The sequence below is a fragment of the Stegodyphus dumicola genome, chromosome 8 (genome assembly GCF_044657685.1).
Source record: "Stegodyphus dumicola isolate Sdum_Otavi_A_Nest chromosome 8, ASM4465768v1".
Taxonomy (NCBI): Eukaryota; Metazoa; Arthropoda; class Arachnida; order Araneae; family Eresidae; genus Stegodyphus; species Stegodyphus dumicola.
The window spans coordinates 10,621,901-10,693,989 of record NC_140775.1 but is presented as its reverse complement, the minus strand read 5'-3'; the positions used below and the strand labels follow the sequence as shown (position 1 = coordinate 10,693,989).

At 34.4% G+C, this 72,089-nt stretch overlaps 1 protein-coding gene across 1 annotated transcript; it reads left to right on the top strand.

Moving 5' to 3' along the window:
- The first annotated feature begins 30,522 nt into the window (after positions 1–30,522).
- LOC118179421 (uncharacterized) lies at positions 30,523–67,667 on the top strand. Its single transcript, XM_085822961.1, has 7 exons — positions 30,523–31,185; positions 31,923–32,084; positions 32,788–32,850; positions 33,122–33,187; positions 33,687–33,755; positions 52,574–52,937; positions 67,606–67,667. Exons 1-7 carry the CDS (start codon positions 31,033–31,035, stop codon positions 67,665–67,667), a joined length of 939 nt encoding a protein of 312 aa, XP_085679087.1. The 5' UTR covers positions 30,523–31,032.
- The last annotated feature ends 4,422 nt before the right edge of the window (positions 67,668–72,089 follow it).

Sequence of the window (72,089 nt, the reverse complement as noted above, 5' to 3'; positions counted from 1 at the left end):
ACATTTATTTACAGCTGATTTGATCGAAGAGCCATCACCTTATTTTTAAGCATCCACTCTCTGGGATCTATGAAAGATTTTATCGTTTTGTTTCTGTTGAGTCTGTGCTGTAGAGCCCCCAAATGTCTACAAGGGTTCTTATTCTAGAACGTGCGCACTGTTTTGACGTTTCATTTCATAGCTGGGGTGATGGGTGGGTCACCTTCCTTTCAAACTGCACCGTGGAGGTAGAGATGTTAGAAAGTTTCGAGCCTACGTGTTTAATTCATGGGTGAACCACGCTTCGTGAACAAAAGAGGACACTTCGTAGATCGTCCCTAGGAAAAAAAGCATAGAACGGAAATGGTTAGCCGTCTTTTGTCTATTCGACATTATTCAAAAGGATCTCTACTCTCTTTTTGGTTCGAAGGATGTCTCTACCTGTTGTCTTACGTGTCTAAAGAAATTAGCTTTTCAGGAAAGGAGTAGTCTCAGGTTTCTAAAGAAATTAGCCTTTCAGGAAAGGAATGTTACTTGAGAAACAGGACGAGATAGGTTGAGAGAGGTTTCAAAGAAAAAAAGAGAGATGTCGTTCATTTTTATCATGTCTGAAGACATGATAAAAATGAACAAAAAGTATTTATAATATATATTATATAATATATATATTATATAATATATATATTATATAATATATATATTTTTTATTTTAAAAATTTTTTCAAATCTCTCAGAAAATATTTTCCAGCTCATCTCAAAATGACCCTCCTACTCAGTTTGAAAAAAGAGACTGTGTCTTATTACTCTATTTTTTTTTCAAATTTCTAAGAAAAAAAACATTTTACAGCAACATCTCTCACCATGAGCCTGCTTCATTCTTTCTGAAAAACGACACGTTGGTATCGTCTTCATGGGTGTTTCTCTGAGATCCTTTAAAAATGGTTTCAGAATCCACTCGACAGGATTTGTCAAAGTATTCCGAGCTTCACTTCAGAGGGCGTGCGCTGCTAAACATACCTCATTTCAGGGAAAAGAGTTCCACGAGTCGTTGGAGGAGATATCCAAAAAAATATAACGTGGTTGTGAGTCAAAATAAACGAACCCTTTTCACTTGAGCCATCACGAGATTTCAGTGACCACGAGAGGGTGGAGAAGATATCCAAAACACATCTCGTGGAGATGACTATCTCGTAAGAAAGAAAGCTAACCGTCCCACCACACCTACACAAACACACATGTTTTTTTAAAAGGATCATGCTTTTGGAAAATCATTTCAACTTTGAATAGGAAAATCATGTTTTTAAGAGAGGGTCTCATCTAAAACGTAGAGTAAAACATATGAATCATGCCGGGTATAGATAGCCCTAAAACTAGGCATTGAAATTTTTTAATAGATTCATGATCAACAGAAAATAATACAACATCTTACTTGCAACTATTTAAAAGAATCCTTTGAACCCATACTTGAAAAAGAAATGAAGAAATATCCAGCTAGCTCGTCTAAAGTTCAGAAAGGTAAAGAGATTCTCAAAGAATTCTTCTTAAGAACATCTTGGATTCCCAATTAATGTAGAGAGGGAGACGTGTTGCCTTTTCAACAGCCCACAGTGTTCTGAACAGAAACTCGAAATACTTTTATAGAAAAGAGAAGAGTTGAAAGTGAAAGTCGAAAAACGAAATGGGATCGACTGGGAAAAATTCTCAGAGCTCAGAAAAAATTTCACACATTAAAAAAAAAAAAAAAAAAAAAAAAAAAACCTTCCTTTTTTCTTTGTTAATTTGATGTCTTCACTTTTTTAATTTCGAGAAGGTCAAAAGAATGAAGATATCAAATTAAGAAAAAAAGGGAAGTTTTTTTTTTTTTTTTTTTTTTTTTTCAGCTTTCAAAATTTTCTTCCCAGTCATTAACATTTCGTTTTTGGACTTTCAGTTTCAATTCTTGGACCCATGATGTTCTTTTTTTGATGTTCTTGTAGTATATTCCTATACAAATTCACTCCTTTTCCCCAAAAAATATATCTTTTTTTTATTTTTTTTACCTTCCAATTTGTATAGCTATATACTGAAAACAGGCATAAAAGTGAGTTTGTAGTATATTCCTATACAAATTCACTTAATTCCCCAGCAAAAAGATGTCTTTTTTATTTTTTTACCTTCCAATTTGTATAGCTATATGCTGAAATAAGGCTTTAAAGTCCGTTTGTAGTATATTCCTATACAAATTCACTGCCTTCCCCCCGAAAAAAAGATGCCTTTTTTTATTTTTTTTTACCTTCCAATTTGTATAGCTATATACTGAAAACAGGCCTTAAATTCCGTTTGTAGTATATACCTATACAAATTTACTCCCTTTCCCCCAAAAAGATGTCTTTTTTTTAATTTTACCTTCAAATTTGTATAGCTACATACTGAGAACAGGCGTTCAAGTCCGTTTGTAGTATATTGGTATACATGGTCTATTTTTAGAAAGGGTGAGACAACATTCCCAGACAAAAGGGGGTAGAGTTAATTTTTATCATGTCTAGAAGACATGATAAAAATTAACAAAAAGATTGATTATTTTTTTTTTCATCTCAGAATTTTTTTCTGAGCTCTGAGAATTTTTTTCCCAGTCGACAGCCAACAGAAATGTTTCCAGCCAACGCGATTTACTTTCACTTTCAACTCTTTTCTATATAAGTATTCCACGTTTTCTGTTCAGAACTGTGCGGGCTGTCCAAGGTGCAACATGCTCTTTTTCTCTCTCTCTACCTCCTCTAGACCTAGGATGTTCTTTCTCAAGAAGAGGAATTCTTTTAGTCAATCGCGAGGGAGGAAGATGGATTTCATCCTGTGCGTCTTTGAGAAACAACACACAGAAATAGAATTCAATACCCACGAGCCTCCTTCACGGAACTCTGTAAGGGAAGCTGGGTGCACTGGATGCTGGAAAGCCACTCCTTTCGTGATTTGTGAGTCGGTAAAAAAGGATTGAATGTGATATCCCTTCCGACAACACCATAGACGAGCGGTCCAATAGTTCCATGAGGAAATATCGCTTTAATCTTTTCAGCAACATTATTGAGGATACTTTTCTTGTAAAAAAGAAAAAAAGTATTGTTTTCTTTCATCTAGGGAAACAATCATACTTTGGATGTTTAGAAGAAGATCCGTTTAAGTAAAAAAGATTAGCCTCATCGCACAACATCATCATGGGTTCTCAATCTTATCCCAACAGCCCTGTGATCATTGTTTTTTTCAAACGTCAGGCCAAAGTATTCCTTTTAAAACATTTTCTGTTCTTCCTGGGTGGGGGATTACGTACCGAGAATGTATTTTCCACAAACCCCACGGATTAGAACAGAAATATATTATAATCATCACGCCATCGTGGTTTTCGAAAGCCAAAACAATTCCTCATGAAACAACATCTTTTCTTCCTGGTTGTGGGATGAGGTAGAGATGTTGCATCGTCAACAACCCACACTGATCTGAACAGAAATGTGGAATGTTTTTATAGATATAAGGAATAAACTGAAAGTGAAAGTAAAAATGAAATCGTGTTGGCTGGAAATATTTCTTGGCTGTCGAATGGAAAAAAAATTTCAAAAGCTTAAAAAAAAAAAAAAACTCTTCCTTTTTTTCTATTAATTTGATGTCTTCACTTTGTTTACTTTGGAATGAAGAAACCCAAAGACAATGACTCATCCTTTCTAAAACATATAATTCCTAGAATGAGTCATGGTCTATTTTTAGAAACAGTGAGACAACATTCCCAGACAAAAGGGGGGTAGGGTTAATTTTTATCATGTCTAGAAGACATGATAAAAATTAACAAAAAGTTTTTTTTTTTTTTTTTTTTACATCTCAAAATTTTTTCTGAGCTTTGAAAAATTTTTCCCAGTCGGCAACCAAGTGAAAATTCTCCAACCAAGACGATTGGCCTTTTACTTTCACTTTCAACACTTTTCTATAAAAGTATTCTACGTTTTCTGTTCAGAACTGTGCGGGCTGTCCAAGGTGCAGCATGCTTTTTCTCTCTCTACCTCATCTGGACCCAGGACCACTCTTCTAGAAAGAGCTTCTGTGAACACAAGCTTTTTTCCAACTTTTCACGTCTCACAGAATAGAAATCATTCCTCCTTTTAGGGGAAAATGTTTCCCTTTTGAAAAGCTAGGACCCCTCGTTTGGATTTCATCAGCAACCGTTTATCAGGTTCTAGCGAAATTGGATGATCCATCCATGAATCAGAATTTCCCATCCGTGGTTTGGATGCAACAAGATTTCAACATAGTTTAAGAAAAATCCTTCAATCCTATTTGAAAGGAGATGTCATGATATTGAAAGACACCTCAAACCATACCGTTGACGACGTGTGAGACACAAACCATGACATAAATTTCAGTTTCTATGACAGCTAACACGCTTGAGCTTTAAAAATGTATGAAAGAAGTTATTTTTAATCCATTTCAGCGATTGAGTGGGCTGGGGAAAAAAAAGGCCCTTTCCATGACAGCTAACACGCTTGAGCTTTAAAAATGTATGAAAGAATTTGTTTTTTATCCATTTCAGCGATTGAGTCTGCTGGGAAACATTTTCTTAGAGCTCAGGGGAAAAAAGACTCTTTCCATGACAGCTAACACTCTTGAGGTATAAAAATGTATGAAAGAATTTATTTTTAATCCATTTCAGCGATTGAGTCTGCTGGGAAACATTTTCTTAGAGCTCAGGGGAAAAAAGGCTCTTTCCATGACAGCTAACACTCTTGAGGTTTAAAAATGTATGAAAGAATTTATTTTTAATCCATTTCAGCGATTGAATGGGCTGGGAAACATTTTCTTAGAGCTCAGGGGAAAAAAAGGCTCTTTCCATGACAGCTAACACTCTTGAGGTTTAAATATGTATGAAAGAATTTATTTTTAATCCATTTCAGCGATTGAGTGGGCTGGGAAACATTTTCTTAGAGCTCAGGGAATGTGTCTCCAGGTTGAATGCACAGCACACACGGATGGGAAGTCGAAACTCGAGTGGCTTATAAAATACTCGTAAATATACGAAAGTTGGGTCATCGAGCTGACTAGGAAAAATTTTCAGAGTTCTGGAAATAATTCTGAGTTCAAGCATGGGACATGAGAACAGAAATGTATTACAATCATCATGTCATCATTGTTTTCAAAAGCCAAAAGAATTCCTCATGAAAAAACATCTTTTTTTCCTGGTTGTGGGATGGAGTAGAGTTGCTGCATCTTGAACAACCCACACTGATCTGAACAGAAACATGAAATGTTCTTATAGATATAAGAAATGAATTGAAAGTGAAAGTAAAAATGAAATTGTATTGGCTGGAAATATTTCTTGGCTGTTGAATGGGAAAAATATTTCCAGAGCTGAAAAAAAAAAAAAAAAAAAACTCTTCCTTTTTTTCTATCAATTTGATGTCTTCACTTTGTTTACTTTGGAATGGAGAAACCCAAAGACCATGACTCATCCTTTCTAAAACATATAATTCCTAGAATGAGTCATGGTCTATTTTTAGAAACAGTGAGACAACATTCCCACACAAAAGGGGGGTAGGGTTAATTTTTATCATGTCTATTAACAAAAAGTTTTTTTTTTTTTTTTTTACATCTCAGAATTTTTTTCTGAGCTCTGAAAATTTTTCCCAGTCGGCAACCAAGTGAAAAATTTCCAATCGGCTTTTACTTTCACTTTCAACTCTTTTCTATAAAAGCATTCCACGTTTTCTGTTCAGAAGCGTGCGGGCTCTCCATGGTGCAACATGCTTTTTCTCTCTCTACCTCATCTGCAGCTAGGGTGTTTTTCCTTCTTCAAGAAGTGGAATTCTTTGGGAATACCTTACAATTTCACGAGCCAGCTGTTTCTTATATTTCGAGGAGATTTCAATGAAATTGTTTATAGATGTCACCTATTGCAGATGGGGAAAAAAGTCTATACTGGATCGCTGGAGACATCTCACCCAGATAGGTCACGCTATATTTTTTCCCACACCTAAATAAACTGGACATGAACCATCCTTTTGTTTTCTCATCCAACAAAGATAGACACTGCAGACCGTTTTGGGTTTTCACTCTTCGCGAACCGAGACGAGCCGCAGCGACACTTTGCGTTTTCTATGAGCGCAATAATGGATCACGTGAGCAGCCATTTTGTTTCCCATCTCATGTTGTATTTTGTTTCATGCACCTAGCCAAATTTGGACATGAGCCATCCTTTTGTTTTCTTTCCATCGAACCAAGATGGACTCTGGAGACAATTTTGTTTCTCAACGGAAAAGTAAATTTTCTGAATGGATGCCGGTGTTCGAATACTTTTGTGACCGACTGTACATTAATGACAAGTTAAATCTTAATTTGGAATACAAGTTTAAATGCAAGAATTATTTTAATTCGTACGAATAGTTTATTCAGAAATTATGTAAAACCACAGTGCTTTACTTCGCTAGTCCATTCTCATTAGAATTGATGAATTTGACCTGTGATTTTGCCTTTTCTATATTTTTGCCTTCAGATGAGCGGTGTGATTGCATTCTAATTGACTTAATTACCGCGAATGGTCTTAGAGCATAAAATTTAACTATCTTGTATAAATTCTATGTAATTGTATGCCAGTACAGTCAATCCAATAAGAAATGGCTGCGACTTGTTTGAAAATGAGGCGTAAAAGGGTGCCAGCAAAGGTATTCTGTTTGGCACCATTGTTGGCAACTTTATCGTTTGCACCGGCAAAACGGAAAAGTACCGTTTCTAAATGTGTTTTTAATTTCGCAGGTTTCATACTTTCCATGTGCCAAGTTTTCACTGCATTTAACACACAATGGATATTCATTTTCCATTAATAATGCAACATGTAAAACAGTATAAAATAAACTCTTTTTGATATTTACTCAATTTTTTTAGAAGTAGAAAGAGAGCCAGTGGATTCATTATTGTTTGCATTTTCATTAATAGTTTTTCTCTAAGTTTATTTGATGTTTGTCCATCCATCCCGTTTCTCTTGTGAACATTGGGTATCTATTTTGGGCCATTTAACCATCATGAACAAAATTGCAGCTAAAACAAAATTGTTTTTATTATCCTTTGAGACACTAATGAATTTTCCAATTCTTAGGAAATGTTATGTGCTTACTTGACAACAAATTTGATTAGGATTAAGAAACTTAGTTTATAAATGATGCGTAATACAATTATATGCAATACACTACTAACATAGTCGAAAAAACTACATCTTAGCTACGCGTATGCAGTTGCTTTGAAATTCGATTCGAGCTGTTTGGAAATCATCAAGTATAACACACAAATCAAGTGGAAAGCAATAAAATCAAAATTAAAATATGGAAATGTTAAAAAACATTCAAAATTCTCTTCAAATTCCATATACCTTTTATTGTCAAATAAATATCTCTGAATTTGGTGCCCCCCACAAATTTGTTTACGACTCCCAGGTTTAATTTTGTAAAACAAACAATACAAGTTATCAATTGCATTTTGAAAAAAAAAAAAAAAATTGATTTCAGGCTTGTCTTCAACAGAACAGCATGCAATGGAGTATTTTCAAAATTATGGAAAAGTACGACTTATGTGAAAATTCATAAACATTGGCTGTCCAATGTGAAATTGAATTACTGTTTAATATGTTATGTTCATAGCTTGTGTATTTTGATTATCTAACTGAATACAGAGTGATCCGTTCCTTCAAATTTCTGCTGGAATAACTGCTAGAAAATCTATTCCATTTCAGATGAACAGAAAGCGTTTTATTCTTATTCAAAAATTACAGTACTCTCGCATAATACTTACAAGGAATAAGTTAGGTTATTTAACTAAAGTGCAATCAATTTTATTCCTTTTTTACATAAATGACGTATCACACAAAGCTGTGTAGGCTGGTGACCTAGCGATGATGACTGAAAATGCATCTCTGCATTCAGGCATATGTTCCTTACAAGAATATAACCATGCATTGGAGTCCTAGCTTCAGCAGGTACATTTTGTTGTGCTGTGCAATCTCTGTGGGTCCTAAATTCTAAAAACTTTTCCACTCCTAAATTCCAAAAATTTTGCTACTTGATATTTCTGTAAATTCCAAAATTTTGCACACCTGCCATAACCGCACTAGCTGTGGCTTCAGTTATCCAAAGTTGTAGCAAAATCAAATATTGTAACGTTATTGCTGCAAAAAATGGATAAAGGCATGAAGAAAGTGACAGAGAGGTTAGTGAAAACGAAAAAATTTCGATTGACAAGTTAGTCGGTATTCTCGGCATAGCAATTATAGGACTTGAACAGCAGAATTTTGTAACTGAACAAGAAATTATGTCGGTTTATAGAATTAAAGAGAAAGTATTAGCACATAAAACGAAGCAACTTAAACAACTTACTTTGAAAGAAATGTTTAATAAAGTAAACAAATAAATATTAAGCTGTTTTTTTGTTGTAAATCTTGGTACCCTTTAGATCATAATTGCTCTTTATTTCATAAATTACTGTTTCATATTTTTAATTTTATAATTTCTGCATGCCATGACGAATCCGAATTAAAGACTTTGTACTATATATAAATTACTCTTTTCTAGGAGTGTAGGAGTTCTTATACAGTCAAAAGTCGTTAATTCGGACACCCATAATCCGGAATGATCTATAATCCGGACCTCAAAGCTAAAAACTTTCTGCGCATGCGCCGCTTTGACGCATGCGCATAGGCGTTTAAGCGTGCGCGTAAGACCTTTACGACTGCGCATTTGCGTGTGCACAAGCGCAGAATACGTTTTCGCTGCGCGTTTAATGCATAACGGACGGTATAAGCTAAAATTATCTAATTGCCTATTTCAGTTAATGTTGATGATTGCGTTGTTCCTTAATCTTCGAATTGGATCCGGCTTATTATTTTTTGCAGACTGTAAGAGCAGTTTTATAAAAGTAAGCTTGAACTTTCGATTATGTCAAATAGAATTTCCGACGCTGGAGCTCCCAAAGGATCTACGAAAACGAAAATATGTTTCGATGTCCATCAAACAAAAAGTGGAATTGCTCCAAAAAATGGATAAAAGCATATCCTTTGTTTATCTAACCGTTCCGAAATCTGTTTATCAATTTCACGCTGCTCTGCGCGGGGGGGGGGTGGGACGTGGCGGCGCGCAATGAACTGGAAGTTGATCTGTCAACACTATCGTTATCTTCAGGGCAGATGTTTTTATTTTATTCGGCTTATAATTCCTAATTAAATGTAGTATTTCATCTCGATGTACTTCGTCTTTGATATGATTTAAATCAAATTCCTCGTCATTATAAATATCATGAATACAAATCAAATGGTTTTCTGGTTGCAATTTTCTAATTTCGGCTATGCATAATGTATGCTTTACGCATGCGCGCGTTGAAAGAAATGTTTAATAAAGTAAACAAATAAATATTAAGCTTTTTTTTTTGTAAATTTTGATACCCTTTATATCATAATTGCTCCTTATTTTATAAATTACGGTTTCATATTTTTAATTTTATAATTTCTGCATGCCATCTTACGAGATTTAAACTGATGATCTATAATCCGGAAAAATCGATAATCCGGAATCGCTGAAGTCCCGACGAGTCCGGATTAACGACTTTTGACTGTATTTCACTAAATTTCATTTATTACTGGGAAACATTTTCATTGATAAAGGCTAAAAATTAGAAATCAGGATATTTGATTATCTACTGGGAGATGTTATACGAAAAACTGAGAGAAGTAGTAGCTATGCTGTTGTAAATAGTTGGGTTATATTTAGAGATATGTGAGAACACAGTATCTTTAATTTTAGTGTCCCGACGAGTCCGGATTAAAGACTTTTGACTGTATATATATAAAGAAATTTAGAACCAACTTTTCACAAAGACTAAAATTTGAAGTTCATAAAAACCTATAAATGTAGAATAAGAATACTTTAAAATGTAAAAATTAACACGATGACTGCCGTGCGCATTTTACAAGATTTGCCCATGATGCCAACTTGAAATTTTTATTATGCGATATATATTATGTTGAAATTTTATCTGCAGATGTTATATATAATCGTGCTTAATGCATTTTTCATGCTGGGGGTCACCGGAGACCCCCAAACATCTGCAGACCATTGCGATTTATAATTTAAATTTTTATAATTTGTTATTCTTCAAATCATTATAGTAACAATGGTACTATTTAAAAATTTATCAGTATCGATATTTATTCTAATTATATCCGGTATCATCCACGGCGCTGTAGCCAAGTGGAGTGCTGGTCACCAGTGACCTCCACGGCAGTCAATGTGTTAAAAAACACCATCACAAGAAAACCCAAAAAATAGTATAAAAGAACAAGAAAGGCGAGGAATCCAAGCAACTTCAACATAATATCATCAAGATGAGGTATGTCAAATTTAATTACATTTCACCTTCTAAAACAAAATCATTGCTTTTCTGTATCCAGAATCCGTTGACGAACCATTTCAATATATTTTTTATCTTAATAGTTCACCCGAAAATTCTAGTCCTCCTCCTCAAAGCGAAGGAAAACCATTAAAAATATCTTCCAATTTAAAAATATTTTTCTAATCTAAAATTCTTTAAGAAAAATGGAAACATGCCCTTAAAAATGTAGAAAAATTTTAAATCCTGCAGTGGAAAATCTTTGAAAGTTCAAAATAATCTTAACTCAAAACTTTACTAGAACCTCTTATCAAACAGCAGTAGCAAAGAAAAATGGGGGGGGGGGAGTAAAATCATTAAAATCATCTTATAATTTAAAAAAGATTTTACTAGTATAAAAAGAATATTTGATATTCCACATTTACATGATTTTATCAAGTTAATTTGAATTTCAATTTTTATTCTTTCTGAAAAATTGGTTCTAAATTTCTTTCTTTATATATTTGCTAATCAATTTTTAACAGCATAATGCATGAAAATTTTTGGAAGGATTATAAATTTTTCTTTTAAAAAATTATTTGTATATACATAGTCCAAACGCATCTGTATACTGTGGAATACGTTTAACGCGAAATATCGGTTAACACGAAATAATGCAACGGTCTCGACAAACTACTATGTATTTACATGCATTTTGTTTCTCATAACACGAAAATATATCCTTTCTGGAAATGAACACTGGCATCGCAGGCGAGATTTAAGCGGGATGTGAATAAAAGGGAGGTGGTTTCACATATTTCATAGAAAAGAGGCTAATTTGGCTTTGAAATACCCTCGGAATAGCCTGCGACACGAGTCAGTTTTGTTTATCTACACAACTTTCGCCTTCCACCTCTACAAACGTCACACAAACATCTCATCTCTCATCAGTCAGCTTTGGAATTCGGTGACAAGTACATGGCAGTGCGAGTAAAAATTAGTGAGTTTGGCTCATATGTTGCACTGCATGGAATTCAGCAACTCCAAGGATGAATGAAAATTATTTTCATTACACACAATTCTCAAAAGTATCAGATTCTTTGGCACCAAAAGAAATAGAGAAGTAGGATAGTGAAACTGAACTGACACTTAATAAAATGTTTGAGAAAGTTTCTGTATTAATGAACTGTCGTACTGTACTATCGGAAGAATTTGTTGCAGTAATTTATGATAATGTATGTACAGCCCCAATTATGGCGGACAAAGTTATTTTGGAGTTTGTTCAAAGCTAAAAAAATATCATTGATGCAGATTCTGGTGACGAAAATAAAATGAATAATGGAGTTCCTGTTCCCACCTCATCTGAAATGAGGAACATCATAAAAGGTATGGACAGTTATTCAGACGCACATTCCAATGGTGAAATGAATAACAAAATGTTTGACATTGAACAATTTGATGCTAAAAAAAGACAATGCAAAGAAAAATATCAGATTATTTTCCCAAAACTCAATAAATGTTTTGTTTTTCAAAAAACTTGAAAATTTTGTATTAAATTCTATTAAGTTCTTGTGGATGTTTTTTTTTCATTGACTTTTATTAAATACATACATATACAAATATCTATATAAATAAAATGTACTCTAATAAGCTTAATTTTGTTGAATATATATATATATATATATATTAATATTCTTTAACACGAAAAAATTATTTCAATCCCCTCAGTTTTGTGTTAAATGATTTTCACTGTATATCTATTGCACATAAATCCCTTTCTTACATAAATAATAAATGTATGTATAAATTAACTAAATAAATTTTAAAGGAAGTTTAATTAGCAACTATGAAATCTTAAAAAATTAGTATAAAATTTATAATGGCAAACATTAAAATAGATGAAAGTAAATAAAATTTAAATTAGAGAATGTACTTCATAAAATTAATAACAAGCGGTTAAAAATATATATTTTAATTGCTTAAAATATGGAAGTTATTTGGCAGAGATTGTTGGATATAAAATTACTACTTCAAATTTTCAGATTACTATTGTTCATATTTAAAGTCTCAACTTGCAGTCTTAATCCACATAACAACCATTGTAAAAATCACTCGTTATCATATTCCAAAGATCAGCAGCATACATTTTTTCAAAATCGTGCATAATATTAAATAGTCAAGTTGATACAAATAAGATGAACTGTTTTTATGAGTTTAGACTAGTAGTTTAAAACGAAAAAGTACTTATTCGGAGATTGTATTTCTTTTTCGTTCATGAAAAATCATGCAATCACACTGCACAAGCATATATGGAAATTCTTAACACATTTGGTAATCCTGATAATTGATTACACATTTACTAAATAAATCAGAAAATATTTTAATGTATAACAAATGAATAAAGTATTTAAGCTTTTTTAAAGCATAGCATAATACTACAGTTATGAACAAATTTAATGTTATAAAAGTTAGTTAATTTAGTAAATTTCAGTTTTTCACCAAAGCAATGAAATATTTTGATAATTATAAAGTTCCTTGTATATCTTTATAAATGAACTTTATTGTTGTTTTAAACAATTAAACAACTGCCCATGTTATTTTAATACTTTTGAAATATATACACTAAAAGAAACATTAAAATTTATTAATATATTTGTCAACCTTGATTTTGGCATAAAAGTCTGCAGAATGCTTCCTACTTTTTAAGCACACAGAGGCACTGCAATTCTATCTTATTTCTTGATTTGAAATTTTCTGAAAGTTTTTTTTATTATTATTTTTTATTAAAATATCTGTATTGGCACACATACAATTTTTGTATAGTGACTTCAGATGTGGATAAGGTTTTCGAGCACTCTCGTTTGTTTTACTGGCGTCGCTGAATTTTGCGATGAATGCATCACATTTATTGCCGAGTATCACCTTCCAAATTTTTCATACTGTTAATGTATACATTAGCAGTGAATTATTCTCCTCTTTCCTCAGATATACTACGGCGATAAACAATAACCATTCACTAAAAATTTTGCGTAAATTTCCACTCATAATAATTTAAATTGCGAAAATCTCACAATTACCATCTAAACACACCAGTCGGCACCACAATTTTTTCGAAAGCGCGCCGTAGTAGTCAAAAGTGGGGTACGCCGTTTTGCCAGGTTAAACTAGTCGATATTTCCATGACGTCAAAAATTCGAGAAGTGGGGTAGGGTTTGGAAATACGCGCCCAGGCAGGCGGTAGTGAGAGCGAAGGTTGTTAACCCTAACTCAGCAATAGAAAGGGTTGTTAATAGTTCACCAGCAAGAGAATAATTTGCAAGTAATAATTATCAGTTAAAAAGACGAAGTCAATCTATATACATGATAATGTTCAGGAAATGATTAGATAAAATAGGGATTTAATAATGGTTCTAATTGCAAGCGAGGACGAGTAATAGTTTAAAAAAACTTTAGTGTATTGACAAAAAGGCTACAGAAATTAATTAAATTCTTTTATTTAACAGAGGAATTTTTATGCAAACTTAGACCCTAGTCTTATAGCATTGGACTGTCAGAATTTTTATTGAATAAGAAAACTTAGTGAAAATTGTAATATTCTTCTATATTCATCACTTTTTCAGTATCCACTCATGTTTATAGGTTAAAATGCCATATTCAATATCAAAGTTATTTATGAAATAAAAACCTTATAAAGTCTGATAAATCATTTGTGTGTGCAAATTTTTAAATCTAAATCTCTTACATTAAATTATTTCTGTCTTTTAAATTACATCCCATTACTTATTTCAATTCATTTGATTAATGTGTTTGTACTACTATTTCAAAGTTGGTTGATCTTTGGTGGTCGTGTGCTTAATGCATGATATAATTAAAGAAAATAAGAGTAGACAATCACCTATAACAAAAGAATATATTAAGTGCTAAATTACAATTTAAATTACATTGCAGAGATCAACGCAGAGCTCGGAACACAGTTCATGCTAAGCTGCGTACAGTCGTAACCATCGAGACTGAAGGTCTCTGCACTCCCTCCCCTGAAAGCTCGTGACGTCACACAGCTCGATCTAACCGCCGAGACTCCAAACATGTTTTCGCGCGGCGTTAACTTGCTTCATTTGTGTTCGGGCGCCTTGGTTCGGTTGTTATTTTGTTCCAGGACTGGTAATTAATTAAAAATAGTATATAAGCTAAGCTTCCAAACAGTTGTGAAGAATGCCTCATCCTTGTTGCGTTCCCGGGTGTAAAGGAAATTATAAAAGTGGCCCAAAAGTTCGAGTATTTGGATTTCCGAAGAATAAGCAAGATTCAGCTAAATGGCTACGCGCCATACGAAGAGATAATTTTGTGGTTACTCCTCATAGTAAGGTATGTTAATTATTTATAACATTCCATTATTTATCTAAATCTAAATATTATCAGGTTTCATGTATATTTTCATTTTATATGAATTTTTATATGATGTGTATATTACATATTGATGTGTATATATAATTATTACACCAGATGTAATTTTACATCTGGTGTAATAATTGCTAATTTAACTTTAAATGGAATTAAAAATGACTATATAATTTACATATATACTACTAAAAATAATTTGTATGTTTCTCGCTGTGTGTAGTGTGAGCGACCATATTTGGTTACCAAGGAAAAAATGACCTATACGGAAGCTGTTCCTACTTAACAATATGTTTTAGTCGTATTAAAACAAATTCAATTAATTATATTTTGCTACTATGTGAATAAAACTTCCAATCTGCGAATAACGAAAATTCTTCAGGCATATCTATGTTATTTTACATTTAACAAAATATCGCATTAAACATGTTTTTTAATATTAAATTAATAAATAGTTTTTGTATTTTCCCATAGGTTTGTGAACTACATTTTAATGGCTGTGATTTTGAATACAACAATAGCGCCTTCGATCAGCGAACAGGTTGTCGAATAACACTTCCCTATAAAAATCCAAGGCTAATAAAAGGGAGAGTGCTATCTAAATTTCCCAATTTGCCAGGATATTTATCATCGAATTCCAAGACACCAAGGGAAGGTCCAGATGACAGAAGGAAACGCCATGAGGAGGATTATTTGAAATTGGCTTTACAGAAGAGTGCTGCAGAACAAAAGAACTATGACTCTAGAAGAATGTTTTCCTCGCTGGATGATTTACATGCAAAAATAGAATATATTGACACTTCAGTGTGGACTGATTTTAGAAAAACTGACCAGATAATTTTTGCAAAAATTATAACAGATACAGCTCCAGTGATAGAATGTTCACTTGTAATAGATGATAAACTTTCTACAAGTGCATACATATATGAGACTCAAGTATATAAATTAGGTACGTACTCTTTTCCTTTAAATATAAGCCACATGGACACCCTTAACAACATTTTTGAAGCTTTAATTAAAAGTGTATGTGTAAAGAAAAGCGATGCAACAGATATTATGAAAACTGTTATCTATTTACTAAAAAAATGATGAAATGTGATGGTAATGAAATTTTAAAACTGCAACTAAAATTTATTGAGGAGCAATTATCATTGTGTTTTTTAAATAAGAATGGTCTCAGGTATTCTGACCTGATGATATTTTCTGCTCTCTTTTTTAACATGGCTCCACATGCGTATAATTTTGTTCGTAATAGTAAAAATATTTTATTACCACATCCCTCTACAATTTGTCGCATTTGCCTGTCGTATGATGTGAAACCAGATGCCGAAACATTGAATTCTAATTTTTTAATGTATGTAAGACACAAATTTAATCTTTTGGAAGATAATGATAAAAAAGTAATTTTGATGATTGACGAGATACATCTAAAACAGCATTTAGATTATAAGGGCGGTAATATTTGTGGTTTGTCTTATGACAATAAAAATTTGGCAAACAGTGCCCATGTATTTATGATTAGCAGTTTGCTATCAAAATACAAAGATGTAATTCATATATTGCCAACCAATAAAATAAATGCTGAAATAATACATGAAATTGTAAAAAATATTATTATTGGTTTAGAAGAAATTGGTTTTTTTGTAATATGTGTCGTAACAGATAATAATTCTATCAGGATCAATGTTCCTTCTTACCTTCTTCGGGAACATGCAAGGACCTGACTCGGAACAGAGAGCTTCTAAAGCTATGTTCACTAGTTGTGGGAAGTAGACAGGATACACAAGAAGGGTATACAAAACCCTTTATTTTTCTCTATTTACAATAACTTCCGTACTTCGGAATACAATGACCCACCACTTGGGGTCTAAACGTAAGAATATAAAAAAAATAAAACTAAACTCTAATTTAACTTTAAAATAATAAACGTGGAAGATTGGCCTTATATTAACAAGAAGCGTATGTAGTACAGAGAACTGTGAACACTACAATACGTTTAAAATTTATCAAGAGGGTTAAAACCTCTGGCCTGGAAGGCAACAAGCAACTGCGTAACTTCTAAGGTAGGCGGCCTGTTTCGGCTCACTGCTTTCTCTCTCTCGCTTGGCAAAAAGCAACAACTTAAATACTTGGCGTTCGCCAGACAAACTTTGCATAAAAACCTTAACGCTTATAATTCTTGCCGGAAGTAGAAAATAAGAAGTGATAGTAAAGATTTAAAATAAAATAAACGTTAGTAAAACTTAAGATCCTTACATACTTCCCGCCAGAGTTAATTAGTTTGAAACTGAGGTCTAAAACGACCTTGTTGAAAACTTTTAGCTCTAGAATCTAACGCGAGGCCAATCTTTTACAAATATTTTTCGCTAGAAACTAGAAATTTAAAAGAAAGAAATTTGTTTTTACAATAGCAGCTCCCAGGATACACAATTTTTTTTCATCTGTACTGCATCCAAACAGGAGCTCTTATTCAAATCTGGTTCCTTCCAGAGATCTGGAAGGAAAACTAGTTTAATGAAATGTTACACAATGAAATGGCAAGTAACATGTATAATTATATTTCTCTTAACATTCTTATTTCATTCATGACTATTTTAATTATCTCTCCCCGTGCTCTCTGACATGTGTTGTAAAAGAACACCAAACACGAATGTGTTTCTGTCTACGTGTGCCACACTTCCTCCTACAATCAAAACACTAACGTGTTAAAATTCAACATACGAGACCTCTTAACACACCCTAATTTCAACTCTAAACCCTGAGGTACTATTCTGAAAGTGTCTAACTCTGAAGTGTAGCGTCAGAGAGCCTAACTACATCATTCAACCTTTAACACATATTCACCATGATTTAGTCTTTTTACAGTCACACGAATAAAAAAAATTTTAACATTACTTTCACTTTTACCATATCACGGTATTTCTTAACATTTAAAATAACAGTTCACATTGTATATAAGAACATATTAACATGCCGTTAATTTTACACATTTGAAAACATACATTAGTTGTACATTGTTAACTTCTTTTCAAAGCAAGTGCCAATTCTTTCTACATTGAAATAATACATTTCAAAAAGTCTTTCAGACTAAAACTTCTTTCTTGCTAGAATGATTTAAATAAAATTTATACAATAACTTTTTACAATATTTAAGTCTTTACACAACGCTATTATACATCAACTTTAGTTTTACGAGCAAGTAATTGAAAAACATAATACCAAAATCGGTAACAACTCATTTCTCGCCCTTTTGGCGATAAAGGTAGACCTCGCATGAGGTAAAACTTCTTGAAATCTGCCACTTGCAGTAAGAATGAAAGATTAACTTAAGTTTGCAAAGTAACATAAAATTTTACTTATCTTTGTGATATTCGGACATCCTTTTCTGGGCCCAGTCCTTAAAGGTAATGCATATAGTTGTTTGATTTATCCTCCTTCTTGTACGGGCTCGTCCTTCAGTGGCTTCCTCTGGAATCTTCCTTTTTTCACCAGTTTGGTCACCCTGGAATACCTTCTTTTTCTCCTCTGCTTGTGGTCTTGGCCGTTTGATGGCAGCTGGTCTTGGCGGAACCGGGAAACATCTTTCGTGTTCCTGCTTGGACCTCGTTGCTGGCCGTTCAAATTTTCCTTGTAACTTTTCCTCCGCCGCTGATGGCCCTTCCGCAGTTCGGCGACATTTGCTGCGGAGAGTTTTGTCAGATGAGTAGATCTTCCGTTTTAGAGCCGGGTTATAGTTGCCGTCATTTCTCCTGGTTCTCTTCACATACGTCGTCATCTCCCTTCTTCATTCTGGGGGTGTTCGTGAACTCTTTTCTGGACGGTGAAACGGCTTCTTTTTCTTGCTACCTTCAATTTTTCCGCGGGGAAATTTTCTTTTCACTTGCTCCTGCCTCTTAATGGCTTGCCCTTGAACTTGTCGTTTTTCCACCTCTGAAGCTTGTGCCTGCGGTGTCTGCCGTGCCGGATCCTGCAAAAGATCTGAAAATATTTGCATTTTATTACGATCAAAGTAGGGTTTGATTTGATCAATGTTTGCGGAGCAGGTTTCACCATTTCTGGCTTTTAACACTACTACAGCGTGAGTTATTTTATCTATAACATATGATCCTTCAAATCGAGGAAAACATTCGGCAGTCTTACCTTCTAGTGCTGAAGAAAGTGAATGCTTAATTTTTAAAACTTCATCCCCTACTTTATAAGTTACTCCCCGTCGTTTCATGTCGTAATATAATTTTTGTTTTCTCTGTGCTACTTCAGTATTCTTCTTTGCTTCCTTAATTAGTTTTTCTATATCACCCATTTTAAATTCTGGGGCTCTTTGTTGCACATAAAATAATTTATCTAACGGCGTTATAATCTTTCTGCCTAGAAATAACTCGGCAGGAGTTTTGCCCGTTGTATCATGTTTTGCGGTCCTAAGGGCGAAAGCAAATTCATTGACATAGTTATCCCAGCTTTTATGAAAATTTTTAACATAACTACGGATAATTTTCACTATATTTCTATTGACCCGTTCCGCTATATTTGATTGCGGCCGATACGGACCATTTTTAAATGACGTATGCCCAGTTTTTTGCACATGTCTTCAAATATATTACTTACAAATTGAGGACCATTATCCGATATAACTTTTAGGGGCGCCCCGTATTTTAAAATATATTTATTTAAAATAGAATCAGTAACTAATTTCGCGGAGGCTCGTTTTAAGGGAACAATTTCGGTCCATTTACTAAAATGATCAACCATAACAAGGAGATAGCGACTTTTATTTAACTGACTTTTTGGGAAAGGGCCAAATAAATCGATGCCAATTATTTCATTTGGAAATTCGGATTTAATACTATTTAGAAACCCGGCCGGGCGGAAATTAATATAATTAACTGCTTGACATGTTGGGCAGGACTGGACATACGCCCTTGTTAACTTTTGCAGTTCAGGAAAGTAGACTGCCTCGCGTACGCGTTGGATAGTTTTTCGAATACCAGCATGAGAAGCTAAAGGGCTGTCATGGAGCTCCTGCAGGATATTTAATCTAAGACCAGCTGGGATAACAGGTCGAAATTCGTTGTTGGAATTCGTAGTTTTTGTATAGAATAATAGACCATCTATTAGTTCGTAATGGGCCGCCCTATTTCTTATCGCCACAATATCTTGGTGGCTAAAATTTTCAGGATCCTTTAAATACTCATAAATGCTTCCAAACTCAGGATCCTTACCCAGTTCGGTTATTACAGTTTCTCGGGAATTTATTGTACATGCTGTGAGCATTGCCACCTTTACGGTATTACCTTGTTCATCTATTTTAATTCTTGATAGGGCATCTGCTACGATATTTTCCTTTCCGGGGGTATGCTTGATTATCAGATTATATTCTTGCAGCTTGAGTGCCCATCTTATTAACCTTGGGGATAAATTTTTCCCTGAGTACAATCTAGTTACCGCCGCATGATCAGAGTACACTGTTATTGGCGCCTTTCCAAAATAGACTCAGAACTTTTGCACTGCTAACAGAACTGCAAGTGCCTCTCTCTCGGTCGCGGAATAGTTTCTTTGTGTTTGATTTAAAGTTCGGCTAAAAAATGCCACGGGCTGCTGATTTTGCGAAAGTACCGCTCCTACCGCATAATCCGAAGCATCCGCTAAAATTTCTAAATTCTCATCCTTTTCAGGAAATTTCAACACAGGGGCTTGCGTTAATGCTTGTTTTAATTTTTCGAAAGCACTATTGGCTTCGGCCGTCCACGAGAATCTTGCCTTTTTCCTTTTTAATTTTAACAATGGCTCAGCGATAGCTGCAAAATCTTTTATAAAGGACCTATAATATGAACAAAGTCCTAGAAAAGAAGAGAGCTTCTTTGCCGTGTTTGGAGTCGGATACTTTTGTACAGCGATTATTTTTGATTCGTCTGTCTCTATTCCTTTCTGAGATATCTTGTAACCTAAATATTTTAATTCAGGGGCTGCAAATTTGCACTTTTCGACATTAACTTTTAGACCGGCCTCATTTAATAGAGAAAACACCTGTCTTAAATCCTGTACATGTTGGTCGAGATTATCACTAGTAATAATGATATCGTCTAAATAGATAAATGTGGACTTTCCAAGAACAGGTATTAACACAATGTCCATGCATCGCTGAAATGTTGCCGGGGCCCCTGAAAGGCCAAACGGCATACGCAAAAATGCATAAGTGCCAGACTTGGTTATAAAAGCAGTCTTAGGCACGTCCTCAGGCCTAACCCCTATTTGAAAATAACCAGTCGTTAAGTCTAAAGTCGTCATAAATTTGGTTGATTTTATGTTCCTTAGAATTTCTTCAATGATCGGTAACGGATATACCGGATATTTAGTTATGGAGTTTAATTTACGGTAATCAATAGCGAATCTCCACCTTTTTGGATGCGCCAAAGGATAGTCATTATTTTTCTTACATAAAACCACCGGGCTAGCATAACTACTTGAGATGGGCGTTATGATCTTTTTACGTAGCATATCGGTAATATGCCATTCTATAATTTTTTCCTTATTCTTATCATACCTGTATGGTTTTTGACAAACTGGCATTGAATCTCCGGTGTCAATACTATGGTTAGTAACCTGAGTAAATCCTGGAACATCACTAAATAACGAAGCAAATTCACTTACCACTTGTCGGATTCTTCCTTGCTCGTCATTAGGCAGGTGGTCAAGATTTACCATCGGCGGTTCAGCCTTTTCTGCACGAACTGGTTTCATTGTCAGTTTAAGGGACGCTTCATTAAAATCCAGTGTTGCTTGTGCGTCTGAAAGAAAATCTATTCCTAAGATTATATGTGCTTGCAGATTCTTTACTATAAAAAACATCACCTTTACTTGTTCGTCCTTGATACGGATGTATAGTGGTAATTTACCTATGCACTTACATCTTTCTCCTCGCGCAGCTAACACTGTCGTATTATCCGAATTATATATGCAATATTTACGAAAACACTTCCTAAAAAAATCTTCTGCCACACAGGAACTCTGCGCGCCTGTATCCAGGAGTGCGGTGGCTGGGATATTATTATATTATTCACCAACACTTCAATCTTCGGAAGAGTCAAATTTTTCACCATTACTGTATTTAACTTGTAGGAAGAGGGGTTTTCGTGGCCTTCGGATTTCAGCACCCTCCCGTCAGCAGAAATCCGTTTTAGTTTAAATCCATTTTTGTTTCCATGCTTTCCTTCTTTTTCCACTGGCCTTGAGACTTTTTTCCTGGTTTGCTATTGAACTGTCGACGTTCGCCGGCTGTTTTTGAATGCTCGGGTTTCCTTGCTCACTGATTCGCTTTGCCTCCGTAGCCGTGTGCTTGAGTTTGCTGTAGTCTTGGCGTACCAAATTGGTTTCGCTGCTGAAATTGGTCCGCCGGTCTTCTACTTTCAAACTGGATTGCTAGCTCAAATAACTTTTCCAGTGTAGTCGGATTTCTCAATTCAATAAAGTCTTGCACTTGGGGCAGTAACCTCGGCAAAATCACTTGAATTATTTCAGGATCCGGACGGTTTCCATACAAGAGTTTGAAGACGTGAATTTTTCTTAAAATAAAGCTTGAGAGATTTTCGATTCTTTGCTGATATATACTGAAAAGTTCCGTTTCTAATTTCGCACGATCCCTTACAACAGGGAAGGCTTTTAGTAGGGCAGTCTTGAAATTTTCGTAAGTATAGGTGGGACTTCCTGCTTGACCCAAGAGACTTCTGCCTATACATTTGAACCAGTTAAGCGCTTGGCCCCTCAAAGCGCTGGTAGCTAAGGTAACTTTTTGAAACTCGTGCACGGGGCAGAGCATGAAGTGGTCATCCAATTTTTCCAAAAAACTGGTTACCGGTGAGTTTCCATTAAATGTTGCTTCTGGTTTCATCGAAGCGCGCATGGTCTGGACGATGTAACCAAATCCTTCCAGTGCGGCAGCTGGCATTTCTGGATTCTGAGCCGTTTCTGCAGGCAGCACAGGTTCTTCTTGAAACTCGGCCATGGTTATTCTTCTTCGTTGGGCGCCACTATCAGGATCAATGTTCCTTCTTACCTTCTTCGGGAACATGCAAGGACCTGACTCGGAACAGAGAGCTTACTAAAGCTATGTTCACTAGTTTTGGGAAGTAGACAGGATACACAAGAAGGGTGTACAAAACCCTTTATTTTTCTCTATTTACAATAACTTCCGTACTTCGGAATACAATGACCCACCACTTGGGGTCTAAACGTAAGAATATAAAAAAAATATAACTAAACTCTAATTTAACTTTAAAATAATAAACGTGGAAGATTGGCCTTATATTAACAAGAAGCGTATGTAGTACAGAGAACTGTGAACACTACAATACGTTTAAAATTTATCAAGAGGGTTAAAACCTCTGGCCTGGAAGGCAACAAGCAACTGCGTAACTTCTAAGGTAGGCGGCCTGTTTCGACTCACTGCTTTCTCTCTCTCGCTTGGCAAATAGCTACAACTTACATACTTGGCGTTCGCCAGACAAACTTTGCATAAAAACCTTAACGCTTATAATTCTGGCCGGAAGTAGAAAATAAGAAGTGATAGTAAAGATTTAAAATAAAATAAACGTTAGTAAAACTTAAGATCCTTACAATTCTATTAACAGAAAATGTATGTTATTATTTGTTTCACCTCCCCAAATACGAATCGTATATCCTCACCCCTGTGGCAATTCTAGACCTCTTTTTTATTTAGTTGATACTGTTCACTTATTGAAATGTGTTCGTAACAACTGGGTCAATGAAAAAGGTGAAAAATGTATGTATTTCCCATCATTTAATGATATTAATCAAACCTCTTTGAAAACAGCATCATGGAATGCACTTAAAAAATGCATAAACTTGAATTTAACTCCTTGGTAAAATATGGTTTTAATTTATCATATAAAGCATTAAATCCCTCCAATCTTGAGAAACAAAATGTTAAACTTGTGTTACAAGTTTTCAGTGATTATGTAAAGAATGGCCTTTTAGAAATAGGTAAAGAAAATAATATTGCACATTTCCAAGACACATCTGATTTTATTAAAATATTTGTAATATGGTGGAATATAGTTAACGTTAAATCGCCTAACAAAGGCATGCATTTAAACAATGTATATCAAAACCCGCTAACAAATTCGGAAAATGATGAGAAAAAAATATTTTTACATTATTTTTTAGATTGGTTAGAGCGTTGGGAAAAATTCAATTGTGATACAGGCATCTTGAGTAAAGAAACTCATTCTGCATTAAAATTAAGTACCTATTCATTGCTTGAAGTAACATCATATTGTACTTGTGAACTAAATCTTAATTACATATTGCCTGGCAAATTTCAGACTGATAATTTGGAGTCTCGATTTGGTTTGTATAAGCAATTATCAGGAAGTCAGTATAATATAAGCATTAGACAGCTCTTCAAAACTGAATCAAAATTAATAATCCAGTCTCTGTTAAAATTTCCAAAAATAACAGATGACATTGCGTTAAATAGTTTGACAGATTTTAACAGTTTAGATCTTAATTCTATTACAGATTCAACTTTCAATGTCTCTGTAAGCCTTTCTGATATTGAATTATGTAAGAAATCTGTTCCAGTACTTATTTATGTTGCAGGATATAGTGCTTTTGCTGTGTTAAAGCATTTAAAATGCAATTTTTGCGAAAAAAAATTGTTAAGAGACAAAACAATTGAACATGCATACTTTCATTACTTCAAAAATCTAGATAGGGGTAGACTTTCTTGTCCCAATGACAGTGTTTTAAATATTGTCTTAGTTAATTATATTGTTATTAAAAAAACTGTGTAGTGAATATGAATGCCTTTTCTTAAATTCATCAAATCAGCATAATGTTGCTATTTCAATTACAAGCAATATCATATTAAATGAAGAACTATTTGAAGAAACAAACTGTGAATTGGGACACTCTAACAACAAAATAATAAATATGATCCTTTGGTCTTCAACAAATATGTTGTTAAATAATTACTGTAAAGTGAAAAATGACACACATTTGCAAAATTTAAATGATAAAAGAAATTGCAGTAAAAGAAGAAAATTATCCACATTAACATGATCCATATTTCAGATTATGAAAAATAAAATGCACTAGTGTATTTATTTCTTTTTCTTTTTTTTCCTTTACAACTCATTCATCTCCTTTATGTTATACTTAGATTTGAGCCACTCATTTTCTAAATCAATTAACTTTACAAAATAGGATAAGATGAAATATAATTCTTTATTTTTTATTCAGTGGACAAAAAACAAAACAAAACAATTTAATTTTGTTAAAGTACAATATTATTAATATTTATTTTGAATGTAAAAATTGCAGTGGATTTTTTTATTTTTTTACAAATTGTTCATAATGTAATTTATCCACATACATTATTTTAAATGTAAGACAATATTGAGTATTTTGATTCTACAAACTGAATATTGATTCTATTGTAATGCATATGAATATTGCTATTTCATTTTGAGAATTTAATAGTAAGGAAATTCTTAAACCTAGGAAAAATTCTGTACATTTTCGCCTTTGCTATTTTTTTCCTCAAATATTTATTCAAGTAATTTTTTTGTTCATTTTTATAAATAATATGCATAACCTAAACAACATGAGTGAATTTTATTTATGATTAATTATCTGTGTATATGATTTGTATTTAATCTATTTAAAATAAAAAGGGAATTTTGAATAAAGTCTTTTTTGAATGAAATTTGTTTAATTGTTTATTTCTGTTTAAACCTTCTATGTTTGCTTAAGGTAATTCTCATGTTATTTTTCAATTTTCTTGTTTATGAAATAATCATCAAGTGCAACAAAAATTTATTTGGAAATCATAAAATATAAAAATATTTATTGCAATTGAAATATCACTGCTAATTTATTCTTTGAATAGCATCTTAATGAAACGTATATATAAAAACAAAGTTTAGGGAAATACGGGAGGGAGCACAGTTCTTATCGGGCGATGTTCGTTTTTAGAGGATCGACGACTGTGACGTCATAAAGTAGTGCGGAGGCCTTGAGTCTCGATGGTTACGGTTAAGGCTACTATAAAGGGGAGCTGAATCATCATCCATTTTGAAGATTCTGAGTTGGAATTTGCTTTGAGCTGGTTGCCTTTTTAATCGCGTCCAGATCGGGTTTTTCAACGCATCGTCTGCGCATCCATTTGGATATTTTTGCTTTTCTTTGGAGTAAGCCTTCCGGTATTTCACCGAAGCTGCTGCTCTGGATTTAGGTGAGATATTTTTGCTTTTTGATTCCCTCGCTATGCTTTACCTCGGTGAAATATGAGTGAGTGTCAGCCATCCGCAAATTTAGATAATGAAATCTCAGCCGCCGAACAAGCCTTCGGTAGAATTAATATACACTTAGAGAGAGCTAATCTCCCACCCAATGTTAGCTCTTACACAACCCTAAAAAAGCAAGCTATTGCTGATCTCCTTAAATTCAACTCAGTTGAAAACAAAACTAGCGATGATCTCAAACGTATAGCGGAACTTGAACGCATCATTCAAGATTACGACGCATTCTTAAATCTGGCCGTCATGCATAAAAATCAAACAAACAATTCCATTATGGAAAATAACAACGAAAGCGATGCTATGTTAAAGGCAAAAGCATCTAATAAAACACAAAAAAGCGATGCAAAAAATATAGAGCGTTCGACTATATCTAAGAATAAGAAAAAGAAAATTACTACTGACAGCGACGGGTTTAAAACCCCCCGCATCACGCATAAACGAACGCATTCAAATTCATCGGAAGCTGAACTACCCGTACAGAAAAATAAGTTCAATGACCTACAGGACGATGACCGCATGGAGCAGGAATCGAACTCAGAGTCCGCAGGATTTACTCTCGCCAAAAAAAGCACTGGACATATTCCCCCAATTGTTCTCTCAGATTTTACAGCCAACTGGGATACGTTAAAAGAGGAAATCGAAAATTTAGGAGTAAAAAAAGTCAAAGGCAATCTCACAGGAGATACACTCAACATCAAAGTCTGGGATAAAGATGACTATCGCGCAATCACGGAGTTTCTGGCCAAACGAGGAGTGCAATTCCACACATACAAAATTAATTCCGAAAAACCAATCAAAGTAGTAATTAAGAAACTGCCTAGAAACTCAAACGTGGAAATAATTCACAAAGAACTCACTGAACACGGAATTCCTGTAGAAAAGATACGTCAGCTCGAAAGATTCCGAGAAGGAAAAATTGTTAAACTACCTATATTCTTAGTCGAGGTCAAAAGAAACGAAAAGGGTAAACAAATCTACCAAATAAAGCAACTTCGTGGATTAGACGTCATAGTCCGTGCTTACAAATCCAGACCTGGCCCTGTGCAATGCCACAGGTGCCAGAGATACGGACACACTCGAGATCTATGTCATTACAAACCTAGGTGTCTTAAATGCGCCGAACCGCACGAAACTTACACCTGTAAGAAGAACAAGGACAAACTACCAGCGCTCTGCGTTCTGTGCGGCGATTGCCACCCGAGCAACTCGAAGGAATGTAAATACCATCCGGATAACCTACCCAAAAGAGTCTTCAATAAGAGCAATCAAAACGAGAGAAAGCATGAACAGAAACAATTTCAATTAAATAAAGAAGATTTTCCTTCTCTCCCTGGAGCTACGGAAAACGAAAATACTAAAAATCAACCAAGCTGGACAACTCAAAAGGAAAACAAAAATAAACAAGAAAGCGAAGCTAAAGAAGTTTCATTTTTTGAGTGGATAAAAACACAACTCCTAAAAGCGAAAGAATTCTTTACAGAATTTAAAAAAGCAAAAAACATCATGGGTAAACTCGAGGTCGGAATGGCCGCAATTGAATATTTCACTTCTTTAGACTATGACTTTTAGACCTCATAGCAATATAAACGCGATGATTTCAGCTACCAATAGCTTCTTAAAAATTTCCTATTTCAATGCGAACGGTGTCATAAAACAATATCAAGAAATTAAAGATTACTTGGATAAGTACAACATTGATGTCATGATGATAGGTGAAACTCACCTTAAAGCTTGCGATAAATTTAAAATAAACGGCTACAATATTATAAGGAAAGACAGAACCCGAAGTAGATGGGGTGGTACTGCAATTATCATTAAAAATCACTTGAAGCATACTGAATATGATCTTCCTCACAATAGTCTGCTCGAATTTACTTCAGCTATCATTTATACTGCTTTAAATGAAGCCTACCTATTTATTTCTATTTACAATCCTCCTAATAATCTGATGACTAATAATGACCTGGATATCTTAACCTCCACCAACTTCCCGACTATCATCGCAGGGGACTTGAATGCAAAGCATAATGCTTGGAATTCTAGAGGATCTAATAGCAATGGAAACATTTTACATAACTATTTAATTAGCAACGACCTCAATTTTGCTGCTCCCACTTCTCCAACAAGATTTGGTGCTAACGGAAACGGCGAAGTTTTGGACATTGTACTTCTTAAAAATATTCCTCATACCCCTCTCTTAGAAGTAATAACGGACTTAAATTCTGATCATCTTCCAGTGAACTTCGACTTTTATGGCTTTTATCCCCCGTTAAAGAAACACAGAACTAAGATAAATTGGACCCAATTCTCTGATACTATGAAAGACTATAATTGCAGAAATAATTATAATCATTGCGGTGATATCGAAGATGAAATTTATAAATTCACCACTAAAATGAAAGATTCAATCAATAATGCGACTTATCCCTGCAAAAGCACTAATTTTCTCTCCCTTCCTAAATATATAAAAGATATTATTACAGAGAAGAATAGAAAACATAAGGAATGGCAGCGGTCCGCAGACCCTCGTGCCAAAAGGCACATCAACTTTTTAAACAGGAAAATCAAGCAGGAAATTATGGAATTCAGAAACAAAAAATGGGACTTTCTCCTATCAAACCTGGATCCTCAAGATCAAGCAGTATGGAAAATTGCTAAATCTCTAAGAAATAGCAGACCAAATCAAACTCATGCAATTCATCACATGGGAATCTCCTATCAATCTGAGGACGAGATTGCTAATATAATGGCTAATGAATTAGAGAAAATATTTCAACCTCACCCGCCTGAGAATAACTCCCAAGAAGAAGAAGTTAATTTTACTATTGACAGTATTAACAATTATCCTATAACAAATTTCATTCCCTTTACTTCACCAAAAGAAGTAAGAGAAATTATTCACAAACTCAAGCCAAGGAAAGCCAAAGGCTATGATCAGATTAGCAATGAAGCACTTAAAGCTCTTCCTAGACGTTGTATTACTAACATAGTCAATATTTTTAATGCCTGCATCCGAAATAATTATTTCCCTCAGCAATGGAAACACTCCATAATAGTCAATATCTTAAAACCAAAGAAAGATCCTAAACTCGTCACTTCCTACAGACCTATCAGTCTTTTACCTTCATTAGGAAAAGTATTTGAGAAAATCCTCTTCTCAAGGCTCACTAACCATCTCGAAAGACTCAATTTAATAGATGATCTGCAATTCGGCTTCCGCAGTGGACACTGCACGACTCATCAAATTCTCAATTTGGTGGAATTTGTTTCGCAAGCCTTTACTAAGAAAAACGGGGTGGCTGCATGCTATCTCGATTTCGAAAAGGCCTTTGATAGAGTGTGGCATGCAGGCCTCCTGCATAAATTGAATAATTTTATGCTTCCAAACAGTTTCGTAAAACTCATCAGTTCCTATCTGAAAAACAGGACTTTTCAAGTTCGCTGCGGTGACGCCTTATCTGTCAGAAAAAGAATTCATAGCGGGGTGCCGCAAGGATCCGTTCTTTCCCCCCAGCTCTATAATGTTTATATCAATGATTTCCCGCACCCATTCAACACGAAAATACTCAAATATGCTGACGACACTGTAGTACTGACTGAATCCAGAAGTCCCCAGCTCGCTCTAAGTAATTTACAAATGCATCTCAATATGATCAATCACTGGTGCAAGACTTGGAAAATTAAGCTCAACGCCTCTAAATGTTGTATTGTGCTCTATCGGAGATACAAAACAAGATTAAGAGTTAATACTGATATCTACTTAGATAGAACTCTAATCCCTGTAGCTAATTCCTATAAATATTTAGGTGTTTACATAGATAAATCTCTCAACTTCAAAGATCATATTTCTTATATCTTAAACAAAGCAAATGCAGCCTACATGGCAATTTATCCTATTATCAGCAAAAAATCGAAGCTCAGTCTAAAAATAAAGAAAATGCTTTACATATTTCTAATTCGACCGATCATGCTATATGCAGTGCCGGCATGGGCAATCGCCAATAAAACTGAGCGCAAAAAATTGGATATACTTCAAAATAAAATTCTACGTAGCATTGTGAATGCACCTTGGTACGTGAGAAACTCTATAATTCATAACGACCTGGATATTCCATCTGTGCATAACTTTATACTCATGACAGCTCACAACTTCTTCGAGAAGATGAAGCATAGTCAGTATAACGCAATTAAACAAATGTTGGATTATGATCCAACAATTGAATATACTGTCAAACGCCCAAGGACAATTCATCACAATTCGTTATGGTGGTAACTTGTAAAACTTAATTTTAAAATTTACTTGAACTCTAATTGGACTCTATCCTTTTATTTGTGTTGCATCTTATACTAATGTTAATCAAGAAAATTTTTTATTCAAGATTTTTATGTTACTATTTCATTTTTTAAAATTATTTTGTATGAATTTTTACTTTATCGTATGATTCTACGAACTTTTGAGCTTTTTACGGCCTATCTAACTACTGCATACTTCTGAAGGACTTTGAACTCTTATGCCATTCACAGCTTCAAACTGTCTTCGCGCCATTTTCATGATGTCTCACTATTGCTTATCCTGCACTCTTACTAGCTATATAGAGCTCACCACCTGCATTTGCCATACAACTCACTGAACCTGCCTACATGCTTCAATTTAATGCCATTGCTTACCACTGCACAATTTTTATGATATGATAAACGCCTACTTTCGTAAGTATTAAGATATGCCTGCTCACGCAGCTGAATTTTCTTCGCCCACGGGTGTTGGTACTTCCCTAGTACCATTTATTTGAAAATATCTTTGCCTAGTGCACTTTAATGCGATCTACTGGCAAAAACTCTTTAGTAGTTAATGACCAGAAAAAAGTAAGTCATAAGTCATAAGTATCCATTTTGAAGCTAACTTGTTGGTATTCGCTATTGGATTAGCACTGATTTCTTGACATATTTGTGGATCGATTTCGACCTAATTTTCAGAAAAATGGGTGGTTGTGCTGCACCAAATTGTGCGAATCAGTCTGAAAATAACTTTAGGATGTTTCGTTTCTCTAGAAATGAAGAAAGACGAAGAAAATGGATAGTTAATTCTCGTCGAGATCAATGGATCCCGGGCCCTGGAGCGTATCTTTGTGAGGTAAGTTCAGCTTCGTATTTTTCCATAGAATGTTAGAAAAATTACTCTTCTTGGTACTTTAAAATATTTATTTTCATTTAACTGTCACTTATTGACGATCAACTGATTTTATAAGTACAAAATCAACTGCGGAATGTGTATGTGTTTGTGCAGTAAAATATCGTTGTTTCATGTTGTTTCTTTTGTTATCGTGAAAAGTTTATACCGTTTGTAAAATTTGTATCATACATTTCATGTAAACTTTGTGCTCAGTTAGAAATGTGATGTGCCTTTTTCTTTTCTTTAATTTTACTGTACGATTGGTGATTTAAAGTATGTTTTGATTCTGATGTATTGTCGCCAAATCGGATAGTTGGCGCCAATGTTAAAAACTGGATGGTATGATCCAAATAATAAATGATTTTGTTTTTTCTTTATAGTAAGATAAATATATTCTGTATTTTTAGACATTTTTAAGAAGTTAAATATTAATTTAAATATTATTGTAGTAGTAAATCTTAATGTTGTATTTTTAACTATAGGTACTTTAAATTTATTTTTAGTGTGTGAGCAGGAAATATGTTTTAAGTATTTTTACAAACATGATTACTTTTTAAAAATTTTGTTCTATTTTCATAAAAAAATTTAAATTTATCAGAAAATTACATTCTTAAATTATAATATATGTAACTGTAATTTAATACTAGTGCTTTTGATTTTAATGTTAAATTTCATGCATGCTTTTGTTAAATATGCAGGTACATTTTGAAGAAAATCAATTTGAATGCTCTAGGCAAGATGGGCGTAAAAAACTCAAGCCCAATGCTGTGCCAACTCTTTTCACTGTGCCTAATCCCCCACAGCGTCTAAAAGGCATTGGTTTACCAAAGCACCGTTCAGTTACATCCAATTTTTGTAATGTATGTGTTTTTTATTTTTATGGTTTTTCATAAAAAAATATGTTTTTATTACAAATGGACTAAATTCCTTTATAAAAGAATTAAAATATTGAAATTAAGGCATTATGTGATAAAGCTGTAATTACAGTCCCTAAGATTAGATTAAAAAATTAAAATTTTGCTGTTGTTATATATATAATTAAGTATGTACTTTGTTATTATAATCATATGTTGAAAATTAAGCATAAAACCTCAATTCGATGTAGTTTTTGGATAAAGTTTTTGTAGTTTTTCGAGGACGGTCATACATGGGTCTGGTTTCTTCAAATTTGCTCCTAAAAGAAAGAAACCGGTATCTGATTGCCTTCAAAGTCAAAAGAGTTTAAATCAAAATTTGTATTAAACTAAAGTTGCTTTTTTGCTTAATTTTAAATTCCAGATAAATAGAGAGAAATATGTATGGAGTAAGTAAAAGAAATAATATTGAAATTAATAACTTTAATCTTGAGTAATACAATAATATAGTTATAATACATTGATTTAAATGTATATTTTAATGTCTTATATGTCTTGTCTGAATGTTGTTATTTTTTGTTTAAAGATTTACAAAACTTATTAGGATTATTTATATTATTTATTATTAAAATTACATTAAGTATATTTTATTTATCAGCATTTTCAGGTATCCTTACTTATATGTGTTTCATAATTTTTGCATCTTCAGGGTGGCTTGCTGCACGGTTTACCTTTATCAACTGAAGCGATTTCTGTTGCTGAACCATCTGTTGTAAGTCTTCATTTGAACAGTTATTAAATATTTAGTATTATAAACTTTTCTAAAAAGTATTAACACTGTTTCTAAAATTAAAAAATATATTAACGTAATATTTACTTATGTTTAAGAAGTATGAATGCTATGAACAGTCCAATGTATTTATGCTTTTTTATAAGTTGAGTTACTTTGAAAATGGTAATGATTATTTGTATTTATTTTTATCCGATCAGAGTTTATAATTTCTTTCACTTCCACATATTTCATATATTATAATTTCTTTTAGGTTCATTTGCCACAACCTTCAGCTTCATATTTTGGAGAAATAAATTTTGCTGCCGAAGTATCTGATGTAAATTGCCATTTTGCACTTCTAAAAAATTTTAATAGTTTTTTAACATCTATTCGTAAACTGTACTATGTTTTTTTTAAATGTTTCCATCTTCATAATCATGCACTTTATTTCATTTCACCAGTGGTTGCAAATGTGTACATTACAGTACATCTCAGGTGTGTTTGCAACAACATTTAGCATTGCCTTCTGATTAAATAACAGCTGCTAGTAAAGAATCTATTCTATGTTTTCATTTGAGCAGCTATTAAATGTCATATGTTTTACATATATTAATGAATTTTTATACGATTTCTGAAATATGAAATTGTTTGTCTTATGGTTGCTAAACAGCTGTACTATATCTGGCTGTTGTGCTATGGAATTATTTTTGAATTTTGAGTGTTAACAATTTATTATCTATTTATGAATTATAAAATGTTATGTAAAATAATTATTTCTTAAAATGAATGTAGTTTATATTATCTGTATTTCTAAATTTCTTATATATATATTTCAGGTTTGTTTGCAAGAACAAGCTTCAACTTCATCTTGTGATAAAATGCCATCTATTTGTGAAGGATCTTATGTAAGATAATTAGTGTATTATTAAATTGCTTGCTTATACAAAACGTTTCTATTAACTTTTTTTGGGGGGGGGGTAAAAGGAATGTAATTAATTTCATCAGCATTTACAAATTCTTTGTGTACATTTCAGGTTTGTTTGCAAGAACAGCCTTCAGCCTCATTTTGCAATGAAATACCATCTATTTGTGAAGGCTCTGATGTAAGTTGATAACTAATGTATTATTAAATTACTTCCTTATATGCATTTAAAATGTTCTATAAAGTAATTTTTTGGTAAAAGGAATGTAATTAATTTCATCAATAGTTGCAAATTCTCTATGTAAATTTCAGTTTTGTTTGCAAAAACAACCTTTAGATTCATCTTGCAACCAAGTTATAATTAATTTTAATTAATTTCATCAGCATTTGTGAAGGCTGTGATATAAGTTGATAATTTGTGTTATTAAATTGCTCATGATTATGGAGATAATCGATCCCTTGAAAAGCTGGAAATAAATTTTAAAAATCTATTTTTAAGTGAAATAAATTTTAAATATTAGAAAATAAAACAAAAATAATCTAGAAAATGCTGAAAACAATAGAGTCAAATTTAAAAACCCACCACAGTATAGGAAAAGAGACCTGGAACTTGCATTTTTATTTTGTGGATTTATTATCTGTTTAAGTTTGACATTTAATCCAAAGGGGCTTGGTCCCTGAAGGACTATTGTTTTCGTTTTGTATTGAAACACTATAAACGGCTGCATCACTTTTCAAATTGTTGCCACCAAATATTATCACCCTGTACTATATTTAAAGAAATTATATAGTGAAGAATCTGCATAAATGCATGTATGTTTTTTGCATTCTGATAAAACAACGGTACCTAGAGCCATCAAATTTTGAATGACTTAATTCTACTGTGAATATGGACATCTGGAAGACCGAATTTGAAATTCGGAATTTGTTTTAATATATATTTTATATGTTGTAAAACTTTAACGAATTTTTGATTAACAAACTTGAGGATTTCAAAGCGAGCAATGGCAATGTTGTACAGAAAAGACACTTTTATCTCCAGCGTGTGAGACAATGAATCGGGAATTCTGAAGATATGTTCATTTTAAAATTATCTTGCAATATTGCTGTTGAACTGAATTTTATAGTTTAAGTGTGAAAAACTTGATATTTAATAAATAAAGGTGAAACACAAAATGTTAAAAAAAGGCCCCTTTGGGTGTAATTTAAAATCTGAAACCTTTCAGATCTTTTTTGTTTGTTTGTTGTGTTCCCCCCCCTTCTTTGATGATTATTCATATAGATTTTGTCTTTATTCCAGGATGTTCTTTTAAGGAATTTTATAAAACAGCAGACTGAATTGATCTCGCTTCTGCAATGCCAGAACAAAATATTACTGAAAGAACTTACAGCAACCAAAAAAAATGAAATTAATGTTTTAAAAAAATGGCATAGCACTGAAATTCAACTTCATGACCTTCAAGTACAGCAGGAGGAATTGCTGAAAGGAGTGAAAACATTTCTTTCAGATGAACAAATAGCAATGTTGAAAATTCCTCGTAGAAGCATTGCAAAATGGTCTAACGAGGGAATAATAAAAGGCCTCAAAGTTAGATTTGCCTTGGGCAAGCATGGTTATAATTACTTGCACAGAATAGGTTTTCCGTGCCTTCATACAGCACTTTAAATAAAAGACTTCGAGGTCTTGAAATGAATTTTGGAGTCATCAGTGAGATGATTGAACCTTTGAAAATTAAAGGAGAAAAAATGAATGCTAGTGATAAAGACTGTATTTTATCATTGGATGAAATGGAGATTTCTGGCAATCCTGATTTTGATATTTCAAAACGGAAATTTATTGGTAAATGTACATTAGGAAATCAAAAGGGTGCAGGAAATCACTATTTAGTTATTTTACTAAGAGGTTTGAAGCTGAAATGGAAGCAAGTGGTTGCCCATGAGATAACTGGACAGGTAACAGGATGCCAGCTCAAACAACTTGTTGTCAATGTTATCGAAGCTGTCGATTCTGTTGGATTTAATGTTGTTGGTATTGTTAGCGATATGGCAGCAGTAAATAGAAGCCTGTGGAATTCTTTGGGAATATCTGTTTCTTGAAACCAAAGAAATAATTTCACTACTGAAATTAAGGGCAAAATTATTTATGTATTTGCAGATGTGCCACATCTTTTAAAAAATCTCTGGTCTGCAACTCTTAATCATAGTATAAAACTGCACAGTTATGTTTGCAATAAAGAAAATTTGGTTACTTTGCATGTATCTGCAGGATTTATAAAAGATATCTGGATTACTGAAACAAACCAAAATTGTGGTTTGAGAACTATGCATCATCTCAGCAAAGAAGACCTCTTCCCCTCACATTTTGGTAAAATGAATGTTGCTTCTGCTGTGAGGTTTTTTCCAATTAAAACAGCTGTGGGATTGGAGAAGGCAGTAGCTTTAAAAGAGATAAGCCCTAATGCTCTTACAACAGCATGGTGGATAAGATTTATATGTCAGTGGTTTCAAATGCTATCCTCTAGATGTAGAAAGAACTCAATTTCTGTGACAAATAAAAGCAAAAAAATTGAGTTACTTTTTGAATTTATTAATGTTATACAGCTTATAAAAATTGGTAAAGGGTGGAAACCATTACATACTGGTTTGATTCTTTCTGCTTTATCAGCCATACAGTTAGCAGAGGCATGTTTTCTGAATGATTTTCAGTTTATTTTGACGAGCAGATTGACACAAGATGCTCTAGAAAATGTATTTTCTCAGATATGCAGAAAAGCTGGTTTGAAGCCAAGTGCTTTGCAAGCTGTGAAAGCATTAAAGCTTATCTGTTTATCTCAGTTTATATCTGACATTAAGAACTCCAGTTATGCTACTGATTCAGATATTTACTTATTAAACTATGCGAAAGATGAATTTGAATTTCTGAAGGAGAAAAAAAGCTTTAGAGCCTGTTACCATACCAGAAGTTTCTGATGTATCTCTACAGAATCTCACCCTTAGTGAGGAAAATAACGTCTGTTATATTGCAGGAGCTGCAATAAATTCTGTTTTGAAAAATGCTTGTAATTCATGCTCACAGTTTCTCTTAGTTTGTGAGCAAAATACTCCTTCCATTGATGAAAATAAGCAGTACATAATTAATTTTGCAAATTTAGGTGGGCTTAAATGTCCTTCTCCAGAAATATTTAAATTGTGCCTTCTGTGTGAAAAAATAATTCAAAATTTTCGAGACAAAATAATACATGGAAATGTAACTATGGATGTGGAATTTGTTAATATGATTTGTAAGAAAGCAGGCGAGGTAAATATTCCCTCCTGTTGCAATATCAAAACAAAGATAATAAAATATTATTTGACTGCCCGTGGAATTGATCTCAAGAAGCTTCTTCAAAATAAAAGGCAGCAGCGGCAAAGTTTTGCATCTCCTGCTTTTAAAAGGAAACTAGAATCTAATCAAGAGTTTAAGAAGTTTTTGCTGTTCAGTTCTGTCTGTAAAAAAGTAGAGTAGTTGTCACTGAAAAATTGCTGTTTGTCTCTTCGAATAATAATTAGGCCCACCAACAGCTGAATGGTTAAAGTTACTGAATGCTGGGAGTTCCATCTTCTGTTCTATTTCCGAACAGGCTGGCTGCATGGTTGGTTTTTTTGTGGTTTTTCCTCATGTGTAATGTGAATACAAGCCAGTTCTCTTTAGAAAGTCCTCTACAATAGAAGATCTCATAGTCAGCTAAATCGGATTTACTTTTGTGTGACCTTAAATGAGGCATCAATTGTGAATCTGTTTTGGCATGTTATTAGGAATTTTAAATGAAACATTTATTGCTGTTGTGAAAGAATGATCAACTGATGTTTACCTTACTAATCAATGTCTTATAGTATTGTAATGGCTTGCAGGATTTTTCATAATGGGATGTTGCATATGTTTTACTCTTCTTTTTTACCAAATAAATAGAGTATGTTCCTAATCAGACATTTCTTCTTTTGTACCAGGGTTATATAGTATGATGTGATAATTTGGATTTGTTTATAGAATACATAACAGTATTTTTTGACATTCTAATAGAACCAGTGTATTTTATTTATTTACTTATTGCTTTAAAACAGATTTTGAATCAAGGCTTACTTCCCACCCCCTTTGGGTATGCACATAAAACATGTTTAAGCTATATTTATAATATATCAATGAGATACAGTGGATGGACAAAAATATGGAAACACCTTGTGAAATGCATGTTTGAAAAGAAAGATTGATTTTAATGAAATGTACGTCGCGCTGGCGTTTTTGACTACTGACGCCACCTATACAACTTCGTAAATGTGCTAAACAGTTCAGTTGTTGTCGGAGTACTGTTATGTGAGGTTGTCATTGCACTATGTCAGAGTTAACAGACTTCAAACGTGGGCAAATTGTTGGAGCACGTATGGTAGGTGCTTCCGTAAGCAAGGTAACCGAGGTGTTTAGTGTTTCAAGAGGTACTGTATCGAAGATTTATTCCGCATATTTGAAAAGCGGAAAAACATCATCTGCTAAATCACAGGGCGGACGAAAGTGTGTCCTGAGTGATCGTGACAGACGATCATTAAGGGCAATTGTGACGAAAAATAAGAAGACCACAGCTGCAAAAGTTACTGCTGAAATGAATGTTGTGTTACCAAACCCTGTGAGTACCAAAACAATGAGAAGGGAGCTTCATAAACAGGGAATTGCTGGCCGTGCTGCAATTGAGAAGCCACTCATCAGTGACGCTAATGCCCGTAACAGGAAAAGGTGGTGTTTAAGTCATAAAGCCTGGACTATAGAGCAGTGGAAGCGAGTAATATGGTCTGACGAGTCTTCTTTCACATTGTTTCCCACTTCTAGCCGAGTTTGCGTCTGGAGAACGCCATCTCAAGCCTGTAATACAGACTGTTTGTTGCCAAGAGTGAAACATGGCGGGGGTTCTGTTCTGGTTTGGGCAGCCATATCATGGTTCTCTGCTAGCCCCAAATGAACTGTGTCAGGGCACATGACTGCCAAGACTTATGTGAACATTTTGGCCGATCAAGTTCATCCCATGGTACAAACTTTGTTCCCCGATGGTGATGGTGTCTTCCAAGACGACAAAGCCCCTGTTCACACAGCTCACATTGTCCAGGACTGGTTTTCTGAGCACGAGGATGAGTTGTCCCATCTCCCCTGGCCACCACAGTCACCAGACCTGAATATTATCGAACCTTTGTGGTCTTAGGTTAGCTCCTTTAATGGAAAAAGAACAAAATAAAAATGATATACCTTGAAAACAAGAATACTATGTGAATAGTGTTGGCTAAAATTTATTCAGATGGTTTTTTGCATTTATTCAAACATCTCCGCATATAAATTAGAATTAATTATATTATATTAGTTTTAAAAGTAAAACTAATATAATATCATTCTATATAAAGCTGTTTGATGTATAATGGAAAAAATTCAATTACTGCAGTATGTTTTAATAAAATTTGAATATAATAGACTAATTGCACTACATTAGACCAAAAAGCAAAACATTTTTATTTATTTATCTTTATTTTCACTATATGTGTTTGTCATATGTTTGTTACTAGAGGACTTATTTTATAGATTTGAAGCTAAATAATATTTTTATGTTTTTACTTATGCAAATTAATTAATAAAAAGAACTGTGATTTAAGTATTGTCTTTGCTGTGAAAGAGATTGAATCTTATTATGTTATGGAATTATCATTTAAATATTCAGATACGTGTAATATTAAGAGCATATGTATGTAAGTATAATTTTTCCAAGTATAATAAAAAGTAACCATCAACAACAAATAAACTTATAAGTAAATAGTATTTGTAAATTCTGTATGTAAAGGTATTATTTTTATTTTTATTTATTTGTGTGTGTATTATTTTAATATTGTTTATAGCTAAATAAACAAAAAAAAAAAAATTTAATGGAATTTTTTACTCTATTAAATCTATGAATCCCACAGTCATCTGAGCATTGAAGTAATTTTTATAGCATTCTGCACTTCATTCTAAAAGCATTATAATTTAAAGGTGTATATCTTGAATCAGTATTTAAAATCATAAAGTGTTTAGCAGCTTTTTCTGGAAACACACACAAAATAACATTTTTAACAAATTTGCTACAGTAATAGACGTTTGATTCCATGTGAGCAAAATTCAAATAACATATTAAAAATAAAAAACAAAAATTAAAGATTAAACCTTATCCTAAATTAATGGAGGTTGAGGGATTTCCCTCAACCATATTAAGAATGTGGTTGAGGGAAAGCTCTTGTCAAAAAATACATTTTGAGATAAATAACATTATGCGTGTATTTAAAAGAAAAAATTGAAAATTCAATAAAGGAATTCAAAAAGAAAGCATTTTTAACTAAAAATACAAATTTGAAATATGATATGTGAAAATGTTTTAGAAACTTTTAAAATAACTTGAATCATACGAGAAATTTGGCAATTTAAAAAAAAAAAAAATACGAGAAAGAATCTGTACTGCAGACAAAAGAAGGGGAAAAGCCACACATCTTTACAGGAGTGCAGAAAAAAGCTGAAATTCGGATTCTCTAGAATGTTAAATTTTAGCGGACAGCGCTAAAGAGCCAAAGTTGCCGCTCCACACCTAAATTGCAACCCTAAAGCTTAGATTCAAAATGGCTGACGAGTCAGCCTGTATCTCTAGTAGCTCTAGTTACGGTACAGTTGTCTGACGAGAAGTCTGAGTGAGTAATGACGTCGCTTTGCTGCTCCGATTAAGAACTGGATTTTACACGTGGCGCCATCTCATGAATAGAAGTTGAAGTATCTGTCGGAACGCCACAGTACTCCCCCCCAAGTACCATCGGTTCGTTATAAGTACTTTGGGTTAAATTTAACCTTTCTTCCAGATCTGGTAGTTTTATGTTGCTCTTTAACAGGATGTAAGCTTTCTTCCGGGAGTGATGTTGATGAGGAAGTTGTTGGATCTTGCATTAGAAATGCTGGTTTGAGACAATCGATTCCAATCACTGATTGTTTGCCATTGCAGATGATGGTGAAATGTTTCGTTGCATCGTTGCGCACGAATACGTGCGAAGATGCCTCAAGCGCATAGCTTGGCTGGTTATGCGAAGATGCTGGGGTTGGCGAGATATTGCTCATGGTCTCACGTAAACGTTGAAGGAATGTTGAAGGGTCGATAACTGGAGTAGATTCTGGGTGAAAGAATTCACCTGGCAGACGGAGGGTTGCACCATATAACAGTTCAGCACAAGTGCTACCAATGTCTTCTTTGAATGCTGTGCGAAGACCAAGCAAGACTAGGGGTAAGGCTTCTGTCCAGTGTGTGCTACTGTATCACTTCAGACCTTGTTTGAGAGATCGGTGAAAGCGTTCCACCATCCCATTTCCAGATGGATGGTATGGTGTTGTGCGAATATGGATAATGCCAAGAAGAGAGGTGAGGGATGCGAACAAGTGACATTGAAATTGTCGGCCTTGGTCAGTAGTGATGGTGGTAGGCATGCCAAATCTTGAAAGCCACTGGGAGATGAATGCTCGAGCTACAGTTTCAGCGGATATATTTTCAATAGGAATGGCTTCAGGCCATCTTGTGTACCGATCAATACAAGTGAGGAGGTAAGTGTAACCATTTGAAGGAGGTAATGGGTCAACCAAGTCTAAGTGCACATGATCAAAGCATCTAGCTGGAAGGTTAAATTGTTGAATGGGGCTGTGAGTGTGACGGGATACTTTACGCCGTTGACATCTAATACATGAACGAGTCCATTCTGTGATGTCTTGATTCATTGCTGGCCAGACAAATCTGTCTGCGATCAGCTTTTTGGTGGCACGGATTCCAGGATGTGCCAAATTGTGCAATTAAACACTTCACGTCTACAATTGACAGGAATATAGGGACGTATTCTATTGTTCTCTATGTCACAGTAAATTTTAAGCGTTGGTGCAGCGGTTGTAACTGAAGGGAGGTTTGTGGATTTGAGATTAGGTTCTTGAGTTCCTCATCATGTAATTGAGCTTTTGCAATTTCAGAGAAATCTGGGGTAGTGAGGTTGATATTGTTTACCCGAGACAAGGCATCAGCGACACAATTATCAGTACCAGAGACATATCTGATATCTGGCGATGAAATTGTCTAAACTGGGCTATCTAAACTGGGCGATGAAATCCAGATGTCGAAGCTGACGAGGAGAACATGAGTCAGAGTTTTTTCTAAAAGCGAAGGTTAATGGTCGATGATCGGTGAAAATGATGAAGTCGTGTCCTTCCAAGTTGTGCCGGAAGTATTTAACAGCACAGTACACAGCAAGTAGCTCCCTGTCATATGTGCTGTATTTCCTTTCTGCAGTAGTAAGTTTTCTGGAGAAGAATGCCATTGGGGAAAGTCCTTTAATGGTATGGGCTTGAAGCACTGCTCCTATGGCCGTGTCAGATGCATCTACCATTATAGAGAGCTGATCACTAGGTGAGTGATAAGAAAGTGTGGCTGCATTTGCCAGATCGTGTTTGCATTGCACGAATGCTGCAGATGCAGATTCAGTCCAAAGGACAGCTCGTTGATCGTTTTTTTTTTTTTTTTTTTGCTATTCTTCAGAAACTCATGTAGGCAGGCTTGTGTTTTTGCGGCATTTGGCAGAAAGCATCGGAAGAAATTTAACATTGCTAGAAAACGCTTCAGTTCAGAGATGGTTTTGGGCTGAGGTAGGTCGTTAATTGCTTTGACTCTTTTCGGTAAAGGTTTGACTCCATTCTGGGTGATAAGACATCCAAGAAAGGAAACTGAGGGTTGACCAAGTACACATTTGGATGGATTTAGTTTTAATCCATGATCTTTAAGGCGAGTGAAAATCTGACGCAGATGTTGAAAATGTTCTTCCGCATCTATAGATGCAACCAGGATATCATCAAAATATGGAATGCAGAAATCGAGGCCAGACAGTACTTGGTGTATGAAACGCTGAAATGTTTGGCCAGCATTGCGAAGGCCAAATGGCATATATAAGTACTCAAAGAGACCAAATGGTGTAGTAACTGCGGTCTTGGGCACATCTTCAGCATGCACTGGGATCTGATGATATGCTCTGGCAAGATCGAGGGTAGAAAATATGTTTGTTCCATGAAAAAGATGGGTACAGTCTTGGATATGTGGGACTGGATATCTGTCAGGGACTGTGACGGCATTAAGTCGACGATAATCTCCACAAGGCCGCCAGTCACCATTAGACTTTTTAACCATGTGAAGTGGACTGGCCCATGGACTTTTAGATGGGCGAATGGTTCCCTGTGCTAGCATGAATTCAAATTCTTTGCGAGCAGCTTTTAGCATCTCTGGAGAAAGACGACGAGGCTTGGAAAATACAGGTGGGCCATGTGTTTCAATGTGATGATACACTTGTGGCTGATGAGTATGCTGCCCTGATTTGGATGGGTTTAAAATGTCAGGGAATTCTGCTAATAACCGATGAAACCGTGTGCTGCCCGATACAACACTTATGTTGGTAGGTACGTTCGATATGTGAGAAGCTTGGCCCTGTGATGTCAGCTGAGTTGTAGCATCAATTAAGCAATTATTCTTGACATCCACTAGAAGGTGGAAATGTGTCAAGAAGTCGACACTAATAATTGCTTGAGTTACATCCGCAATAATAAAAGGCCAGTTGAAAGTCCGGCGCAAGTTTAAATCAAGTGTCAATAGTTTGGTGCCGTAGGTTGCAATTTAGGTACCATTGGCTGCATACAGTACAAGTTTATTAAGTTGGTGAGCATTTGTTTTAGTTCTCGGGAGCACTGATATGTCAGCTCCAGTATCTACTAGAAAACATAACTGAGTTGAACGATCAGCCAGTACTATTCTGTCGATGTGGCGGACATTCTGTTGGCCAGCAGAAGACCGCCCATATTTAGTTTCCCGCTTGTTCAAAAGTGCATGGAGGGGCACACCTGCGAGCTTGAGCGCCAAAATTCATATGATAAAAACATATGCCACTTGTGGATTCTTTGTACTGCGTTCGAGTATTGTGACGAGATCGACTCCTGCTTCGGCGACGAAATTTATTACGTGGGCTCTGATTTGATCGATTGTATCTCCGTGAAGCATGAAGACTTGTAGAGAGTTCAGATACTTTTTTGGTCAATTCAGCCACTTGTTGTTCGAGGGATGAACTGGAAGGTGCAGCATTAGCAGCACTGACATAAGCTGGAGTAACAAGTTCATTAATTTTGTCAGCCATTGCTGCTAAACGGGTTACATCTTCATTGGAAGCAGCAAGAATTATTTGTATGTTATTAGGGAGACGCGAAAGCCATAGTGACTTCAACAAGTCGTCACTAAAATGGCTTCCTGCCAGATCACGCATTCGCGACAGCAAGTATGAAGGTCGCTGATCTCCAAGTTCAAGTCCTTGTAGTAAAGTACGTATTTTTGAAGATTCACTTTCTGAATAGATTTCAATGAGCCGCTGTTTCAGTTTGGAGTATTTATCACAATCAGGTGGTTTGAGAATTAAGTCATGCACTGAATTCAGAATATCAGACTCAATTGCTGCAACTACATGGTTGAATTTTGTAGAATCCTCACTAATGCGAGGGATAGAAAATTGTGCTTCGATCTGAGCAAACCACAATGAAGGATTATTTTTCCAGAAAGGCGGTGGCTTCACCGCAACGCGTGTGATTTGTGGCTCTGGTGGAATATCGTCGGGCATACTGATAGATAATTTTCACTTTAATTAATAAACACTTAACGGCACAAATATCGTAGCATGAGGATACACTATTGATATTTTACCATAATAACAATAAATATTTTAACCATGCAGAAAAAATTTACGTAACGATACACACACAAATAAGACAGGGTCAGCAATTACACACACAAATAATATTTTACCGAAATGCATTTGAAAAGAAACCCCTATTTCAGAAAAAAAATGATGCGTTCATTTTGTATTGCGCACACACAAAATCACCACTTCACACTGCTAAGGCACTTTCGAAGGAAAAAGGAAATCACTCCTGTAGCACATGGGAAAAAAATTCACTACTTTCGAACACTGAGGGAAGAATTTTGCCGTAGCACGTTGCACAAAAGTTACTGATGTAGCACATTTAGCGAAAATCACTGTTGTAGCACATTTGTCACAGAAGTTTATTGATCGAAGAATTATTGCACGACTGGCGAAGTCAGCGGAACATCACATTGATGATTTGCTGAAGCTCCTTGCGATGATATGCAAGACTTTGAAAAAAAAAAAAAACACAAGCAATATATATCAATACTTCTAGAAATAATTGAAGGGGTACGTTGTAGCATACGTTTAATGTCCATATTCGTTGTTATTTTTAGTCAGTTCTTCAGAATGCCTTGGATGCACGTGGCTTAGGGTCGTTGAAAATCCATTGTCAGTAGCGTGCTCAGTCAAAAGGTCACCACTTTTGGTGGTTTGTGTGCTTAATGCATGATATAATTAAAGAAAATAAGAGTAGACAATCTCCTATAACAAAAGAATATATTGAGTGCTAAATTACAATTTAAATTAGCAGAGATCAACGCAGAGCTCGGAACACAGTTCCTGCTACCGCCGCGTACAGTTGTCTGACGAGAAGTCTGAGTGAATAATGACGTCGCTTTGCTGCTCCGATTAAGAACTGGATTTTACACGTGGCGCCATCTCATGAATAGAAGTTGAAGTATTTGTCGGAACGCCACAGATCATTACATTATGGTAACTTGGCGATTTTTTGGAGAAAATTTGGCGACCAACTCTCCTACAGCAACCCTCTATTTTTTTCCCGCCGCCATTTTGTCTTCATGAAGTAAAGACATGTTTCTTTTCTTTTTATCTACTGAACACTTCTTCCAACAATCTACTAGCCGAATTACACTTATGCTAGAAATGTTATCTAACAAAACTGCTTAATCATGACAAATATTCACTGCAAAATTGGGAAAAAGTGCACAATACCATACTCCTTACGCGTTTTTCAAAATAACACATACACATAAATCATGTACACGTCGACTTATTTTTACTTAAAAAAAATCCCAGAATTACACAAAAATGGCATTGCGCACACTCTTCACTATATCCATGTACACTGCTTTTTTCTCATAAATTAGAAAAATTTCACGAAAATACATGACAATTTTCTGAATCTTTAAACCCGGTAAAAAGAACATATATGAAATTACCTGATCGCGAAAAAGTATATACCCTTTCCAAATATGAACATTTCCACATATAAAATAAATAAAATATCCAAAAATTTTACCTCTAAATCATCTATTATATTATAAACGTCACCAACGAATTCATACCGCAAACATTACAAATACTTAGAGTCAAATATTTAAATTATTTCCATGCACGTTTACTTCAACTAAAACGTATACCAAATTCCTACAAACATAAAATTCACAAAATAACTATCATTTAATTAAAATATCACTAAACCATGTACACGTCGACTTATTTTTACTTGAAAAAAATCCCAGAATTGCACAAAAATGGCATTGCGCACACTCTTCACCATATCCATGTACACTCCTTTTTTCTCATAAATTAGAAAAATTTCACGAAAATGCATGACAATTTTCTGAATCTTTAAACCCGTTAAAAAGAACATATACGAAATTACCTAATAACGAAAAAGTATATACCCTTTCCAAATATGAACATTTCTACGTATAAAATAAATAAAATATCCATAAACTTTTACCTCTAAATTATCTATTATATTATAAACGTCACCAACGAATTCATACCGCAAACATTACAAATACTTAGTGTCAAATATTTAAATTATTTCCATGCACGTTTACTTCAACTAAAACGTATACCAAATTCCTACAAACATAAAATTCACAAAATAACTATCATTTAATTAAAATATAATTAAATTCAAAAACACTACTTAAAATATAAATAAGCACATACATTAAATTAATAAAAATTAGCTTACAATCCTAATTACTTTAAACTAAATCATTGCTAATAACAATTTTTCCAATAATACCAAATTACTTTACTTCCACCTTACATTTAGAACAATGCATAAAAATAATATCCTCAAATAATTGAAAATACTAACTTACCTAATCTTCTTCAGAATCTTGATTACGTGTCCGATAAACTTTTCTTATTTCTGTTTCAGGATCTTTAAAATCATATTTATAGTTCACAGCAAGGTACCAGGTAAAATAAATAACTTAATAAAACATCTTTACTTCTATCTCGCACAACCTTAAAGAAACACTTATTACTACCCCTTTCAATCCCACTAAATACCCATTTCGAATTCACTTTAGTTAGGGCCATGGGATCCAAAAATTAACGAACACTGTTTCACACAACACAGAATAAAGCCAAATACAAAATTTCCAGATTTTTTCCCGATTTCCCCCCTTTTCCGATTAAAGAACCGTAATTCGTCCATTAATATCACATGACATATCCCATGATCTCTCATTTCCCTCACACAAAATAATGTGTAATCGGAACTGAGTACTGCTCACATTATTACCAAAGTCCCAGGTTGTAACCTTTATCGCCTCCAAAATGTCGCCAAACTACCAGTTACCATATTCTAAAGATCAGCCTCAAAGTTCTTTCAAGCATTTTTTGTGTCCTGAAAATGCCAAGTATTTCTATAAAAAAAAATAAGCAGGCATACAGAATAATTCATTTAATGGTTCATATAATCGCTTTTAACTGATTTCATGTCTAAATGTTCTACACAGAAATCCGCTGTCTAATTTTTAGTATCTTTTATCGGACGAAATTTTTCAAAGAGGAATGAATTAACATTGAGCAAAACACATCTTTAAAGCTAAATGTATTCTAAGAAGTACAAAAAATGTCAACACGATTTTGCCCCCCCCCTTCAAATCAGTCATTTAAACTATTCAAACCGTTCAGGAAAAGGATAAACATTGCGAACATAAAAATCTGCCCTTTTTTATATATACTTTAATAAAAGGAAATGTGTTCCTTCTTTTTTTTATAAGAAAAGGAACCCATTTTCCTTTCTAAGCTTTTGAAAGTCGCCAACGCTTAAAAAATGATAAATTACGCCAAAGTAGAAATCCGCCTATGACAACTCAATGCGCATGCGTGATTAATTTTGGTGCGAATAGCTTAAGCTGCTAAACGCACCGCTGCCAGAATTTGGTAAACTTGGAAGCAGGTCCTAGAAACGACCTGCTGAAAGGTTTCCACAATTCTGAACTAAATTTTAAGAGCCTCGTTTACATAAAAAAAATCTGTTATCTCACAAAAAGTAGAATAAATTTCTGTAGATACTTATTTAATTCTCTCTTCTTACAGCAACCTTTCCTGGACTTCAGCAATCAATCTGTTCTCTTCCTTCCAGCATCTGGAAGGAATAAGTATCAGTATCTTTCTAAATACATTATAATTTACACTTTCTTGACACTGAATAAGTTTTTGAAAGATTTATTTTCCTTAGTTACTGCTTAATTCACATTCATTCAAGTATTCAAACATGAATTTAACTTTACCCTGGCTGTCCACCATGTGTGGTGTCAAACGGGAATATTCGTGTTTTAGTATTCCAACACTTCCCCTAACCACAATGATTTGTTAGAATTCAACGACCAAATAGACACACTTTACTCGACATTCTACAACTCGATGAGCTACTTTAACATTCTTAAAATTCAATTGTAGGTGGAGAACCCTACAAAACACACTCATTCTAAATTCCCCCTCGTTCATCTTTAGACATGCAGGCTTTCGCTCTAAAGCATGAGTTTATCTACAGTTTAATACTTAAATTTGAATTCATTTCTTTCGAGCATTTACTTTTAGCATCTAAAATTTTATGTTTCTAGACTAAATTCTACTTTTACATAACTTTCAAGTATTTACGTATATTTACAAAATTCTAATACATATGATTTTTACAATTTACCATAAAATAAATAAGAGAAAAATAAATTTTTTCTTTACTCACCCTGCTAAAAATGCCCCGTAGAAACCCATAAAATTTTTTACGGGGAATTGGCCTAGGGGTACCCGTACAGCTCTGTGGGTACCCGTAGGCCAAATCCCCGTAAAAACAGACAGACAGAAACCCGTACAACTGTACGGGTACGCGTAGGCCAAATCCCCTTAAAAACCCATAGAAAGAAACCCGTATGGTTGTACGGGTACCCGTAGGCCAAATCCCCGTAAAAACCCATAGAAAGAAACCCGTACGTTTGTACGGGTACCCGTAGGCCAAATTCCCGTAAAAACCAATAAAAAGAAACCCGTACGATTGTACGGGTACCCATAGGCCGTATACCCGTAAAAACCCATTGAAAGAAACCTGCACGGCTGTATAGGTACCTGTAGGCGAAATATCCATAAAAAACCTGTAAACGGAAACCCGTACGACTGTACGGTTACGAGTAGGCCAAATCTCTGTAGAACTGTAGGCACTATAAACAAAATCCCAGTAAAAACCCATAGCCAAAAATCAAAACTTTATATGCATATCCATTGGCCAAATTTCTATTAAAAAAATGGATATTCCGTAGGGTAATGCTTTGTAAAAACCAGTAAACAAAAGCATGTACACCTATACAGGCACCCATACGCCAAATCCTGTAAAAACCACTACACAAAAATCCACAGACCTATAAAGGTACCTCTTGGAAAAATCGCTGCACAAAACCCATAAACAGAACCAATAGCATTATACCATAATGGAGTATCCATACATAGAATCGTGCATAGAACGGGTATCCATATACAGAATCCCTATAAAAAAACAATACACAAAAATAGAACTGTAAATCAATTTTCCATAAAAACATAAACCAGCAGAAGTACATAATTAGCACTGATGAAATGTACAGAACTAAATTGCGGAGAAAGCATGTAAAGTAATTTTAAATAAAACTCAATGCGAATAAATAAAAATTTTAAAATATCTAAAAGCCTACGAGCCCGTCCTTCTTAATGCATGTCAATATCTATAAACATATTACAAAATATTTGTATAAATTCTCTTTACAAAATTTTAAACTACCTTTATATAATTCTGAAAATAAAATGAATAGAAAGATAATAACCAAAGTCATGATTCACAACCATCGAATGATAAATGTACATATACATATGTAAGAAAAATAAGGAATATGCAAAAGATTAAATTAGCAGCGTAAAATTAATTTTCCTTCTCTATTCTAAAAACAGTAATCTTTCTGCACTGCATCATTTGGAGATTAATTCATGTCATATGACTCTTACATAATACAAATTATCAAGCCTGAAATTATCACTTTTCAGTCTTTAAGCACATTGTTTCTCAGGATAAAAGTAAAGATGGAAAATCAATTTCACGCTCAGAAACTCCATTTCACAACTAGTCAGTTATCAGCAACGTTCTCTCAAACATTAGACACGATTACACGTGCATGGCTTTAGTGGTATATTCATAGTCAGTGCTGGTATTTTATTATTTATTACTAATTTCTAAACAGTAAAACATAGTAAAATTTGTAATACAGTAAATCCTAGTAAATAATATACTGCATTACTACAACTACGAAGAAAATAACACCACCATCACACAACAATAACTAGAGCGGCGCCATATTGCTTGTTTGGGAAACTTCTGAGAGTGGGGGAGGGCGAGGGAATTTTTTTTTTCACGTCAGCGTTAACAGGGAGAAAAGTTTTGCGATTGTGAATGAACTTGTTCGCGTTAAAGAGATGTTGGTTGATATCGGTGTTTATTTGTAATATCAGAAATGTAAGTGCTTATGTGTGTGTATTCAGAGAACCAACTCGTAGCAAAAACCACCTCCCTAAGACGACCGCCTCTGAAAGAAACCAGTATTTCTGAAAACATAAGTATACTTTGGTATTGAATATTCCCTCTGTAAAGCGACAATTCACAAAGAAAAGTCTGCAAGTGTGTCTGGTCGCCTTAGAGAGATTCATTCCGTAGATGCAATCTCCCTAAGACGACCACCTCTAAAAGATAAACGTATCTCTGAGAACGTGAGTATCTATTGGTATTGAGCATCACCTCTCTAAGGCGACCACTTACAAAGATGAATTTTTATTTGCGGCTGGTCGCCTTGGAGAGACCTCGTTGTGTGTGGTGTATATGATTACTGTTATTGTTTCCGAAAAAAATGTAAATCAAATAAATAAGCATATTTAGTAAAAACCCTCTCTAAAACGACCACCTGCGTTTCCAGGTTACTTTGGTGATCTTAAAGAGATCATATTTTCATTCTGTTAATTTTATTGTTTACAAGGAGTATATTAACGTCAGATAAAAAAATAGCACAAACCCATATAAACCAACAAGATTTATTATTATATTGATACCAGTAAGTCAATATAAACCTATACAAACCAGTTCTGCCATTGAATGTTGGTTGTATGGGTGTCAATTGATACCAGTAAGGAAAACCCACAGAGATCAATAGAAACCAGTAAAAGTCAATAGAGACCATCAAAAATTCTATAGGTACCAGTAGAAAGTTTTACTGGTTTCTATGGGTCATTTTGAAACCAGTAAAAAAAACCCACAGAGACCAACAGAAACCAGTAAAAGTCAATAGAAACCCATAAAATCTTATGGGTACCCATAAAAAGTTTTACTGGTTTCTATGGGGCATTTTTAGTAGGGCATTCTTCGCCAAGCTGGCGGCACTGAAACTAAAGTTCTTATTAATACAAGAATACGAAGTTATTTTTATCTTCGGCCAAATTTTGGCTTTAACATAACAGAATTAGTCTTTCGACCAACAGAAACTGCTTGTTCTTAGATTTTATACTTAAGGGGTCTCACGACCTTTAAATCTTCAAAATTATCGATTTTTTTGAAAAACATATATGTTTTAGTTTGAACATTTCTGCGCACTTTAAAAAAAACCGTGTTAAAATATTCCGTGTAGTTTAGGAGATATCATTAAAAACGTAAAGGTCACTGACACGAGAATCCTTCATCACGTATGTAAATAAACATTTAAAGAGACACGTCATTTGCTCACAGCTGTCATAGCCGTTATATAACTGAGTGTTGCTATATTCTAGCCTACAAGTCTTATTTTTATTTCGTCAGCAATCAGTAGCAATGATTCTACTCAACTTAATACTTATTCTGAATGTTTACATCGTGTTTCCGTAAGCAATCCCCCCCTTTCTATATACCTTTCCTTCGCACCTATGCTTGATTTTTCGCCCATCGGTGCAGAAAGACTTAGCGGGTGCAACAAAAGACATCTGTCTACTTTGTCTGTCTGTCCGTAAGCAATTACTACGTTGTTTGATTCTGCAAAGTTGTATTGACGTTTGCAGCATTTATTTGGTGTATATTGAATTTTTGATGCTTTAGTCTTTTTTCTGCAATAATAAGTATATTTATATATTATATTTGTGATGGCAAATAATAAAAGAGCTTCTGGGAAGCGAGCTAAAAAACGTCGCTTCCACGGCAACCGCTACACGAATATCAGATCTGAACTTTCTGATAAAAGCTTGGTTTCATCAGGTGATGACCATAATACTCAAATTGAACATGTAGAAAGTGCATCCGAGAAAAAGCTTAACAATGCATTATTTAATGAAAGTGATACTGACATTATGAATCGTTTTCATGGCTATATAATAATGGATAAAGACATATTGTTTACATTTTTGAAAGAGAATGTAATGTGCAAATTGTGCTGTAATTCTGTCAATATTTCTGAGAGAAAAACCTTTGGATTTTTTTCAACAATTACTGTGAAATGTGAAAAGTGTAGTTTTAAAACAGAATTCAATGATTCAAAGTTGATTGGTGAGCACAAAAATGTTCCTGAATTAAACAGACGAATTGTTTATGCTATGCGATGCATTGGTCAAGGTCTGGAACCTCTAGAAACATTTTGTGGTGTAATGGATCTGGGTAAACCTGTGACACAGAATGCTTATGACAAAATCTGCAAACATATAAATGCAGCTTCAAAAACTGTCGCCATTCAAAGTAGGAAAATTGCTGCAGAAGAAGAGGCATGCAAAACTGCATCAAATTCTGTCACCGTAAGTGGTGATGGAACATGGAAAACGAGAGGACATACTTCACATATTGGAGTATATTCTGTAATAGGTGCTGAAACAGGGAAGGTTTTAGATATTGAAGTTCTCTCGTCCACTTGTAAAGGATGTGATCTATGGAAAGCAAAAAAATCTGGGAAAGCTTTCGAAGAATGGCAAATGAAACATTTGCCAAATTGTCAGAAAAATCATATCGGTTCTTCAGGAAAAATGGAAGTCGATGGTATGATAAAAATTTTTCACAGATCAGAAGCTGAAAGAGGTCTCAAATATATTAATTATATTGGTGATGGTGATTCTAGAACATTCCCTGCTATACGTGACAGCAAACCATATGATGATGAAACTGTTTCAAAACTTGAATGTGTTGGTCACGTACGAAAAAGAATGGGAACTCGACTGAGAAAGCTAAAACAAGACTATAGATGTAAAAAGCTGGAGGACGGTAAACCTTTATCAGGCAAAGGACGACTGACAGACACCATGATAAATAGGCTGACTCAGTATTATGGAAATGCAATTCGCTCAAATGCTTTGTCAGTTGATGAAATGCGTAAGGGTATTTGGGCAGTTTATTTTCATACGAGATCAACTGATGCTGAACCGTTACATACATTTTGTCCTGCTGGTGCAGACTCATGGTGTAAATATCAACAAGCAGTTTCAAATGGCTCAGTGGGTAAATTTCATCATAAAGTGACTTTGCCATCTTCAGTCATGGATGTTATAAAACCTGTTTTTAAAGCTTTATCAAGTCCAGATCTTTTGAAACGATGCCTTGGTAGCTTCACTCAGAATCCGAATGAATCTTTTAATTCCCTCATATGGCAGATGTGTCCGAAAACTTCTGGATCTGGGAAACGAATTGCAGAAATTGCTGTATATGAAGCAGCAATTTTATTTAACATGGGCAAAAAGGGTAGGCTATCTGTCATGAGGCAAATGGGTATCCATCCAGGTATAAATGCAATAAAATCTCAACTTCGCAGTGATATGAAACGTGGAAATACTGCTAAGAAGAGAGCAATGCAAAACACTATAGAAGCACGAAAAGCAAGGAAAAGATCCAAAACAAGTTTAGAACATCAGCAAATTGATCAAGAAGGAATAATGTATGAACCTGGAGGTTTTTAATTTGTGTATATAAATATTATGAATAGTAATAGTATTTTGTGATAAGTTATGTGTGTCGACAAAAATTTAAACATCTTGTTCAAGAAACTGATTATTAATATATTTTTATTCTCAGAAATATTTATAGGTTTATAACACAGTTTGCACATTGCATTCTCTTTCATGCATATGAAAAATATATCTTTATCTGCAATAATGTATCCTTGATAACGGTTGACTGTGTCATCACTTTCATTAAAGAATGCATTGATAATTGTTTTTCAGATGCAGTTTCCTTATTATAAATATATATTCTGTCATTAACTTTATTCAAAACACAAACAAAAAGCATAAAATACAAATTAGGTACCAAATAGTACGAGTTAAGACTCGTTAAGTCATCACAATGTTACTCATTTTTATAGCGATGCAAACTTTACAGGTCTTTATCTCAAAACGTATTTTTTTAATGCGTCGCTCATGATATTTCAAAAACTTTTTAATGTATCTTTCTGAAATTTGTACCATAGTATTATCATGTTACACTAAATTAATTAAACTAAAATTTTGGTATTTTAATGAAATGTTTCAATTCTATAAGGTATGTAAAAATCAAAATATAGCAAAAAAATTATATTTAATATATATATCATAAAAAATTAAAAATGCATGAATTGTGTAATATTTTTAGTTCAGTTATATTCTCAAACATTCTTCTGCATAAAAAAAGAAAAATTAAACATTTTGGTACAAAACATTTCTTGTACATGTGCGCGCAGTGTGCGTACAGATTAATTAGATGGGGAAAATGTCTTATAATTTAACATTTGTTTTTACAATTTTTATTATAATTTTCAAATTTCAAGTACATCTAATTAAAGAATAGACATTAAATTAATAATGAACAAAATATTGAGTATTTTTGATAAGAATTAAAAAAGTTGCACAAGATTGAAAAAAGGTAAAAAAATTCATCTTTCGACTCATTCAAGGGTCGTGTGACCCCTTAAAGAAAATAATACTTTTGCCTTAGCTAAATAAAGTAAAACAAAACTAAGTCTCAACCGAGACACATTGACTTCCGTCAAAACATAGAACTTCGTATTTACGCATACCATTTCGGAACAAAAGAAAAATTTTTTATAGATTTTAACTTATCTTTCAGTTTTCGATGATTGGAACTCCGACATCCTCTTCTGGAAGAACTGCTCCCACGTTATAGATTTCCACGACGTCAGTCTTCTCCTTAGTGTCCTTCGAGTGTCGTCCACGTTGCTTTTTCTTTTTCGCCCTCTGCATGCTGGCCTCTTAGAGTGGTAGTCGTCGGGTTGCTGTCTTTTCCATTTTCCCCCTGGACGGCTGGTCTTGGCGTCCTCCTGTCTGGAATCATGCTTGAATTTTTTTCGTTGGTGGGGGTCTTTTCGTTCCTCCTGCTGTCTTTTCGTTCTCGGGAACGGCGGCCTTGTTTGCACCTGACTCTCTGGCCCTGGAAGCGTTCTCCTCGATGTAGAATTTCTACTGCGATACGTTGTAAGTGGTGTTTTCCTCTTTACCACAGTTTCTTTACGCGGCGGCTTTGCTTTCTTGTATTTCTTAAATGCTGGAGTCTGAAAGATTTCATTTCTTCTTTTCGGTACCGTCGCGTGGGTTGTAGAAGGGCTAGGTTTCTCTTCAGTTCTCTGCTTCTTGGGTGGTGGAACGGGTAACGTTACTTCTGGACCTTCTACTTCTTTTACGCTTGAGTCCTGCAAGACACTTTTAAGGATTTCAAAGTCATTTTGATTATAATATTTTTTCACCTGGTCGGGACTTGCTTTACAGATTCCCCCTCTTTCGTTCTTAAGGTACAATACGACTCCCTTGATTTCCTGAATTACATAGGGGCCTTCAAATTTTGGAGCTAACTTTGCAGTAAAATTGTCTGGGGCACTTGATAAAGAAAATTTCCGCTTCAACACTTTATCTCCAACTTTAAAATCTGCTTCACGGCGTTTTCTATAATATAACTTTTGTCTATTTCTTGTCGTATCCGAGCTTTTAACCGCCTGGTCAATAAGTGTTTGTACATCTTTCTGTTTAAATTCTTGCTCTCTTTGTTGCACAAAGAAGAATTTATCTAATGGCGTAATTAACTTCCGTCGTAAAAATAATTCTGCTGAGGTTTTTCCCGTAGTATCGTGATTTGCCGTTTTTAAAGCATAAGCTAACTCATTTATGTAGCCATCCCAGCGCTTGTGATGTGTGCTAACATAACTTCGAATTATTTTTACAATGTTTTTATTAACTCTTTCTGCTATGTTTGCCTGTGGTCTATACGGAACCATTTTGATATGGCGTATGCCAAGTCCAGTGCATACGTTTTCAAATATTTGACTAACGAATTGTTTACCGTTGTCGCTAATGACTTTTATCGGTGCACCGTACTTTAAAATGTATCTGTGTAAGAATGCATCTGCGACTGTTTTGGCTGACGCGCGTTTAAGTGGAACAATTTCTGTCCATTTTAAAAAATGATCTACAATTACTAAAAGAAAAAGATTTTTATTTAACTCACTCTGGGGGAATTGACCAAGAAGATCTATGCCTAAAATTTCATTCGGAAATGTAGCGCGAATGCTATTTAAGTACCCGGCCGGGCTGTAATTAATATCATTTTTAACTGACATTGATTGCAGGACCTGACATACGCAGTTACTATTTTGTATAATATTTAACCCTTTTTAAACCCTTTTTAAACCTCGCGTACCCTTTTTAAAGCGTACCTCGCGTACCCTTTTTAAAGTCTTTCTGACCCCTAGATGACCCGCTGTTTTCGCGTCGTGTATTTCCTTCAAAATGCTTAATCGAAGCGAGGCTGGGATGACTGGTTTGTACTCGAGATTTTCGTTTGTTGTTTTCGTATAAAATAATAAATTATCTATTATTTCATAGTTTTCTGCTCTATTTCTTATCGCATCGATATCTGTGTGCTCAAAGCTTTCGGGGTCTTTCAAATATGCATAGATACTTCCAAATTCAGGATCAGCTTTCAATTCAGCAATCATTGTATCTCTAGAATCTAAAATTTTTGAAGTCAACACAGCGCATTTAAGTTCACTGCCTTCATCGTCCAGTTATATACGAGAAAGTGCGTCAGCTACATTGTTTTCCTTACCCGGTTTATATTTGATTATGATATTATATTCTAGTAGTTTTAAAGCCCATCTTATTAACCTGGGCGTTAGGCTTTTCCCCTAGTAAAGTCTACCAACAGCCGCATGATCCGAAAAGACTGTTACTGGCGCTTTGCCGAAATAAACTCGAAATTTGTGTAGAGCCATTAATACGGCTAATGTTTCTCTCTCTGTAGCTGTATAATTCCTTTGTGTATGATTCAACGTTTTACTAAAAATGCCAAAGGATGGCCATTTTTCATAAGAACCGCACCCACAGCATAGTCCGACGCATCTGCTGCAATTTCCAGGTTTTCGTCCCCCTCCGGGAATTTCAAAACAGGGGCATTGATAAGCGCTTCTTTTAACCTTTCGAATGCGGTATTTGCTTCTGCTGTCCACGTGAATTTACTTTTCTTTCTTTTAATTACTAACAAGGGTTCAACAATATTAGCAAAATCTTTTATGAATGACCGATAATAAGAACATAACCCAAGGAAAGAAGAAAGTTTCTTGGCGGTGTTGGGAGGTGGGAATTCTTGATTGCTTTTATTTTTGAATCTTGAGTTTCTATACCCTTTTGCGAAATTTTATAACCCAGATATTTAAGTTCTTTAGTTGCGAACTTGCATTTTGAGGCGTTTATTGTAAGATCGGCTTCTTTTAATAATTTAAAAACTTCTTCTAGATCTTTAATATGTTGTTCCAACGTACTACTCGTTATAATTATATCATCTAGATAGATTAAAGTCGATTTTCCTAGGACAGGCTTTAGAACAATGTCCATAGCTCTCTGGAATGCCGATGGGTCCCCACACAACCCAAAGAGCATGCGTAAAAATGCATAAGTGCCCGATTTTGTTATAAACGGGGTTTTATGTATGTCTTCGGGTCTCATAGCTATTTGATAGTAGCCAGACGTTAAGTCCAAAGTAGTCATGTATCTTGAAGATTTAATCTTTCTAATAATTTCCTCTATAACCGGCAAAGGGTAAACTGGGAATTTAGTAATACTATTCAGTTTTCTGTAATCGATAGCAAACCTCCAAGCCCTTTGTTTCCGAAGGAGGAAACTTGTTCTTTTTCCTACATAGTACGACTGGACTCGCGTACTCACTATTTATGGGCGTTATTATTTTGTTCTTTAACATTTCCTGAATATGTTCTTCTATGATTAGCTCTTTCTGTTTATCATAGCGATAAGGTTTAGTCCTACAGGGTTTGTCGGCAGTTAACTGTATCTCATGTGTAACTATTTGACAGCTACCAGGCCGTTCTGAAAACAAGCTTGAAAAGGTACTCACCACTTGCTGGATGGCTTGACTTTCATGGTCATTCAAATGGCTAAGGTCAACTTGCGGTTGTTCCACTGGTTCCACCACCTTCCGGTCCATCTCCGGTCTTCTAGAAATATCGCCACCGAATTTTTTCCTTCGAAATTGACGTTGGGCTTGATGGACGCTCTCATCGTCTGGACAAGGTATCCAAATCCTTCCAATTGGCTTGCCATTTCTTGTTCTTGTCCAGCAACTTCCATCCAATTTTCGCCCATTTCAGTTCGACAAGTGTTCGGGCGCCAATGTAATGTTGCGCGCTTCCAACCTGCACGCAACAATAGTGATGACTGCTGAGAACTGGAAAGTAGATAAAGTCTTGAGAAGGGTTTAAATCCCTTTTTATTCAACTTTAGAAATTACAAATGCGTGCTCTGGACGCTCACAAACTACGCCAACCCGGTGGTAAAATAAAAATAAGAAACTGAAAAGAGATAATAACAAGTGACTAATTACGAGGCTCTCTAAACGTAACTAACCTCACCGCGTTCTAAGATACCGCTGGTAATTCAGCAAACTTCTGAATGTTACGTTGAAAGATTAACAATCTGCCGAGGCAAGCACACAGGCCGAAACGCGTGGTTCTTCAACTTCTAACTAGCCACCTCCACGCTCGTGAAGCAAGAAAGCACCCTTTCGAACTCGTTTCCGTTCTATTTAACTCAGATTACTTTCGCTGACAATTTGAATCCTAGCGCGTTCTACTAAAATTTACATACTTTGGCATTGGCAATTCCAGGGCAAAGTAAGGCTTAACAGGAAAGATAGTTTAAATTTAAAATAAATGTTAGTTAAAATAAATATATACCCTACAACTATAAAATTTTATATAAAAATTAGCCGTAATCATTAGACACAGCTTTGTGTATATTATATTCTTGAATACATGCCTGCAATTAATACTAAGAATACTATTGATAAAATTCGTGATATAATTAATAATGAAAATACTGTTTAAGCTGAAAACCGATTTGAATCCTTTTTTCGTTATATGGTAACATGAGCCAAACAAATTTCGTTAGAAATATACAATTATGCTAACTTGACACATCAGATAGAAAATATTTTATCGTCATCATCGGCTATGATAAAAGATTTTTACGCTTAAGATTTTGGATTATGATAAGCACACAGGACCTATTTGTCTAAGGGAAAGGAAGTCTTCAGGGTAGATTTTTTTTGTGGGAAACAAACTGTTAATTTACAATCAATTGTACTTATGAAAATCCCCTAAACCTCCCATGCAGCCGCTAGAATTTACCTGTGCTCAGCTATCTTACCGCTTGGAGACTAGTTGGCTTTCTGAACTTACCCAATATCAATCTGAATTTGAATATTTGCATAAAAAACGAGCAAAATAAAATGACACATTGTAAATAGTACATTGTACTGAAATCAAACTTTCTTTGAAAAAGGAAAATTAATTGTAAGGAATAAGATGGATGCATTTAATTAAACGGCGGGCAATAACAGCGCTGATCATATGTTTCGTATAGGAAATCATTTTCTTCGTGTTATCGTATAGCGAAAAATATCCACAGATTATATTTTACAGTTTTTAAGAAGTCACGGGTTATCTGCTTTAAGAGAACACCTTCGTGGGCAGTTTTCTAAATAAAATTGGCTTGAATTCACGTTACGCATCGGGAAAATCATAAAGACCACAAGCAGCTAAACTGTTCGGTTGTACCAACATCCAGCAATCTTATTCACTCAACTATAGAACTTAAAATAATGTTTGTATATTATTAGTAGTATTAAAATAACGAAAATATTTATTCTAATAAAAATGTTTGTTTGAATCTCCTCCCTAGTAAGGTATTTCCTTTGGTTGGAGATTTGTCAACAATAAATGCTATGTTCAAACAAGACATTTATTTAGAGCATAATGCTTCAAAAATGTATGCTGGGATCCCTAGAAAAAAATATCGCCGGAAAATATATCTCCGAAAAAATATTTAATTATTCATATTCTTATGATTAATTATTAAATAATTAATAACGGTACTTTTCCGTTTTGCCGGCGCAAGCGATAAAGTCGCCAATAATGGTACAACCGATGCCAAACGGAATATTCTCGCTGGTAACCTTTTAAGCCTCATTTTCAAAACAAGTCGTAGTTTTTTTCTTATCAGATTGATTGTTTCTTTCAATACTGGCATATAATTACATAGAATTTTTATCAAATAGTTCAGTTTTATGTCTAAGGCCATTTTCGGTAATTAAGTCAATCAGGATGCAATCACAGCGCTTAACCCGAAGCCGAAAATATAGAAAAGGTAAAGTCAAGGGTTAAATTCATCAATTCTAACGAGAATGCATTAGCGAAGAAAAGCACTGCAGTTTTACATAATTTCTGAGTAAGCTATTCGTACGAATTGAAATAGTTGCATTTAAACTTGTGTTCCAAATTAAGATTTAACTTGAAATTAATGTAGATAATTACTGAGAGCATTAGATTTTTGTAGAGTAGTTTACGTGAGATGAGATCGCTTGGTGTAACGTGATATAAACCGGCGAATCATGATGTTGAACCATGAAAGCATAGTAAATTCTTAAATTAATGTCTTTTTACAAATTTATTGTCTTTATTTATTGGCTTTTTATAAAATTTTAAGCGATATTAAAATGTTTATGCCTTCAAAAAAGGAATTCTTAATTTCTTTTTGCAAATTTATTGTCTTTATTTATTGGCTTTTTATAAAATTTTAAGCGATATTAAAATGTTTATGCCTTCAAAAAAGGAATTCTTAGAACTAACATTTTTTTAATATTTTTTATGTGTATACTGTATGTTGTCGCCAATAAAGTCTGCTTGGCGAGATTTGCGCCGGCGAAACGAAAAAGTACCTTAATAACTTTTATAATTATTAAATGAAATGCTTATTTATACTTTACCAAATGTACAGCAACACTCTTTCTTTACAAAAATACCATATTGAATAAATTATATTGTAAGCTAATAAGTAACAACATTGCTTTGTTTAATTAAGATACAATAACAAGCCGAACAAACATTAAATTGGAAGTCAAACAACAAAAATCAGCGTTATATTTTCAAATTTTCACAATCTAATTTTCATTATATCTTATCTCGTTCATTTGCGCTTTTGCAGCTGAAGATGATGGTTCGGTAAAACCATTGAAACTAGTCCTGTGAAAATTTGAAAATATAACGCTGATTTCTGTTCTTTGACTTCCAAATTAATTGCTTTGTTTGTTATTAATATGTCTCATCTTTCCTATTTCAGATAAAATTTACTAGTGTTTCTTGGACAGGAAAGCACGGATTTTTAATTTGAATTAATAAATTTATGATACACTGAAAACGGTTTCAAGTTATAATTCCCTTTCTGAATATCTTGAATGTATATGAAAAAGTAAAATGCAAATTTAATATTAATATTATCACCCTTAAAAAACACCCAAATGTTTCGTTTATTACTCTTTGAAAACTACGTAATAATTAAGGAAAAAAGAAATTATTTAAAATAATTATTAGTTGCATGCAGTTGAAGAATATAGGAAAATGCTGAAGGTTTTAAAGATTTTTAATTAATGACAAAAATACAGAAAATCGGAAATAATACGAAATGTTTCAGCAATACCTCAGAAGGAATGAAAGTTGCACCAGATATTTGTCAGAAAAATTTTTTGTGATAGCAGTTTAATCAGTCTGCATTGAAATTCCGGTGATAATCAGTGACATACAGATTTAGGTTACTTAGGTTAAAAATGCGTAATAATTTAAAATTTAACCGGATAAATTTTAAAACCAATTTATTTGAAAACTAGCAGCTTCGCTGCGAGCCTTCGTCTGGCTTTTAAATGTACCGGGAAAATGGGTGAAGGGAACTCCAAACGTTAAATTTAAAAACTGCGTAGGATTTTACTCTGCAGAACAACTTCATAAAAAAAGTTATTACGTATAACAAAATTACAATGAAATAAGCAATATCCCTTAATACAAATATTAATTATCCTAATAAATAAATTAACCAAATTCCCTTTGCAAAATCTTAAGAACTCAAATGGTATAAAGGAGGTTAAGAACTTTGTTTCCTAAAAAAATCAGTCAACACTTTTCAATATCTTAAAAACAGTGAAATGAGCAATAAATAAAATAAAGGAATGGAAAAAATTCTGAAAAGCAAAGTATAATTAATGATATTTTATCTTATGTTTTCAAGGGAAAAAATTACAATGAAATAAGCTATATCTCTTAATACAAATATTAATTATCCTAATTAAAAAATTAACCAACTTTCCGTAGAACAACAAAAATCATGCAAAACTTTTCAATATCTTATAAACAGTGAAATAAGCAAAAAATAACATGAAAGCAACTCAAAAAACATAAAATTTCGCGCAGAAATTTACTCTACAGAACAACTTTATCAAAAAAAAAAAAAAAAATCAATAAAAATATATTATATTTATATAAAAATGACAATGAAATATGCCAATCGCTTAAAAACAGTGACATAAGAAATACGATGAAAAATTGTTGCCAAACCCATATTTCTAAAAGAATGAAACTATTCAAAATGATGCGATTTCATCAAAAATCTATCAACAACAATAAGACAGGAAAATTGTTGCCAAAACCACATTTTTAAAGATGTGAGATGTGAGTAGTGTACTCTGAAGCTTAATTTAAAAAATCTTTTAAAAATACAAAATATTATCATTTTTCCAAAATTCTTTTTATAAAAGCATTCGCAAGGATGAAAGTTTAACGTGTCCAAAAATCAAAGAAAAATAAATTCTACATTTTTAAAAGTAAACTTTTTTAGAAAAAATTGCATTGAAAAGTGTTAAGCTCCCTTTGTTAAATAAATTCGTATTTAATCGATTTATTGAAACACGAAATTTATTTTAAGTTCGTAAAATAGCTAAGTGCCTACGTTTCATGACGATGTGAAAATGGAGTGTGTAGAGTAAAATCTCGCTTTCCTATAGCCCATTATGTTTCAAAATGACACGATTTCGTCACAAAACATGAAATAAAAAAAATTCGAATTCGAATTTCGAAAAAATCGCTTCGAAGTGCACTGGCTCTTGTGTAGATGTACCTATGTACCAAATTTCGTAGCCGTGCGTCTATTAGCTTACGCACAGCGCGAACGAAAGACACACACGCAGACAGACTCTTTCTTTTATTATATGTAGAGATAAGATCGTTTAAGGGAAGGAAACTTTTAAGTTTCGCAGCTGTACCACCTGCGGCATTAAGACGGCCATCACGGAGGGTCTAGCCTTTTGCAATTCTCTTGAGAGCTCACATCTACCGAACAATATCTAGCAACCAATCTCACTTAGCAGAATCATTGAAGTAAAATTTTGGGAGGGATGGGAAATAACAAAAGAACTGCTTGACAATTTTCAGAGGTTTAGGGTTATTTTCGCGACATTTTACGGGAAGTTCGGTCCAAAACTAGCGACAGTTATAAAGGGATTCGCAGAAAATCACTCGACAGGCTAAGGGTTAAAAGCAGATAGTCCTCGTGTGTTTTGCTGCATTCAAATAATCCTAACTTTCAAACTACAGCACCTATCACTCTAAATCAAGATGAAAGCTTTCTAAACAAGATTTTTAAATCGGGCTATGGGGGTTCCAGTGGCCAATCGCTAAAACCGCTGAATACTGGTAATTCGACAGGAGTTCAAATCCTGACGAACGCGCTTGTTCTATGAAAGTTTTCCGGGGTTTTTCTACGTTCGGTGTGGATGAGATTTAGTTCCCCTTAGAAATTCTCTCCATGATAGTTTCATTCCTCTTGCGCAGATTCCAAATCCATTAAATTTTCTTTATTAAATACTTATAATTATTTCTTTTTAGAGAAATCGCAGGGAAAAAAACCGTGAACATCAAATTGAGTGCGATTACGAATATTTTAAAACAGTTAAAATTTTGAGCGGAAAAGCTTTTTTAATACGCTCATAAGCAACTGAAACTAGGGGAAGAAAAAAATTTTAAATTGGCATAAAATTTTGTCGATTTCTACAACAACCTATATAAATTCGTTTTCAAAAACTTCTGCTGAAATATGAAGAGTTGTATTTGTAAAGCATTTAATTAGTGAGATCTGTAATTATATACTCAGCTTTTAGTTTTCATAACTTCCATTCATCAGAATAAAGTCATTAAGCGTAAGGGGGGCGGAAAAGGAATTTTAAAGAAAAGATTATTTTTACCAAATGACTCAAAATTTCCTGAGCTAGTATAAGTAATTATGTAACTCAAATAATTAAATATTTGCGAAAATTTTCTTGACCTCTCTCGGTCTTACCAGTATTTCTGTATAGATATATAACATAATTAAATATCGATAATGAGTATCATAGACAGTGGAGGATGTAGAACATCACATTATATAATTGTGCTTGTCGCAAAAGCAGCCACTTTGATAAATGAACATAACTATCGGGAATCGCGTATGAATGTCACATACATGCTTTATAATACCAAGAATGTTATAAAAATGACGATTATCTGATATCAACATTTACCGAACTTTCCAAAATGTTTAAAAATATAATATTTAAGAGTCGGCAAGTTTGTTTAAAAAATTGTGTGCATTTGAATCACGGTGTTTGTCGCTATAATCAGAAGCTCGTCATCGATATTTAGACTTTTTCTCGATAACCTACCGAGTTCAAATTTTGTACTCACACTGTTTACAGATGGAAATACGGGTGGTAAACCGAGTTTTATAAAATTCGATTTAGAGGTCTTAAAATTTAATGATGAAAAAATTTTTTGCTCATATTTCCATTTAAAGAATAAACTAAAAATCTCACAGATTTTAAGTTTGCATCTTTTTACAGAGCGTAAAATAGTTTTTGAAATAAAATTTCTGATTTTGGGCGAATTTTTAAAACTTTATACTTTTATGAGGTAAGAGTAATTTTGGAAGTGAAAAACTGTACCAAAAGGAGAAAAATAATTTGTTGTACAGATTAATGGGAATAAGAGCCCCTTTGAAAAATTCCTGTACAGTTTTATAAGAAGAATAATATATTCTTAAATAACAAAATCAAATATCGAATCGCAATGTCGTCAAAAGTATAAGATTTATAAATTTATCAAGAGAACCGCACGTTTGTTATTCGTGATATAAATTTATCGACATTTTTTTAAAGAGAATTATTTAATCACGTGTTCCCAGTAAATTATATAATACATTATTTTTCTCATTTCAATTCATTAATAATTTTATGAGTCATAAATAAAAGTTTATTTTGTAAAAACTTGTTTATTTTATTCAATAATTGTTCTAAAACGGAAATTCTTAATTCCTTTTACATATACATTCACTTTGTAACTGGTAATAAATTTGTTTCCTGAGAGTCAGTGTAAGGCCTTTATCTCAAAACATCAAGACTTCTCCCCGCGATAATGACAGCCATTATCCATTGTCGTCAGGGGTTGCGTGGACCCTTGTCCCCTTAGGCAATAGGGATTGGAAGACGTACAAAAGTACTCGCTAGTCGTTTTTGGCGCATTTTTTCGATAATACAAAAACACCGGACGATCCGTTTTCGAGGGTACATTTAAACTTACAATAATCCGTGACGAACCGTTAAGAGACCTGCATAAAAGAACGAGATAATCCGGGTCAAACCGTTAAAGGGTTAAAATATATTGAACTCAAATTCTCTACATTGATTATATATTCTTTATGAAAATGAATAATTAGGCAAAATAATCTATAAGTTAATTTAATCCAAAGCAGGTCGTTTCGACGCCGACGGTTCGACGCCAACGTTTCGACGCCGGGGCAGTTCGACGCCGTACGTTTCGACGTAGGGGCAGTTCGACGCCATATTTTTTTCGTATTTTTATTTATTTTTAGAATAAATATGAAGTAACATGACTGATTTTTATTTAATGAATTAGCGATTGTTTGCATGCATATTTGAACTAAATATATGTGTGTATATGTGTGTAAGTGTTCTAGATTTTTGTTTGTGTCCCAGATTAGTGAGAAGCCCCCTCGGCAACGTCAAGGCCCCAGGACATGAGGGAAGGTTTTTTTTAAATTTATTTATTTCACAAAACAGCATCAGAAAGGCAAAATACACAAATGGTAAATAAACATATGGTTACAAAGTAGTTGTATTATATTGCAGACAAATATAATTACAGATAAATAAGATTACAGATAAATAAGATTACACATAAATAAGATTAGAGATAAATAGGATTACATCTCAGAACTGTTATTATACTAATCCATTGCAAAATTATGCGCCACACCTTTCAGATATTCCATTATTTATCGATTTTCAAAATCTCAACTATTACTTTAATTTTCATATCAGCTCGCAGATACCTATTTCGCTTGCGCGGCGGTTCATCTTCACGTACAAATTGTTCATAACATTGATCAATTGATTTTTGAACACGCCTGAGACCATCTATGAATTCCCATAATGTGGGGTGTGAAACACCAAATGATGATGACACCAAATTTATTTGAATGATGATGCAAACTTATTCTAAAAATAAATAAAAATACGAAAAGTATGGCGTCAAACAAAAGCAAAAAAAGTATGGCGTCGAACTGACCCCGCGTCGAAACGACCTCGTGTCGAATTGATCACGCGTCGAAACGCTGGCGTCGAACCGTTGTCGTCGAACCGTTGGCGTCGAAACGTTGGCGTCAAACTGACCTGTACCGAATTTAATCAACAGTATATAACATCACAGAACTAATTCTAGAATGGCTACTATGTGGAAGGCTATCAAATACTGCATTTTAAAGTAAATAATAGAAGAATATTTCTATCGTAGTTATATGTGAACTAAATAATACGAGATTATAGTACAGTTAGTTATATAAGAATGTTTGAAATATTTTCACAAGCATACACATAATGTTTCAATACTTGGGTTTTCAAAACCAAAAAAGTTTTGCATCCAGAACTAAGTGCCCAAAGTAGCTAGTTATCTGATACATATGTAGATCATGTGATCAGGAATGTGATATATTAATACATATATGAAATCGGATCCAAAAGTAATTACCCTGCGTTTGTGTCAGAAATACACATTACTTTTAATGCGAATTTAGCAATATGACAGAACCAAACTAGCAACGACAAACAAATGCAAACACATCATAATTTCGCTTTTTCCCATATATTTTCATTTTCTCCCTAGCTCCTATCCCTCATATGATATTTACTTCCGTTGGCATAATGAAATGTCCACCGTATCCTTAAAGGACTCAAGTTGGCGCAACTAAGGCTGTTATCCGAATTTTGGATACGCGACCCCATACTCAAAAAAGTTCGCGCGGATAGGATATGAATATATTTCTAATACTAACTCAAAATGACTCAAAGTTTGAATTTTATGTTTTGATTATAAGATGGGAAGGATGTTGAGAATACATTATTTATTTTAATGTTTAACTTTTTTTAAATATTTTATATTTCTTGGCTCATGCGCAAGGCCTCATTTAAATTATGTTAGTATAGTTTAATAATTTATGTATGGCCTGTTCAAGTTTTAGAACCGTGTAGCAGCGTTATTGTTTTCTTCGTAATAATAAATTTTATTCGTCGAAACTGATTTTATTCTGTCATTAAGGGATTAAGCCCCTTTAAAACTATGATGCGAGTCTTTAATTAAAGGCTACTTTATGCTGAAGTGTGATTAATGCTTTTAAGTACTGAAAGCTAGAAAAATTGGTGACTATTATAGCTAAGAAACTTGTGTGTACATATGTGCGAAAAATTAACGTTACCTCATCGATCTACATGAAATCTTATATTTGCTGTATTTACTTATGCAAGTTATTTGTGGTAAAATGAAACTTTGTTGTAACTGATGTACACTTTCTGAAAAAATTTCCTTATTTTCCTACCATATCCAGTAAGTTATCGGTAAAATCCTAGTATACGGTGCAGCCTTGGCGCGATTTTGAAAATTATTGCCAACACCAAAATGACCCGTTTTACTACTCATCGTATATTTCCCGTTTACTGCTCATCATAAAGTGGCCAAATCCTTTGTGTACCCGCTAATAGGATTAAACCAAGTCATCTACGGAAATTAAAAACTTAACCACAGAGCTGAATAGTTTCATATTAATGAAATATATATATCTACATTTGGAAGCAATGTAGATTAAGATGGATGCAGAAACAAAACCTCATACCTTTTACGTATGTTACGTACGTTCTCATACCTGTTGCAATACCTGTTACGTATTGCAACAGGATATTTTCAGAAAAATCTGATTCAACAAGTTATTTTCAGAAAAATCTGAATTCAGTTCACACTGACATATTCGTACAGGTGGAAGGAAAGTCAAAAGGAAACTAAGTGTGTGTGTGTGATTATGGCAAAGCCTCGAGGGCTATCTGCCTAAGAGGAGGGATGCCTTCGTGGAGGACTTTCTAAGGGAAACTGGCTCGTATACACGTTACACATGGGGAAAACCACGAAAACTCCCATGCAGCCAGCCCGTTCACGATATTCGAACCTCAGACCAAACTACCAGTGTTCAGCGACTTTACCGCTCGGCCGCTGGTGGGCCAAAAGGAAACTAAGAAACCTCAAGTTTGTGCTACATGTGGCCTGGCATTTGTATGCAAAAGTAGCTTAAATACTCACATTTGAACCCATATTAAGGAAAAGACTAATATACGTGTCATTTGTGAGAAGGGATTTGCACTAAAGCATACTTTAAGCTTACATTATCTCACCTACACAGGTGAGAAACCTGATTTTTGTGATATATGTAATAAATCATTCAAACAAAAATATCAGTTACAAGAACACGTGTGTCCATACAGACGAAAAACGATATCTGTGCAGTGTTTATAACAAATTATTTGCATGTAAAAGAAGTCATGATCTTCATTTATGAATTCACACAGGTCAGAAGCCTCATCTTTGTAATACATGTGGTAAAGAATTTGCAAGCAAATAAGATTGAAGAGATCACCTGGTAATTCATACAGGTGAAAAATGTTATACGTGTGGTAAATCTGGAAGTCATTTGCAAGAAAAGAGGGTTTAAAGGCACATGTTCCTATTCATGAAAGTAAGAAATCTGCAGCTTGTAATCATTGCAAAAAGGCATTTTTGACAAGTGCTTAAAGTGCACATATTCGAAGTCGTTTCGGCTATAAGCCTCATATATATGATATATGTAATAGATCATATAAATGAAAGCATGATTTAAATGCACACATTAGTACTCATACGAAGGAGAAGCCCCGTACAGGTGAGAAACCTCCCTTATGTAATATATCCCTTCAACTATCGGCCAATTGCCCTTACCAGTTGCCTCTGCAAGCTGTTTGAAAAAATGGTAAACAGCAGCCTAGTCTACTTCTTGGAAAAGAATAATATTATATCACCTTATCAAAGCGGTTTTCGAAAGGAGAGAACTACCGTAGATAATATGCTCCTCTTAGAGACATCCATTTGAAAAGCTTTTGTAAGAAGAAGTCGCCTTGTCTCGGTATTCGTTGACATTGAGAAAGCATACGATAAGGCATGGAGATACAGTCTACTTCGGGATCTTCACGAGAGTAGCTTGTGCGGCAACCTACCAATTTTCATTCAGAATTTCCTGAACGCTAGAAATTTTCAAGTAAGAATTGGCTGTTTTATCAGAAGTTTTCGAACAGGAAGAGGGTGTGCCTCAAGGCTTTGTGCTTAGTGTAACCCTGTCCATTTTAAATATAAACTCTGTACTAAAAAACTTCCTTCCACCATTTTGGGATCTCTATATGTTGATGATTTACAGATTAGCTGTCGAGGGGCAGACATGAGATACGTAGAGAGGCAATTGCAGATGGCTCTGAATAAGATCCAAGGATGGTCAGATAAACAGGGATTTATATTTTCGAAACAGAAAACTTTTTGCGTGCACTTTTGTAGGAAGCGAGGTCTCCATCCTGGGCCTGATTTATATCTGAATGGTACAATTATTCCAGTTGCGCCTGAAGTGAAATTTTTAGGAGTAACGTTCGACCATAAATTGACTTTCCTTTCTCATGTTTTAAACCTCAGAAAGAGGTGTCTAAAAAAACTAAATATTTTGGAAGTGTTGGCGAACACCTCCTGGGGTGCAGAGCATTGCTCAATGCTCTGTATTTACAAAGCGCTTGTCTGCTCTAGACTGGACTATGGCTTAGTTGTTTACGGATCCACTCAGTCATCAGTATTGTTAAAACTGGATCCTGTTCACCATCAAGCTCTGCGGATTTGTTCAGGAGCTTTCAGGACTTTCCCTGTCCAGAGCCTATATGTTGACTCTAATGAACCATCACTTTATCTGAGGCATGAAGAATTATCCCTTTTGCAATATATTAATATTCTATCACAACCTGAACATCCCAATAAGCTCAGCTTACATGATAATGTGTGTAACACTTTATTTGAAACACGTCCATCCTGTGTTCCTACCTTTCTTTTAAGAGCTCGCCCTGTCATTGAGGAACTTTCCCTGTCTGATAAGTATCCCCAAGCAGTGCAGAATTTTGAAATCCCACCTTGGGAAAATGTTCAAATTCAGCTTCTTGATGTTTTCAAGCATCATGTGAAGGCAAGCACTAAGAAGATCATTTACAGACAACTCTTTGCGGAGCACAGGCACAAATATAGCAGTTATCTTCCAGTATACACAGATGCATTAAAGTCAAAAGATCATGTCGGGATTGCATTTGTAATCGAAGATCACATGGAGGGTAGACGCTTGCACCATGCTTTCTCTGTTTCGAACGTCGTGATGACGCCATTCGTTTGATTGGCGTTTCAGTTCTGGCTGGTATGATCGGGCCCAAGTCTAATCCAGCGTAATGCTACGGCGTAGAAAAGCATCTCCTTGGCGCTCATAGCGCTCCAGGTGGGTTCGGGCAGCATCGTATCGTAGCCATTTCTGCATTTCCGTCAATTGATGTGGAACCCATCGTGAAGCAATTTTTCTCATGGACAGGCGTTCCTTCAGAATGTGCAGCACAGTTGTATGCGCTAATCCTGTTTGTCCAGCCAGCTGACGAATCGTTTGGTGGCGATCACTGTCCATTAGTGCGGCAACAGCTTGCAAGTCTGCATCGCTGACACTTGGACGACCTGGCCGCAGCATGTCTGCAACGTTTTGGCATCTCCATTGAATGCTTTCACCCATCTTGATACGGTTCTGTAAGGCAATGCAGATTCCCCGCAAGCCTTGATGACACTGTCGTGCTGTGCGACCTGTGGCACATTCAATTTTTATCCAACATCGTTGTTCTTGTTTTGAAAACATCCTGACAACACTTACTTTAGACCGCGAGCTAATACAAGGATCCGTTCTTTGCGTCACTCCGCATGCACGTGAAGTAGGCAGGACGAGTCTTTTTGCTGAGAGGTAAGGTAGGTATGTAGTTTACATGTGGTATACGCGATATTCTTTGATTTTGTCGCGTAGCGTTTCTTCAGCTGTGTTGTCACTATTAAATTTCCAACCCTCGTATTTTAATTGAGTGTCCCTGTTTTAACAGTCTTCGTCAGAAATATTTTAATAGCTGTGACTTACCTCTCGACCGTTTAATCGGAAGAGAGGTCAATTGTAATTTATTTTATTATTTAAAAGAGACTGGCTTTTATTATTTAATGTAATCTGTTTAGCAGATTTTTTTTTT

Coding starts and splice junctions, on each gene's coding strand:
- LOC118179421 (XM_085822961.1), top strand. CDS start 31,033: ATGGGTGGTTGTGCTGCACCAAATTGTGCGAATCAGTCTGAAAATAAC. Junction 31,186..31,922: donor CTGGAGCGTATCTTTGTGAG/GTAAGTTCAGCT, acceptor TTAAATATGCAG/GTACATTTTGAAGAAAATCA. Junction 32,085..32,787: donor TTACATCCAATTTTTGTAAT/GTATGTGTTTTT, acceptor TTGCATCTTCAG/GGTGGCTTGCTGCACGGTTT.